General features: G+C 34.0%; 1 protein-coding gene across 2 annotated transcripts; it reads right to left on the reverse strand.

The window, feature by feature from the left end:
- Positions 1-3556: 3556 nt before the first annotated feature.
- LOC123566495 (acetylcholine receptor subunit beta-like 1) lies at positions 3557-47351 on the reverse strand. Of its 2 annotated transcripts, XM_045360656.2 has the most exons (7): positions 46363-47351; positions 41328-41476; positions 14211-14255; positions 13474-13583; positions 12298-12412; positions 7671-8591; positions 3557-6567 (listed from the first exon to the last, which is right to left on the reverse strand). In XM_045360656.2, exons 1-7 carry the CDS (start codon positions 46457-46459, stop codon positions 6385-6387), a joined length of 1620 nt encoding a protein of 539 aa, XP_045216591.2. In that variant the 5' UTR covers positions 46460-47351; the 3' UTR covers positions 3557-6384. The 2 variants fall into 2 exon arrangements, with proteins under 2 accessions (XP_045216591.2, XP_053405763.1); XM_053549788.1 differs by lacking the exons at positions 41328-41476; positions 46363-47351 and adding an exon at positions 41546-41909.
- Between the last annotated feature and the right edge of the window lie 24738 nt (positions 47352-72089).

The following is a 72089-nucleotide window of genomic DNA, read 5'->3' on the forward strand; positions in this document are numbered from 1 at the left end:
TTCAATTTACAAACCATTAACGAAATTAATCGTAATAAGAACATAATTTTCGTTATGAAAGCAATGCAAAGTAATTCCAAGTACACATATGTTTATACCATATGTTTAGGTCTAACCAGATTGATAGTCGTACAGTTTACATAAACCCGAGTCCTCCCTGCTTGCTTTGGTATTTCCTGAACGCAGTAACAATACAATATTTGCATATTTTTAGAAACGTCTGCTGCAAATTCAAACGTTAATGTGTATTAGTACTGACATGCTTTTTATTTTCATAGGGTGAGTATGATTTTTATTGTCATCTTTATTAGTAGTAGAAGAAACTGAACTTTCTTCACTTGACTGAACTTGGCTATTCTTCTCTCGCAAAGAATGTATATTTAGACATTTTCTGTGTTGGTCATAGCGCTTATTTCTTAACCATTTATAAAGTAAAAGATAATGTAACTATGAATACAGAAATGTTATTTTAAATATTCCGTTTATCATGACTTTTATTTGTTTCTGTTGCAATAACTGAACCGTATGTGATCTAAATAATAACTTTCCTAAAAGCACACAACATAACGATCAAACATTATTGGCTTTTGTAATCCGATATCTTACCAAAAACAGCATATTAATGTTGATTTCCTTTTTCTTTTGGACATTATCAACTAACTGAAGACCTATAGTGATCCTACAAGATTTCCTACAAGACTTCTGCGCGGCAGGACGTAGGTTTAAATTTCCTTGATTATTTGATTGAAACTGACGTCTTACGTGTTACAGCTCTGAAAAACAGTTGCATTTGTCAGCTACTGGTGAAAGATGTGAAACAAGTCTGTACTGATAAGGGATCCAACATTGGTACCCGGATAATCTTAACTCTGTTCATCGACCCGAACTCAGTGCCAACATGGCGGATGTAAAGCCAGTACAACTTTGTTTTCTGTGTAATTTCGATGTATAAAGGAAAGTTTCAGTTGTTATATCTGTATCCATTGATCAAGTGTATATTTATTTCAAAATGCATCATGTTAAATATATCAACCCTTGTGTTTTCAGGTGGAATACGTACGAACAAGGCAAACTTTTCACTGAAAAAGTCTTTAAAAATGCTTATATGTTATTGACGCCTCTACTATTTTGGTGTTTGAAAGCAAAAATATACTGCTTTTTAGACCCGTTTACACTATGTTGTTAACCCACTACATGTTGACACAATACATGTTCAAAGGTACTGACAGCGAGAAAAGGGATAAAAACCTAACTTCGAGTTGATAAAAACCGAACTCAGTTTACATGAGAAATGGATAAAAACCTAACTTTCACGAAATCGCGGGAAGGATAAACACCTTACTGACTAGTATTCTACGGAAATGAATGAGTTGACATGTACATGGTCTGGTTATTGTAAACATTATTTTATAAGCGGTATTGTCTTCAAACTTTGTCATTAATTTTACAAGATGTTATATGTATGCCCACTACAGTCAAATTAATATTTTTTCATAATTTTAATATTATGCAAATAGCAATGTTTGCAAAAATCTGGATAAACCCTCGAAAATAATTCAATATAAAAGTCAAAATTATTATATAATTATATAAGAAATTATTTAATACCACCTATGTTCGAAGTTCTGTAACCCCCAACCTTCTCTCCCTCCATCTCTGTCTCTCTCACACACACTGTTCCAGAAGAATTGTGTTTGTTTCAAATCTTGTATATCTTGTAGTGTAAGAGATTTTATAGAGGTGCTAATGGAATATGCTGATATTGTTTATATGGGATTAGAATTATGATTAATTATTAAATATGATATTTTTTCAGACGACAAGAAGGGAAGAAAAGTGTGTGTGTGTGGGGAGGGGGAGGGGGGAGGTGATCATGGACTGACAGGGCAGGGGTGTGGAAATCCACATATTTTTCACTTGTCCACGGACACTTAAAAATCCACTTGTCCATAGTCAAATTTCTTCCGCTCGGATTTGTAATATTAAACCTTTATGAAACTGCAAATAGACTGGAGAGTTCTTTATTTAGGTCAATGAAAAGAAAAGCATATCACAGTAACTGTAGTAAAAAATAAGCTGTTAAAATATTTGCCTTTTAAAGTTTATAAAAGTCTGAAATCGCACAAGCAGGGTTCGGGATCTTTTGATGCCATGCCCAAAACACAGTCTACGCAATGGTACAAAGCCAAATGAATTCAGAGAAAGACTCTTAAAACATTCCGACTTGTTTTAGTCATACTTGCGATCTCTGTGTACTTTTGATTTTCATTTGGCTGACTACTGGCTCCCATATTTCCTTTGACAATGACTTATTATCTCAGCAGTTGGAATTCTACTAACGAACTTGTCGAAATACTTTTTTAAGTTGTTTACGTTTCTGATTTTTTTTATCGTAGTCACTGAGTTACAGTGTGCGCAAGACCTAGCCAAAGAACCAATCAGATCATGGAAAGTGATGCTTAAAAACACAGATGCATGTTTTTTGTTTTTTTTTTCTAAAACTGCAGCAATCGAGAGACTCTCAGCAAGGTCATCACGGATTTCATACATTAAATTATCTTTATCACCTCCATACACTTGAATCCACACACAATCTAAATGATATTTTTTGTTTTCTCATTTTATACCTGAAAAATTCTGCTTGTCCGCAGACACACAGAATGAAAAATGCACTTGTCTGCCGGCAAAAAATCACGAGTTGGACAAGTTGGATAATAGGAATCCCACATCCCTGCAGGGGTGGGAGGGTCAAAGAACTTCGAGCATCTATAATTTATACATAAAGCACAGATGAACAGCTATGTTTTCGTTTGGTAAGGTGTTTATCGATTCTAAGTTCATATTTATCCAGCACTGTTTCCTATATCAGTTAGGAATCATCCGCAAATCTAAATCCACCTCATAATCAATACAGATTTTAAGCTATAAAATGAATTTCGAACTTTAATACTGTTAAGCATTGTCTAAGAGATGTTTATTGAACAAATACAGTAGATAAGTAAGGTCTTATTGCAATTTCTGGTACTTTAACACAGTAAGAAACATAAAACATGTTCATTTTGAAGACTTCTTTGAGTACATTATAATGAATTCCAGCCACATAATGTGACTTGTCGATTGAAATATTTAGTACATAAAACATGTTATCAATACTGGATATTATGGCTATCAAAAGTTTTATGCTAACATTGCATACTAACATAAAAACATGAAAAAAGACGGGGAAATTAACTACATACATCGTCTTTCTGTCAGCCATGTTGGCACTGAGTTAGGGTCGCTGAACAGAGTTAGGATTATCCAGGTACATAGTGCGTTACTGAACCATTGTGTCTATCCGTCCAAACACATTCAGCAAAGAACTGTACAGCTATTATGAATGTACAGCTCTTCTTTTATGGTGGATTACAATCTGTATGCAAACAGTATGTTTCAAGGTGCCGTAACATATTCAAACTTTAATGTCCATCTTTAGTGTGACTACATTTCATTTGTCAAAACAAAAACAATGAAAACAACATACGTTTTAGACATTTACTGATTCTCTTGTTGGCTTTGTAAACAGGATATCATTTTTCATCACGAACAGAATCCTAAAAATTCGATGCACGTCTAAATATGACTTTGAATAACGGTTTATGTACAAGTTTTATTTCTATTGATTACATGTCTGACTATGATGGAGACTGGACTTCTACAAAAAATATAATCATCAATATTTTAAAACATGTATATAAAATACTATCACGTACAACAGAGAATTAGTGCCATGTTTATGTTGATTTATTTCGAGTTACTAAAGTCAAAATTTCGAGTTGCTAACTACCATAGTATAAGTAAATGTATAGGTTCTTGTCAGTATTAGATACATGTAGCCCTAGATGACCATATAAGATGATTGGACAGCATTTGCTCTTAAAATATCAGTATGGTTGAGTCTCGAAGGTTTTCAATGCGTTTGAACCCACGTTGCAAGGAAATATAGATACACTCCGAATGAACGCGTAGTGACGAGTACGATCAAGATTGCTCTTGAAGTTGGGGAAATGTCATAGAAGGTGACTTGCTGTTGTACAAACTAAGACTATTTCACTATTTTTACCATGTGTGGAATACCTTCAACCTAGTTAAGCCCTTAGTAACAGAACTTGACCTTTAATTGACGGATATTCGCTCACATTTAAGGGCTAAAATTGCAAGATAGTGGGGCGAAATTTTGAGCAATGAACTCCAAATGTTGAGTATGTTAATAACAGGAATTTTCGATTTATTACGTGAAAATTAAAGTTATTTTGCTGAATAATGAATAATGTACACATGGCATTAACATTCTTCTGTTATGAAGAGTTAATCATGCACTTAAAATAAACAATTTACTCCATCTATTAAAAACAGTTATCAGAATTTATCCGCAATAAAAAAATTTATATTTGCATTATAAGTAAGGATTGAAATAGCGGAACATGTTAATAAAACATAGCATTTCATTATAAACCCTGATAAAAATTAAAATATCAAGGGAAAATATACAAATATAGCCTATATAATTAGTAAGACAACTAATGTATGTCAATATATCATAGCTGGACATCGTACAATACCAGTGACTTGTTACTGCCCATCAAAACATATTACATCCATATCACATTAATTTGTAGAAATGAAATGTATGTAATGTCATAATTTCAGTTAATGTGAGAAACATGGAATTTTTCTTGAATTATATTCGTGCTATATCTACTCCATTGTACAGTTAGCAATAGAACGAAAGCAGTTTGTATGATGAGTGGACTTCAGATATATTTTCCAGTGATATTCTTGGCAGGGTAGGTGAGGACGCCGACTTTAAATCACTTTATCTCCGATGTGGTTTCTAAACTCTTTTTGGTCGTCATGTGATCCACCTGGCTTGCAGATTATCGGTGTCCCCATGTCTTAAATTATGGTCACAACGGCATATATGGTCTATGCGTCCACCATTAAAACTTAAGAATGGTCTGTGGTCTGACCCGATCTGTGCTTATGTTACTTCAGAAACAAACAAGCAATCCATTCTATCAGGGAAAGACAGGAATATCTGTCCCTGGCGCGTGCTCGGCCAAATGTATACTTTCCCTCTAGGTAGGCAAGAAAATTGGTATTCTAATAATCTAGCCCAAAGGTCAAGTTAAAAAGTGCTTGTAGCTTCAGAATTCATTTAGTTTCTCTTTCCTATATATCTTGGTAGGCAAGGGGATGTAAAAATAATATTGCAATTTCTTTTACAATATTTTTAAACTGATATTTCTAATGCCTTTCGGCTAAACATGTAATTGCCAACGTAAATCTTTGACAAATATAATACAAAAATTCTGAAAGTCTATAAATTCTAAGGCTAATTGTATTAATCATTTACACTTATGCTAAAATAATTTTTTCTTGGTGGTGGAAAATGAACAGGAAAAGCGAATTTTAAAAATACTCCCAGTTAAAATCTAACAAGTATTAAGCAAAAAATATAGCTGGTTAGTTTTCGGACACTCTATGGTCCCAGTTAGACAACTAAAATGAAAATGCGTTGTCCTCTTACGACAAATTATAGTGAAACTGTGCAGCCCCTTTGCGATAATATTTTAGTGAAATTGTGTAGTATGTATAACACAACTTTAAAGTGCCAGCATGTGGTCCCTTTGCGACAAAAACTTGGTCCCCTTTTGAAAATATTATAGTAAAACTGTGCAGTCCCCTTAAAGCAACTTTAAAGTACAAGTGTGTGGTCCTCTTGAGACATTATTACAGCGCAACAATACGATCCACTTGAGACCATACTTTTCAATATATTACTGGCACTGTTTGTGTGCATGCAGCATCACTTGTTACTTATATATAATATATATTTAGCGAAATACTTGATGTGTTTACGTCATAGATAAAAAGAAGAAATGTTTTGGTTGTTTAATGGATAAGCCTCCAGGTTTATGCCATTCAGTCTTGATTTAGGACTCAGTATTGTAAAACGTTTTCAAAAATTTTGTATATAAATTCAAATATAATATGCACAGTCATACAATGCTGAGTCCTAAATCTCCGTCCCTTTGAAAGCAAACGCGCATTTATTGTGTTGTGCTGATTCTCGTGTTTTGGCTGCCATGATTATTTTGACAAATGTCCATTTATCTTTGGTATTCTGCCTGCTATAAGTGCGAAGCCGTGACGTCTTCTTTCAATTAAAATCAAAAAATAAAAATAAGAAAATGAAAATCACATTCATATATACAATGTTTGTGGTATTCGAACTCTTCAACCATATGATATGAAAGAAAAATGTTTTGAACTGTCCTGAATATGTATTTTTTATTATTTAAATACATTTTTGTAGTCTTCTGTTTTCTCCTTCATTGTATATTAAGTTGCTTCAATGTCCCACTTTCTGATTATGTCCTGAATGATTTGATCTTGGTCCACATATTCCAGTATATGCGGGGCCTGCATCAGTATCCCTATAGTTCCAGACACGGTAACAATAAGAAATATATACAACAACAGTCTGTCTATAACTCTAGCCACGTATTTCCAGTCATCGAGCACCTGTAATGAAAAAACAACAACAAAAAACTGTCAGCCTAACAGTCTTCTCTAAATCGATATGGCCATTATTTCTATTGTGGACTTGAGCAAGTTGATCAATTATCTTTACATAGTCAGTAGTACTAACCTTTTTAATATTTGGTCAGACTGAATGCTTAATTATGTAAACAGATTATTTGCACGTGGATGAACCTAAGCATTTGGGCTGACTTTATGGAAATACTAGACCGAGTATAAGTTTGCAATGTGACCGAAACCAAAATATTTAGGACTGCTATCAAAGGTAGGTTGTCCTGACGATAAAACATGCATTTCGTTATACACAGACTAGAACAAGTAAAAAAATGAAAGTGTAATCTATCATATCTGTATCTGCATGTATTCGTCAATATCTGGTACATACCTACGTTTTAAAATATTTATGGTTATCTGTAAGTGAAAATTAATCATGAACGCTGCAAAATACTTCAATTGTTCTTTTCTCATAAAACAAACGATATGTAGATTATTATTATAATTGCTTATATCATTTCGTTCATTGGCTTTTTGTTTTCTTTTTAAATAAATGTAATCAGTAACAGACATCTAAATTTAAGAGTACGGAACTTTGAAGGAGGATAAATTATTGCTGACTGCAAGAACATTATATTTTCCTCATGTTTATGAAAGTTATTCATATTTGCTGTAAAAACTATTTAAAACAGATAAAAGGTACAATGTATCAAATATGCCATACAGTATACGTTTTAAACCTAGAAGCCGACTAATGTTTTAATAATATCCTGTAAAATATCATTGGATTACGACGGCTTAGCTGTATGAGAACTGTTTCATGAGGTCACATTCCTGAAAGTTCAAAATACTTTCAAAAATGTTAAGGTAATGAATTCCTCATAATAATGTAGTTTTTACAGAACAAAGATAAAAGGTATTGTCTGACGAAGTGATAATATAGTGCGAAATACTTCTAGGAAAAATTGGCCAAATTATCATTTTATTGCCCTCAGTTTCTACGGGAGAATTAAACTCACGTTAAGAGATATTCAAGCGATGCCAAAATGAATGAGTTAATGATCAAAACATACAGAAAACCACTGATTTACCGTGTTATATTCGTCTTCATTCTTCAGATGACGGCTTATAAATCGAAGTGCTTCAGCTGCCTTAGCAATATCTGGAGAAAGATGCATGATCGCCGAATCGTCATAATGAGCCACCACTGGCGTCGGTTCTCTAACAGGAGATACACCTAGTCTACATCTCTGATGACGATGCACTTCCGGTAATTCTAATGCATCAAATGTTTCGTAATGACCGGATGTATTTGACATTGTTTGAGTTACATCCGGTACATGAGAACTAAGACGTAATGGTGAAGTAAAATGATGGTCTCCGTTCTCGTCAATTTCTGGAGGTTGCCACCGGATGTCGTGATCTGGCCGCTCCATACAAAGAAGTCTGGGTAAGTGATTTAAAAAAACAAATCTGACCCAATAAGGCATCTGATGCGTTCTTGGTGTACGGTAGTTTCTGTTTATAACTATCACTGTAAAAGATATAGCGGCTATATTCATAATGAAAGTGAATAATAAATATTTGGCAACAAGTGGGATGGTCAAAGATGGCGGAAGAATTTTTGATATCAGAAGAAGAAACACTACCAATGCAAGTAAAATGGAAATACAGAGAGTTATTTTCTCCCCTGCATCTGCTGGCAACGCGAACACACAAATTGTTACGAAGCTAATTAAAACACATGGTATAATAAGGTTTACAGTGTAGAACAAAGTTTTCCGACGTAGACGAAATGTGAATATAACCATCGTTTTTATCTCCCCTGTTCCAGGATGTTTAGATCGTTCTATTTTGGCGGGACTGTCAAGAATATCCCATGTTCCACTTTTAAGATAATCCGTCACATCGAGAGAATTCATGCCCATGTAAAATGTGAAGTTTAATTGGTCCTCCCTAAAAGTCCATGACCCAAATTTCATGTCACATCGTTGCTCATCAAATGGAAAGTACTGAAAAGGATATATGATTGTTTAATTATATATCTTTAAGGTATTTTAGTTAAAACCCAACTTTTTTCCATACCTTTGAGAAAGTATTTTGTGTGTTGTAAATGATCTTTGTTTTTACAAACGAATGATCAAGTTATATAAAAAGTAGATGTATAAAGCTAAAGCAAACGACATAGATACAATCGTAAAACGATTTAAGCTCTATCCTTGACATCAAGCAAATAATAATAATTTCACTTAAAGCCAACGGTGAGATTGTGTCGATTAACGTCAATGGTAAGATTGTCGCGGTCTCCATCTGAATATAACAGGAAGTGGCAAGATTTTGTAATTTGAACATAACGTCACCGGTAGGTCAGCCAACATTTGAACATGATGTCAATGACAAGATTGTCGCGGTCTACATCTGATCATAACGTCAATGACAAGACTTAGTCGATCAACATTTGAACATAACGTCAATGGTAAGTCATTCAACATTTTAAAGAATGTCACGGTCTACTTCTGAAGATAACGTGAAATGGCAAGACTTTACCGGTCAATATTTGAAAATAACGTCAATGGCAAGACTTTGTCGGTCAACATTTGAACATTACGTCAATGGCGAAAAAATAAAGTCTTTCAAGTAGATCACTCGGAAGGAAAACAGTGAAAACTGCAGACTCGGTTTGATTGCATGTGTGTGTGTGTGTGTGTGTGTGTGTGTGTGTGTGTGCGTGTGCGTGTGTGTGTTCGAGTTTAGCGTCTTTTTGAACAATTTTTCTATCATATAAACGACGGTGTCTACTTGTAGCAGTGAGCACAATGCCCAACCAGTAATGGAAAATGCAACACTGTCAAAGACCCCTAGCACCGGCTTAAGCAGTATTCAATCTTAAAATCTAAATGAGTTGAAATTAATGATCCCAACGATCCCGAAGCACCAGAAAATATAACAACACTGATATGAAGTCGGGGCGATTTTTACGGCCGCCACACAGCACTTAACACCCGCTGTTGTGAAGTAAATAAAATCTGAAAAGTAGATCCCTCGGAAGCACAGAGAACAAGGCAAACAGTGAAAATTGCAGACTATTTGATTGAGACTGTTCATGAGCAGTAATGGAAAACACTGGCAACGTCCCTAGCACCGGCCTAAACAGTATTCAATCAATAAAGTCACCCAACATTTGAACATAATGTCAATGGTAAGATTGCCACGGTCTACATCTGAATGTTATGTCAATGACAAGACTTTGTCGGTTAACATTAAAAATGATATCAATGTTAGGTCAGCCAACATTTGAATATCATGTCAATGGTAAAATTGTCACGGTCTACATCTGAACATAAAGTCAATGGCAAGACTTTGTCGGTCAATATTTGAACATAACATCAATGGCAAGACTTTATCGGTCAATATTTGAACATTATGTCAATGGTAAGTCAGCCAACATCTGAACATAATGACAATGGTAAGATTGTCACGGTCTACATCTGAATAAAATGTCAATGGCAAGACTTTGTCGGTTAACATTTAAAAAAAAACATCAGTGTTAGGTCAGCCAACATTTGAATATCATGTCAATGGTAAGATTGTCACGGTCTACATCTGAACATAAAGTCAATGGCAAGACTTTGCCGGTGAACATTTGAACATAACGTCAATGACAAGACTTTGTCAGTCAACATTTGAACATAACGTCAATGGTAAGATTGTCACGGTCTACTTCTGAACATAAAGTCAATGGCAAGACTTTGTCGGTGAACATTTGAACATAACGTCAATGACAAGACTTTGTCAGTCAACATTTGAACATAACGTCAATGGTAAGATTATCACGGTCTACATATGAATATAATGTCAATTGCAAGAATTTGTCGGTTAACATTTGAACATAACGTTAATGGTAGCTCAGCAAACATTTGAATATAATGTCAGTTGTTAGATTATCGCGGTCTACATCTGAACATAACCTCAATGGCAAGACTTTGTCGGTCAACATTTGAACATAACGTCAATGGTAAGACTTTGTCGGTCAACATTTTAACATTATGTCAATGGTAAGTCAGCCAACATTTCAACATAGTGTCAATGGTAAGATCGTCGCTGTCTAAATCCGATTATAACGTCAATGGCAAGACTTTGTCGGTCAGCATTTGAACATAACGTCAATAGTAAGTCAACCACAGTTGAAAATAAGGTTAATGGTAACACTGGTGGTCTATCACTTTAATTCATGTCGGTGCATTTGGTCCCATCATCAATGATAACAATGCGTCGGCTGACATTTGAATATAATGTCAATGGTGAGACAGTATCGGCCTACATTTGAACCCAGCGTCAATGACGACAGTGAATTTGCTAACATTTTGACATATTGTAAAATTGTAATAGTATATCGGACAATGTTTGAAACCAATGTCAAAAGTCTAATTTTGTCCGCTAATGTTTAAACGTAACGTCAGATGTAAGAATATGTCGGCAATTATTTGTATCAACAAGTAAGCTAATGTTTGAAATTATGATCGACACTATGAACGCTTGTGCAAAATGTGCCTGAATAAAGACGCCGGGTTTCTATTAGCCGGATTGAGTGTTTCCTCTGTTCGCTTTAATACCCATCAAAACTATCAATAAATTAAATCTGAAATTATTTATCAGTGGCTTCGTCATTAACCCTTACCCTACAAACTTTTTTATAATGGACATGGCCATCATCAGTTTTGGGCAATACCATTTATCATCCGAAGGGATATTTACTGAAAATTTACCAACTGAATATAGAGCAGTGCAGTTCATGATCAGACTGCACGTATGTACAGGCTAATCATGGTCTGCACTGGCCGCATAGGCAAAAGCACTTGCCACCAGCATGCTTAAGGTTAAAGCGGGGTTTCGATACTACAGCTCACTTAGCCAACACTCGTACAAAAATACAACGCCGTTTTAGGTCAGTGCTGTACGTACAACTTTGCGTCAAAGGGCAAATATGATATGCATTAAATCCTTACTTGTAATTACTTTCTAAGTATAGTTTCCATTTAATGTATAAGAGCTCATTTTTGTTCAGTTCAGTTGTTTTAAGGCACTACACATGTATATCAAATCGTTTGTAGTATAACTTCGGAAGAATTTCGTCTGTTCTCATAAAAAGCGATTATAAAACCTCAGAGAAGAAAATAACTTCGTCATATTTACTATAACCGTAGAAGGGCTGATATACCTAAGCATTTTAATGAGGTTACCATAATAAGCTGAGCACTCATGAACTACTAAGTCCCAAATGATTTTAAGTCTACCCTGTTATCATCAAGAAGAAGACATTGTTTTCATTTTGTCTTGGGTAAAACATTTCCTAATAATAGAATTTGTTCAAACGTTGTATGAACATAGTGTCATGTTAAAAGCTAAATTATGGAAAACATCGAAGGTCACCATGCTTGTTCAAGAGTTATTTGCTCTTGAAGATGCAAATTTGATGAAAAATCAACTTTTAAGGGCAGATAACTCCTAAACTACCGTGACCTATGATTGTTTTTGCATTTTTCTGTCTCTATCATGAAACTGTGTTCATTTACGAAGTTTGAACACATTCTATTATCAGGAAATTTTTGCCCAATCTCTCATACAAAAATTTGCAGCAAGGGTCTTTAAGACGAACTTTTGCCATCTTCGAAAGCAAGCATGGGCTACAAAAGAACATTTAATATATCATACATTTACCTGAACATCAATTGTGCAAGAACTCTTATATATAGCCGGCGGTATCCAGTTAACTTCCCCATTCGGGTATACTATCACGTTGGATCTATACGACACTTCGTAATTACCATCGGCACTGAGAAATGATAATAGAAATTTATTAATCGGGCAGTGGGAGTTGGGGTGGGGGAGTTGGGTGAAACAAAAGAGGGATAATTGCTTCAATATTTATAAGCCCTTAGACCCTTTTTGCTTTTATCTCGTATTGTATAACATTTTTCTTTGCATGAATAGTTACAAATAACATGTACCTTTTGTTGTCCTATTTTATATAAGTATTTTTCTTTTTTTAATACAGACAAATTTGCTTTTATGTATTCGATTCTATTGAATCTTTAACCTAATAGAACAGCTTCTTTTAAATGGCCTTCATTTTCCCCGCAGAGTACCTATAAAATCGGTCGTACATATATAATTTGGGGAATAGTTTTATTTGGTACAATGTATGTGTAGCTTACATATTTTACTGACATCAGAGAGATGGAAATCCGTGCGTTTACAATCCTAACTACGTTTTTCAAGGTGTTTAAGTTTTCAGAACACTGAAATATTAACCAAAACTGGACATAATATATATTTGAAATATTTAATAAGTTAAATATGTTGTTTTGTTTTGTTTTCAGGACAAACTTTAGTAGGCTCTTAGAACTAAGTATATGGATCTACCCACAAAGACATCCAGAATCTCAACAATTCAAATACTTGTCATATTAAAGTACTGCAACTTGTTTCTCATACACATTTTTTGTTTCAGAAGAATTTCTCGAAAGCATGAAAACGCATAACAGCAGAACAAAAATATTTCTGAAGGATGATACAATTAACTTTAATGCACATTTTATTGTTGAAACATAATAATGAAGCCCATAGTCTTAAGATGGGTTGTTTTTGGTATTTGTTAAAACGCATTTGCTACCCATAAACTTGCTTGTTTTATTCTTTCTTGTTAATGATACATTCTTTTTATTGATTATTTACCTCAAGTAGTGAACAATTTTTTTCCACACTAAAATGTTCTTAACAACTTGAAAGAAGAAATTATTTGAAACGACGTGTGTTTGTAAAATAGATTTAGAATCATGTTTATAAAAATACTCATTATTCTCAATATACATGACTTGAGTAATACACTCTTACTTATTAAAAAGGACAATATCAGGAGTCCATGCTTTCTCCGGTCTAATACGCAGCGCTTGAATATCTCCGTAGTCCTTTGGATCCCACTTTAGTTGATAGTCCTTCCAGTACTGGAATAGAACCATGTATATTTTGGCAGTTTGATAATGCTTTGTCTATTTGCACTCAACATTATTCATATATTCTATCTTTGCTTTAGACAATATTGTAAATATGTCCGTTGTTTGGTATAAAACTCAACATCCTCTTCACTTTTCGGAAATAAAACTGAATTTGTAAGTGTTTAGACTAGATAATTAACCTGATGGTTTAACACGATGGTATTGGTGAATCCGATTGATGCTCCTCGACAGAGTTTTTACAAGATCATATGCATACAGTGATAATTGTAAATTGCAATTCTTCTTCTCTTTGCCACATATCAATATTAAATTTCATTTAGTAGTTGCAAAGATTTTTTTCTGGAAAAGTTTGATAAAAATGGATATGATTTGAAGCAAAGATTTTTTTCTGGAAAAGTTTGATAAAAATGGATATGATTTGAAAAATATTCTAGATACAGTTACCATTCTAGCAATATTCACTTAATCTCAGTGATTTATATCTATACTCTAACGTGCACAGAATAATCTTCACAAATAAATGTTAAATATTAAACTCAATAATGATGATAAAATCTCCGTGTCCTTCCACATACATATTAACTATTGTAAGCATATACATTCATGAAAACTTACCATCTGAAGCCAAACATTTGTTTTCATGATCTGGTTTTTCTCATCCTAAAAGAAAAAGAATTAGTGCAGTGCTTGTAAATGTAATGAATTCAGTCTCCATTCAGCAAGGCCATAGAGTCAATATGAATAGCCATGTTCCAATTTTCTTGAAAGCAGAACCCAACAGAAGTGTATTCGTAGCTGTGAATTCAATTGATATTTACACAGTCACATACATAGACATTGTTAACAAAAACATTACACAGACGAAACAAAAACATAATACAACAACCCGGGTGCTATTGTGTGATGAAATGAGGCCCGGATGAGCACTTTGGGTATTCTTCCACCAGGAAAAAATGGAAAATCGCCATGTGACATATTATGTCGTTGTGACGTTCAACTCAACATGAAGTCCTTGGAAATAATCATTATAGTATTGCTGAAGGTACACTACTAAAATGCATATGAGCCTGTGCTAAAGAGTCAATTTAATTTTCCTTTAGAAAATGCAATGCGAGAAATGGTAAAAAATGTGATTGCAATTTTCGTTGCAAAATAAGAATAGTGCTAAAACGTTGTTTGATTTATTTACATTTCATTGAAAAATAAGAGCAGTGCCAGAGAGGGGAGACTTAATTTACATTCTCTTGAAAAGCACAAGAACAATGTTGTCCTATAGCATATTGTATACATTTATTTTCCGCCAGTTTAGGGGTGCGAGTTAAACAGGATATAATTTTCTTAGACTGGATAAGATCTTATACATGGACAAATCAGAAAGTGTTTCGTTCAGAAGTATTCTGCACGACACATCGTGCAATGTGTATTGAAATATGTAGTCTTTTGGCTTTTGGCCCAAATATCAAAAGAAATATTATTCTTAAATTTTATGGATGCTATTTGTAATATGTAAAACGTAAAGATTTATAAGGATTGTTATCGCAAGCTATGGCAATTTTTCTTTGATCTTTACAACATGACAAACGTGGTAACAAACATTTTTAGAACAATAAGAGCTGTTACTAATGGCGACAAATGCCCCCGCAGCGCCTTGACCTTTGACCTTGACCTTTCACCTGGTAACCCCAAAGTCAGTAGGGGTCGTGTACTCAATAAGTACTATCAGCATGTGAAGTTTAAAGGTCCCGGGTGCAGTGGTTCGCGAGTAAAGTGCCTTCATGCAAAAAGTTATTGTTGTGACGAACTAACGAACGGACGGACAGTTGAAAACTAATATGCCTCCCTTCGGGGGCATAAAAAAGATGAGCTAAACTATTTTTGTTATATATCACCACGTTCATTCCACTCTTAGCATAAACGATTGATTGCGCTACCTAAAATAATGACAACCATAAATACTGTAATGTTAATTTGTACTATTGTTTTTGTCTGTTTCGAAAGAAATAACAATATTTTATAACACAAATTACAATATATTTAAAGCTGGTTAGTTGGCAACACGCTAAGCTGTTGTCATTCTACTGCACATGAAAAGCCACTTGAATTGATCTTACCGAGTGGTTAAGATCTCTGACTTCAAATCACTTGAGCCTTATCGATGTGGGTTCGAGCCTCACTCGGGACGTTGAATTGTTATCCAGCTGGCTTGCGGAAGGTCGGTGGTTCTATCCAGGTGCCCGCCCGTGATGAAATAATGCACGAAGGGGCACCTGGGGTCTTCCCCCACCATCAAATCTGGAAAGTCGCCATATGACCTATAATTGTGTCGGTGCGACGTTAAACCCAACAAAAACAAACGAAAAACTGCACGTGACTAAAACGTCTGAACATAATGTATGGATTTAAAACGCATGTATAAACTGAGTCAAATAATTATCTTTATGTGGTATTTATTCACAGTTAGAATAAACTGAAATGTTTAAGGTGTACATGTAACTAGCCGACTTAAGAACCAGGTTTTCTTGTTCACTGCCGGTCATGTATGGATTTAGAACGCATTTTCGGTAAAGCCTGTATAAATTTAGTCAAATAGTTATCTTTATGTGGTATTTATATATCACAGGTTAGAATAAACTGAAATGTTTAACTTGAACATGTAACTAGCTGACTTCTCTGTTCACTGCCGGTGAAAAGGAATATGGGTGGTCTAAATGCGCCCGTGGTTTTTATTCATAGCTTTAATAGATCAATTCAGTTCAGAATATGAAACCATACACAAAATGCATTGTCTTTGGCCTTTGAAATATTAACATAATATAGCAATAAATAACGTTGCAATTTTTTCTGGTGTTCAAAGAGAGAATGTAAGATTTAAAGTAATTATAATGGTTACCATAAAGGAAATGGTAATACAAGTACGCCGGGGTCTCCGTGGTGGTCGTGTGGTTAAAGTCACTGACTTTGAGTCAATCGCCCCTCGAAACCTCGCTGAAGGTATTGTATTACTTCATGTGTGGAAGCCATCTAGCTTGCCTTACGGAAGATCGGTGATTCTATCAAGTTGCTCGCCATTGAGAAATAATGAACAGAGCGGTACCTGAGGTCTACATTAACAAGAAAAGCTGGAAAATTCCCGTATTATCTGTGACTGTGTGGGAGTGACGTTAAACCAACAAAAATTGGTAGTAAGCTCATATCTTATATTTTATAAGAATTGTTATTTGAACTACTCACCAGTGCTAAGTATAATATTGATATATTTGGACGCATCTTACATTAATCTATGTACTCAGCCGACTGAATGTAATTTGGTTTCGCCACTGATAGATGAAAGATTGTTTTATATCTCTTTAGATGTATGCGTATTTAAATTTTAGTTATCTATTTGCATTGTCTTTTGTAATTTACATTTGTTACGAAAGAAAGAACATGCTACAAGATACGTCCATGACTGACCAATACATAGAACATACTTACAACAATACATTGTTAATAGATATGTTTTCAGACAATCGAGCTTGCTTGATAGAATGTTTATTGATTGATAATCAAATCTATCTAAAAAAGCGGACATTTGTTTTCATTGTTGCAGAAACTGGAATATTGTAAATTAGTAATTCAAGACAAACAACGTCTACAATACCATACAAATAGACGTTATTTGTTTTGTCACATGTACCCATGAGGAGACAGAGGTCAATAGCTAAAAAGCCCCGCGATGTAGCAAAAATACAGTGGTAAATCATTTCAGATTGTCCTTTGTGTATGATGTACACTTAGTGGTATATGCAATTTGCCCTACAGTATATATGAAATGAAAAAGACATACCATTCATGACAACGTCACATTCCTGGCGCCTTAAAGGTGTTCGCGACTTGATTTAAGGCATTGTGACCTTTCAAAAGGCGATGATAGCTTCAATTTTTTTTTTCAGATTTGAAGCATGTACTTAATGAATATTTGTTATATTTCAGTTGTTTTTGAGTCTTTAATACAGATTTTGTCATAAACGTCTCATATATTATTCCTAAGATTTGTTTTTAGGTCCGAAAATATATTTGTCTATAATGCGAATAAAATGTGCAATATCTTTTATTGCATTTTCTGAATGCAAAACATCAGTTACATTTACTAGTATAACTAAAACAAGTTTAGAAACATAATATCGAACAGTTTACCTTTTCGTACATATATAATTGCTTTGGTATACGATTTAAGCTAAGACATTTAGAAAATACTCTCATTTGTTATAAATAGTAAATTCAGAGTTAATTTTACGCAAATGAAACTCCCCTCCTCTGAGAGACGAATCTCTTTTAGTCTCAGAAAATATTTATTCACACTGTATTTGCTTCTAAGGGGTGAGAGCTTCCAGTTCCATAGGTCCTTTAGTGTGCACAATATGTACACAATCTAGGTTCTTATAACATATTATCATAAAATAACACCTTACGTTGGTTTATAATTCATATACGTTGCTTTAGTAAAAGTGACATCATTTTTCGCTAGCAGAGAAAAACGTATAACGCAGCGATGCAAGATTTTACGATTCACGGCCCTTATCAATTTATCTGGATGAAGAAAATTAGCGAATGCCTGAATTTATCTATGTACATGCCAAGGTATTTATAGTTTTTCTTGTGATGGAATGATAAAACAATCCACTGTCAATCCAAGCGTTCGGGGTTCGATTCTCCGGCCAAGTAAAGTATATATGAAATGGAAAAAAAGACATACCATTCCTGGCGCCTTAAAGGTGTTCGCGACTTGATTTAAGGCAGTGTGACCTTTCAAAAGGCGATGACAGCTTCTTCAATTTTTTCAGATTTGCAGCATGTACTTAATGAATATTTGTTATATTTCAGTTGATTTTGAGTCTTTGACACAGATTTTGTCATAAACGTCTCATATATCATTCCTAGGATTTGTTTTTAGGTCCGAAAATATATTTGTCTATAATGCGAATAAAATGTGCAATATCTTTTATTGCATTTTATGAATGCAAAACATCAGTTATATTTACTAGTATAACTCAAAACAAGTTTAGAAACATAATATCGAACAGATTACCTTTTCGTACATATATAATTGCTTTGGTATACGATTTAAGCTAAGACATTGAGAAAATACCCTCATTTGTTATAAATAGTAAATTCAGGGTTAATTTTACGCAAATGAAACTCCCCTCTGAGAGACGAATCTCTTTTAGTCTCAGGACATATTTATTCACACTGTATTTGCTTCTAAGGGGTGAGAGCTTCCAGTTCCATAGGTCCTTAGTGTGTGTACAATACGTACACAAGCTAGGTTCTTATAACATATTGTCATAAAATAACACCTTACGTTGGATTATAATTCATATACGTTGCTTAATTAGTAAAAGTGTCATAATTTTTCGCTAGCAGAGAAAAAGGTTTAACGCAGCGATACAAGATTTTACGATTCACGGCTCTTTTCACGGCTCAATTTATATGGATGAAGAAAATTAGCAAATACCTGACTCTATCAATGTACATGCATCGTCAAGGTATTTATGGTTTGTCTTGTGGTGTAATGATAAAACAATCCACTGTCAATCCAAGGGTTCGGGGTTCGATTCTCCGGCCAAGTACTGGACATTTCTGACATGATCTTTTATGTCTCACAGCCAGGTAAGGCTGTAAGGTACTGATTCTTACCAGGAAAGACCTCTTTACGTTTATTGGTGCTAAACACCGGATTTGTTAATGAACCAGACTGTCTAATCGCAAATAGCTAGTCTAAGTTAAGTATATATGATGACTATATCTAAAACATTTTTCTCTCTTCTTTCGCCGTGTCCTTTGGTCAGAACACACTTTGTCTGTACTGGCAGAGGATGAATGTGGTGTTCTTTGTGGTTGCCTTTTGATGTAATGCACCTTTGAACGTGTTAATTATAAAAAGGATGCAACATGATAAAAGAAATGATAACTACTATAAATCAGAGGAACGTTTGTGAAAAAAAATATGCGTCCGTCCGGCTTTTGTCTCTTAAGAATGAAGATTGTTTTGATCAAATCCTATTAAATGGACAATGATTACATAAAAAAAAAATAGATTTGGAAGTTTTGCTATCGACCTATTTTATTCCATCATCACATACCAAATCATCATCTAGTCTCGCATATAGAAGACAATGACATGTTACAGGAGCTTAGTCTATACTTCTTTATACAAATAAAAAGCCACTTGAATTGAATGATGCCTTCCAGCAAATTTTCTACTTTATGCCTTAACAAATGTCTGAAGTACATTATTTGTCGTATCTTAACGTGTCTGAAGATATAATTAAATCATCTTACTGTCGGTCGATAAACATGGTAACGCTCATACGAATGGTGTCTTCCTTCCCCACGGCGGACAAAAATGGTTAACAAAAAGCAACATGACTTTCGTTAGCGGAGCGTACTTTGGTCAAATAAATTTCAACAGCTAAAACTAGAAACAGGACAAGTGACAACTTTTTGTCCATTCTATTTTAGACATTTCGATAACATTTAATCTACGTGACATGGTACTGATACCAATTTTTCGAGAAACAAAAAGAGATCGTGTACTAGTAATGTTTTATATCATTTATATCATGCATTGTATACTGTAAAGGCACATATTTTCGCTGGGTCAAAACTTCGCGAATTTGAAATTTAAAGTATGTTCGTGATGTTTAATATTCGCGAAATTGTAGAAATGGTATCATATTTTAATTTGAATAGCGAAAATTAAACCCTCGCGAAAATTTCTGCTTTTACAGTATATTAAATATTGTTTAAGGTGGTATTACTAATGTGTGTGTTTATGTGTTCGGGTTTAACGTCTTTTTTAACAATTTTAAGTCATACAAACGACGGAATCTACTTGTAGCAGTGAGCAAAATGCCCAGCTTTATAGTACTGCATCACTGAAATATCAAGCCGTAGACACGTGACATTATACCCCAACCAGACACATTATACCGACACTGGACTGACCAGTCCTAGCACTATCCTTTTTTACTGAGCGCCAAGGGAGGAAGCTACTTTAGTACCATTTTTACGTCTTTGATAAGACGGGGTCGCTTAGTAAGGAAAGACTAATGTCGCAAGATATAAATACTTAACCCTTTTGTTTTAATATAAACGTTAAAAATTGACACAACCTGGTAGCCATAAACATGCTGCTCATTATTTGTGCCCGATCAAATGAAAAGAAAAACAGCGAGAGAGATTTAGTGAAGATAAAGTCCATGTCAATTTTACAAACATGAGATACATATGCGTATGAATGTCAAACCTTTGATGCATTTGTCTTAAACATGTTATGGCTATCTGAATATTAAATTTTGCAATACAAGCAGGCATATTTCATCTACGATTAAAGTAATTACTAGTAACTGCAGTCCAGCCTGCAACACAAATTTGTTTTTGCTCTCAAATGTGTCATCTATATTCGAATCAAGATCTTTCACAGACTTTCCGTGTCTGTCTGGTCCTACTTTCATCTCTTGAGTACTTAGGCCGCGTCATAAACCATCCAGTAGACGTTTTGTGTCTATAATTCAGACGCCGAATAATATTATATAAAATGCATAGAAGAATAACAGAATAACAAATATTTAATTTCAGGCAGGCATAATAGCAATATTGTTGTTGTTTGAACGTAATCCAACGTTTTAGAGGTTTTGGTGCGCATTTTAGAAATAGCATATATAGTTTATTTAAGAACATGCATTTTATACGTCTGATGTTATCTAGAAATTAAATTTCTTGGATACTGATGTTATACTTGTTAAATAAAATTTTTATTGTAATAATACTTATACAGTGTAGTAATATTTTACTGTTATCGTATTTAATAAATGATGCTCATCAAAATGCAGTAAAATATAAAAAGAATGAGGAAAATTGTCATATTTTTACATTTTTTCTTTAGCTTATTCAGCTATGATAGGACGCTTATATCACAACATACTTAGCTACAAAGGAAAGATATTTACTTATTTCTTTGAGATTCTATGTGTAACTGAATTCTATGTATAATGTATAATTTGTACACTACTCCCCTCATGTAAATAAAGGAAAATAAATTACTTCTTAATAGCCTAACATGAATGCTACTGCACATACTTGGCAGATATGTTAGGATTTTAAGTTTTGAATACTTAACACTTAACAAAAAGCTAGTGCTTCTTTATACAATAAATTTGATTTTATATGACAAGTGTTGGTGCCTGACGTTAGTTTCGGAGTTTGGTTTATTGGTTGTTGTTGGTTTTTGTTGTTGTTAATGTTATATTGTTTACTTTTGTTTTGTTTGTATTGTTGTTGTTGTTTTCTAAAATAATTAAATGTAAAATCACAGATTTTATAATTGCAATTAATAGATAGAAATGTAAAGATTTGTTATTGTAGTCAAAGTAGAGAATGGGGCAAGGCGAATTAGACAAGACGACCAATATGTAAACAGCTCAGCCAGAGTGTGCTTTTAAAACTGCCTAACATTGAGTCTTCCACACGTTCCGTCAGACATAAAAGCTGTAGACTGAACATCAAACGATATGTCTCCAAATGGCCGAGTCACAATCTTTTAACCTCTTACAGAAAAAAAGAAAATTTCTTTATCTCAAATTCTTATGATTTATTTATTTGTTTATTTGGGTTTTACGGGGCACCAACAAAATCTTATGAAGCACGTAACAACATTCCAATGAATGAGAGGTTTTGATACCGGCAGTAGAATATACATTATGTTTTCGTATAATGCAATACAGTTCCTTTCGAACATTCCATTAGTACACAGCGGTACTGTAGCTTAATGAAAATGGAAAGCCTTAATGCTATCAAACATAATTTTAAAATATTTTAATTATACTGTTTACCACAATACAACTGCGGAAGTCAATGATGTTTGAAAACGTAACTATCTTACATGCAAATCGTAAACATCAAGTATTGATTACCGATATCATTTTAATAAGACGTCTTTTAATAAGATTTTCTGGTAACTATATTATAGTCAGCAGGCACGCTATTTATCTACATAATGGGTTCTAAGAAAACAAAATATATTTATCCTTAGGTCAATATACTGTATCAAGGCAGTCTTTAATGTGAAACAGCCTGACATTGTTTAGCCCGTATACAAATCACAAAAAAGCGATTGACACACAAATCACGTTAAGGCAGTCTAGGAAAATACATATACGAGATATTAATGGCCCACCACATAAGCGGTAAAACAAATGTCATTCAAATGGACTAGAATCTACATTTAATAAACTGTATAGGATTTCGCTCATGGTAGAAAAACTTTACATGAAAGAACTTCGTATGACTATATGATATGAGCCGTGCCATGAGAAAACCAACATAGTGGGTTTGCGACCAGCATGGATCCAGACCAGCGCAGCCTGCGCATCCGCGCAGTCTGGTCAGGATCCATGCTGTTCGCTAACAGTTTCTCTAATTGCAATAGTCTTTGAAAGCGAACAGCATGGATCCTGACCAGACTGCGCGGATGCAAAGCCACTATGTGGTTTTCTCATGGCGCGGCTCATATGATGCAAAGTATATCTCTTCTCAGTACGAATCAACAATAATTAATCTTTTATGTGACAAATTGAAAAAGCAGATCCGTTACACAAAGCTTCATCTACTGTTTAAGACATCCTTTCAATTCTCTTGGAATATCAGACACATCCATTATTATCATTATACACCAAATACAGAAGTCAAAGATAATTTTAGTTATATTTAAACTTCAAGAAGTTTCCACTACCACCTGTATATCCTCTGGATCAGTGCAAACAATGACCTGGATATTCACGAAAAACTCTGTTACGGATTTAACAGATGAAATGTTTTTGGTTTCAGAACAAGGCATAGCGTAGGCTGCATGATATGTATTCATTTCCTACCTTATTTCATATAAACGATCACAGCAACAGATATCATATTGAGTAATTTAGAGCACTTCAATGACAAAAAAAATACATAGTCAAATATTATGACATCTACTAACCACATATCTAAAAAAACATTGAAATCTTATGCTTATTTAGCTAAATGAGAATGCATTTGCTTAAATAATTGAATAGGATTTAGACTCTTTATTTTTTTCCTTTTTATTTAAATGCAATGTTTGCATTGCTTCTTGTTGTACAAGAATATTTGTAAGCTGTATTTGATGTAACATATAGTACCCACTTCATTGCTCATAGTACCCATCATCAATATTTTTTTTTTGGTTGGATTTAACGTCGCACCGACACATGATAAGTCATATGGCGACATTCCAGCTTTAGTGGTGGAGGAAGACCCCAGGTGCCCCTCCGTGCATTATTTCATCACGAGCGGGCACCACCGACCTTCCGTAAGCCAGCTGGATGGCTTCCTCACATGAAGAATTCAATGCCTCGAGTGAGGCTCGAACCCACATCGATGAGGGGCAAGTGATTTGAAGTCAGCGACCTTAACCACTCGGCCACGGAGGCCCCATCATCAAATATACTCTTTTATATTTAAAAACAAACTGACCCTAAATTTTGTCCAGCTTCCTTAAAGGCACTTGCTGCAGTTTCCTAGAACAGAGATGGGGCAAAAAATTTCAAATAATAGAATTTGTTCAAACTTTTGTATATGAACACAGTTTCATGTAAGAAACAGAAAAATGCTAAAACAATCATAGGTCGCCATGCTTGTTTAGGAATTATCTGCCCTTAAAACTGGATTTTTCTTCAAATTTGCATATTCAAGGGAAGACTACTCCTGAACAAGCATGGTGACCTTGGATTTTTTTTCATAATTCTGTTTCTAACATGACACTGTGTTCATATACAAAGTTTTAACACATTCTATTACTGGGATTTTTTTACCAAAAACTGCCGCATGCGTCCTTAATTTTAAATGGTTTTATTAAAGCAAAAACACTGACGCTTCTTCAATCTTTAATTCTTAGACTAAGGAACTCATCTTCGGCTGCCTTTATGCATGGCATCAACATTATACTTGTATTCTATATCAATATTAACTATTTTAAACATTCAGTCAACTACCTTAGTAGATCATTTATCTGACTAATATTTGGGTTGCATAGGTAATACGAGGAGAACTCGGAAAAATCTGAGACTGTCGTATGAAATAGAAAAACCTGTATTTATGCGTATTGATTACCTATCAAATCCTCAAAATTTTCACCCTTGACAGAAACACAGTTTTCAATCCGGTCTATCCGTGACCTTAAAGACATAGAATAGTCCTTGCAGACAAAGATATCCTGCGCTAAAGAAAGTTATAGGGAATTGCTAAAAGGGACTTACAGAAAATCGTACAAAGGAAATTATATAAAATTGTATAAAAGTATATAAAAAAACTCGTTTGCACCATTGAATTCTTTTTGCAATAGCTGGTCGTTCTTGCCTTTTCACTGTCCTTCAGGTTTGAAATAATATACCCATGACTTAGTCCCTGTAAGAAGTTCTTATGACATCTTTTCATTTGCATTTTTATAGATTACAAAATTACAACCTTTGGGATTTAGTCTAAAGATGCATCAACCTTTCGTACACCTTTGATAATATCAAGTATTTCATTAGAATTTCATGAACACTTCCCGATGAAATGCTCACTAATGAAGCTATTTGGGAAACTTTATATATCGAGTCTTCTACTGCAATAGCTGATACAGCTGCAATGTTATAAGAGGATGCTGACGTTTGAGGGGGCTATTTTGGACTCTAGATTGTCAGTTATAAAATTTCCTTACCCACCTTTGAATAGTGACATAGGATTGGGAAGAATCATCGTAAACAGTTTTAAATTTTTACAGAGTCTGCTTGGCTGGAAAAATGAAGATGGTATAAGTAAAGGACATGTAGCTTTGGGTAGTGAAGCCACAAATGGATACAACTACAGTTAATTTTTCATCTATTTAAAGCGTGTTTAAGTGTTTCATAACAAACATAAGTAAAGAATATTTTTTTCTAACTCAAATACTAAAGGAATGAAACAATGCAGGTGGATAGTAGAGTTATAACACCTTGCAAAAATGAAACAAAATTTAAGAAATGTTTAAATGTTGCAGAAAAAAGCATGGATACCCATGGCTTAGATGGTTTCTTTATGATGTATATGACATAAGCTACTTAAACAGTAAAAATGTTGTCCGTTGAAAAAGAAAACTGCAGGAAATGAGCAGTTTTTTTAATTTTTGTATATCCGAGAATTCTTTTCAAAAAAAAAAAAAATAGAAATGAAAGAAAACATTTTTCATTGAAGTTTTGGAATTCATAATAAATTATGATTATTTGTGTAAATTACGTAATATTTCATGTACTGAAGTGAAAATATAAAAAAAATTAAGCAGTTTGTCATGAATGTATTTATAGTTTGCTTCAGTTCTTGGTTCTCATATTTAGATACCAGTTTCAAATTGGTCATGCACTTTTCCTGTCTATAACATATGTAAGGTATGTTGACACACCCTTATGATCGCTGAAAATAATAGAGTACATATTTAAGAGAATTTATGTAAAATTCAAAAGAATTATGCCCAAAGTAAAACATTGGAGGAGATGTCCTTGAATTCATTTAAATCATTTACTTTTACTCATTGTGGTGTTGTATCTCTAAGTAAAATTGTCAATTGAAGCGACAACCTATTCCCAAAAAATCTTATATTCTCACGTTACTCAGTGTCCAGAAAAATATTTACTGTCGATGAAATTTACCTGTAATTAATTTTTCAAAAAAAAAATGTTTTGAAGTAAAAGCCTGAAGTTTAAAGTAATGCCGCCATTCAAATCAACATCACCCATTACTGTATATAATGACAAAAGGTATTGGTTTCGTGTTTTCCGTTCCGAATTTCAAACGATATTATTATGGAAGACATTTTTCTTCCAAAATTCATAACTGCTAATTAAATGTTGATGCAGTATGTTGGCCAAAAGCTTAATTCATTTGGTTTAGAATCAATAATTGTTATGCAGATACATTGCGTGTTTTCTGACTATTTAGTTAGCATAAAATCTTACTTATTAAATAAAAGAACGTCTTATTAAAGGATGTTGGATGGCAGGAGTTGCTAATATTGGTTATCAATACTTGATGTTTACGAATTTGCATTTCAGTTCGGTAATATGCCGATGATTTCCGCATATTAAGGGCTGCATTATTACATAACAATATTGTTACATTATGTTTTATTACATTAATACTTTCCAAACGCATCCAAATACAAAATGTCTGAATATAGATGAATAGCAATGCCTTAACTGAAATCATAATGAAATTGTAAATTTCCTCTACTTTGTTTGGATTATCTTATTTTTGTGAGGGAGCGGGGGTTGCTTAGATACAGTTTTTTTTATTATAGTACGATTTTTAATACATGCCTTTTTAACTTGCCAAGAAACAAATTCTGAATATATGAAAACAAAATAAATCATGACATGATATTGGTGAAAAGAACTTCAGAAACGACAGTTGATAAGTAAGTCACGTAATATTTACAAAATGACTAAGAGGGTAGTACTTGCCCTTCTATAACCATGAAATAGTCAAAAGCAGAAAAGAAGGCCAGACTCATTGGTCATCCGGTATTAAAGTATGGAAACTAAAGAATAGAATGCACTGCATTTATTATATGATAACAACACTAAATCCGTTGAGCTAGTGTTTAACCTTTTATTATATATCTACGAATACAGCATGTATTTCACAAACGAATACAAAACCATGAATTCAACTATCATCGGATATAGAAAAGTATTAAATTAGAAATGATGCCATGATGGCGTCTCGATTTTTCCATGCGTCTTAACGTTTACAATTTCTGACGAGCTTTCAGTCTTATTTACTGTAAATTACAGCTAATTTTGACTGATATTACAGCAGAAATATGTATTTGTATGATATGATGAAAGGGACATTAAAACATTACCTTGATTTGCAATGATGCATTCGGCTCAGGCCGGATTATACTCGGCACAAAGGCCTTATTGAATCCAGACCTTTCAAAATCCACTCGAGCTGAATATAACATTGCAGATAAAGGCAACCTTTTAACAACACTATTTTGTTGGGATATTGTTGATAACTGAACAAAAATATTTTCAAAGGTTATTTTTGCAATAACGTTAAAACTCAACATGATAGAGTAATTTCGCTTCTGCGGTTACAGACAACTCACCAATTAAGATTAAATGTTTAAGATACCGATCTTTACACTGCTACATTTAAACCCAGCCTTAAATAAAAGTATTGATGTCAAATGAAAAAAAAGATACTATGAACACTATGAACATAAGAAAGCTCGATAGCAAGCTATTAATACTGGGGTGTTTTTTTTTTTTTTTTTTGTTTTTTTTTTGAAAACTATTCAGTTTTAATCAAAGGGCCATAGTTCATAGTTCAGTAACAAATTATCGTATTTAATTGTTAAACCTGTAAAATATATGCACCTATAAAGTTTCATAAAATGCCACCAATAATACGAATGAGTATTCCGTATAAAATGAATTTAGAAAATATCTTTACAGGTGCATAACTACTCAACATAAATACAAGAACATCTACACTTTATGTCTATCATTACTGGTAACTTTTATCGAAATCAAATCTACGGCTAAGCAAGAGATGCACCGACAACATTTTGGGTCTCCATAACCTTGTTACTGCCATATACAATATGTATCCCTTAGGCAGGGAAGGGGAGGGTGATATACCAAGAGCAAGATGAAATCAGTCTTTATTGTTACAAAATGACATAAACGTTTTGTGAAATATTTGATATTTTGTTCACATCTAATGTGGTTGTTTTTTTTTCCAGATTTATGAAGACGAGTTTCAACATCCGCTTTAAAGGTAATCATCAGTATTAAATTGTCTGTCATAATTATGCACCGAGTGTTGTTCTTATAGCAATTTTGCTATAAACTTACACATGGAAAATCAAACAAGTAGTAAAAAATGTTCTATTTGATAAACGGGAAGCTGGTATTTTGTGGTCAAACTGCAACTTGCGTATTGGTCTACACCTCAACTTCAGATGCAATATCCTAAACTAAATTGTTTCTGTTCCTGTGTCAATGAGTAAGCCCGACGATTTTCAAGAATTTTGAACAAAAGTCTATCTATTAAATATACAGCTTCAAATGATACTGATAGACAGTACGCTTTGATTAGGTTCGTTATTTTATACTTAAACAAGAAATATCTTTAAAAATGATGGTCGGCGAATTGTAATAAGGAAAGAAGTTTATGAATTTTTCATCTAACATTCATCTTTCATCTAACATTTTTCAAATTGCAAAACTAAACACCGCACTTTAACAATTTTAATGGTTCTCTTTTAATTTTTCGCAAAGGTTTCGTAGGGTTGCAATTTTGTTTCGTTTATCCTTAGACGAATAATTACAGCAGTAGTTTGATGAAGATTCATGAAGCGGTTCATGAGAAGAGGTCATTAAACGTGATTATATTTTTAGCTAAATTGGTCCCTATCCCCATTTGTAACAAAATAGCAGGAGACCTTACGATATTGTTACACATCGAGTTTGATAAAAATCCATTACATTTTAGTGGTTAATGCGAAGAAAGGCATATCTACTTTTAGCTATAGTGGTCCCTAATAGGGCCCAAGTTCCTATATAAATAAATTTGGAAGAGGACCTTATAATGATGCTCCAGACCAAGTATGACAAAGATCCACCAAGCTGTTCATGAGACGCTGTATAAAGGCATTTCTAGTTTTAGCTCTAGCAGCCCCTAAAAGGAGTCAAATGTCCCAGCTGAACAAAGTTGGCTGCGGGCTTAATAAAGATGCTACAAATCAAGTTTGATTAGAATACATGAGAAAAAAATCAATTAAGGATTTGTTTTTATTTATTATTTTCATTTAATTATTTCTAAAATAGGCCAACTGATCCCGCTTTAACAAATAGCATATTCGCTATTCATGAATCTTTGGACAATGACGTCACACCTATAAAAAAGTGAAGGTCAAGCAAAACATACAATTGTAATTATTTCAATATTTCTGTTTCATAAGCAAAGTTTGACCGTAGTCATATCACATAGATAAACTGTATGCAGCGTACCTTCATTTCAGTGTAATGAGATTCAGTCATTATATAGCATATATATAATAAAACAGGTTTCAACTGAGTTCAATATTTGCATACCATACTAAAGAAAAATATTCATATATAATAAATCAGTTAAATAATTTATAACAAATATATGAAAGCAAACAAGTACTCATTTTAATATGCAATCTGAATAAGTCACAAAAGCAAGAAACCTTTTCATATACAGACGACAATTGTAACAAGGAAAATATTTTAAAAAGCACTTCTCTACATAAAAGACTCTTATCACACCCTTATTCATGTGATACGCAGACCGTATTCAGCTCTTTCTTTAATTTGATTTATGTTGGTATTTGAACAGGTTTTTATCATATTTATTAAATTTACTTATCATTTTGAGATATATCAATATTCTTGCTAAATATACTGAGCCCAAGTTAGCTTTAAAACTGTGAACAGCGTCGTTTAGGATAAACGCTTTGTCTACATTTCACTCAGCGTAGCACAATCAACAGAGTGAAATAAATTGACACTCTCGTCCAATCAGGCAGAGTGTTGCATAAATCTTCCATTTTGATAAATTATCTATAATGCGTTATCAAGTAGTTTGATTTGCAAACTGAAGTCACGTGGCATAGGTAACGAAAACGAATTTAGACGGCGTCGCCGAAAAAAACAGCCAAGCAGTCTGCTCTGACTATCTTTAAATGTCATTTTGCTATCCTTCATGTCAGGATCAGAGAAGACAAATCTACTAAGGAGGTTGATTCGAATGCAGACAGTAAACTTTATTTCTTACTTCTTTTATTGTTATTTGCATTGCAGACTTGCCTGCCGTTCAGGATTGCAATCGTAGTTAAAGTGTGTATTTCTATAATAGAAACAAGACTGGTATATGACCTTGCCAATGTTATAAAGACAAACAAATTAACTATGCATTCAAGCGTTTGATATTTGTGAATATTTGCAATATTTGCAATATTAACCCTTACCCTGCTATATTTCTATAATGGACTGGTCCATCTTTCAATTTGGACAGTACCATTTATTATTCAAAGGGGTTTGCACTGAAAATTTACTGACTGAATAGCGAACAGTGCAGACCATGATCAGACTGCACGGATGTGCAGGCTGATCTTGGTCTGCACTGGTCGCAAAGGCAGAATCATTTGCCGCCAGCAAGCTAAGGGTTAAAGTTTGAATTTAACCTTGTCTTCACGATATCTCCTTCAATGTTTCCATTCATTTATCAGACACAACAAAATCAGAATTGACGGTTTGTTAATCCCTACTGAATCGGTATTTTTTTGCCCTTTATATCAGTTATTAGACTTAATCAGGAGTAGCACATAGACAGAATTTTTTTAGAAGAAGAACATCAAACATAAAACATTCAATAATGAACTCCCTGTCGTTTGCATTATCGATCAAAATAGCAGAACATCTACATATACAATGAAACATATTCGGAATAAGTCCTGCAAGAGATTTTAATAAAATATCGTATTTTATCCAGTTTAGAATTACAATAAGATCAAAGCGCGTCCCATCTATGAAAGTCACAATTTTTATTTCAAAAGTAATGTTGCTTTCTGGGTATTGCCATGACAATGAGCGCGCAGGCATCACTTTGTTATCGACCGACAGGCAAGATGATGAAATTATTACTTCAGACGCATTAATATACGACAAATAATATACTCCAGACATTTGTTAAGGCGTTAAGAAGATATTTTGCTGGAGGGCTTTATTTAATTCAAGTGGCTTCTTATATGGAAAGAGGTATGATAGCAATTCTGTCTTTTATAGTTTCCAGATTAAATGATATGTGGCAACGTAATGAAATGTACAGATCGAGGACCAAAAAGCTCCGATTGTAAATGCTGACCATTAAATATAATTTAATGACTGCATTATTCATGCTTTCCATGCCAAAGATTGACAGCCATATAAAATAATACAACGACAAATTATTATGATCGCCAGTGGCTCGCACGAGAACGTACAGCAGTAGAGCATTTAAATGATTCTATAAGATCTTACTGTGTGAATGTTTTCTTTGTGATTGTTATTACCTTTTGTATTTGGGAGTACTTTAATGGGAGAACGTCATTTCAAATAGGAAGTTATATCCTATATAATTTAAGCTCGGAATAAAAACAAAATATGAATAACTCGTCTATCAATAAGTTACAACGCTTTAGTACATTATTTCAACTCTTGATGAAACGATTTTATTGCCTTTGTATTATTTGATATCTTTTTTAAGTAAAGTGGGGAGGAGGCGGGGAGGGGGCTTCTTTACAAAGGTATCAACTCTTTGTTATTTAATACACTAACTGAAGTTTATCATGCCATGAAGTATCGTACATAACGTAAGTCAAAATATTACTTAATTCCTGTTTATGTTGAAAAAGAGAGTAAGTTCAAAAGCTTCTTAAAAGTGTTTCTTCACTAATACCTGAATGATAACTATTCTATTGTAACTGAATATACGCTACTTAAAAGACAAAACATCCTTCAACACAATTTTATACCAGTTAACTGCAACGTCTTTTCCTTTTGAATTCGAGTTTTATTCCAGATAATGAATTTACATTAACGTAGGCAGTGGCTTTGCCTTAAGCTTTCTTGTATTATGTTATCAAAATGCCAGGTTGTTTATCGTACGTGTCTATATTTTTTAGAAAAATGATCTTTTATAACTTTAAATGATACATTTCCAAACCTGGATTGAACAACAGGGATCTGGTTAGTTGTTTCTGAAAACATATTTGAAATCGACAGATAGAAAGCTTACATTATGATACTAGTTTCAAAAAATATAACGTCAGATATAGAAGCTGAAAAAGGTTTAGTGGCGTGCTGTAGTTTCTTACAATACAATCTAAAGCATAACGATTTTCCCAGATTAGCCGAAATATTATATCTGTCTTTGTTATGCCCACGTATAAAGTAAAGATGATTTTAATGACATGTTTAAGGACAAAATCCCAATAGGAATAGCCATGTTTCTAAACAAAAACCTGCAGCAATGTATGCATGTATGAAAGTATAAGTTATAGACTTATAAGATACTAAGCACAAACAAATACATAAAGGAAAACAGCGAGTCACCACCTATGAAGGACTCCGCTGAGGATTTGAACCCCGTTTATATGTCGCAAACTGTTACTCTTAGCCGAAGCATGTTACGAAGCTACAGGACTAAGTCAAAAAAGCTATCCCTGTCAGATGAATCCCTAACAACAGTACTCTTTACAAAAGATGTGATATGTAATGATATGTAAATCACAAAAATGCTCATGTAAAACACAAAACATAAAGAAAAACATATGTATGTATTTAATGCAGAGACAGAGAAACACCATTTGGTACACGATGAAACAGATCAGAATCAAATACCAAAGCAGGTCAGTCCAAATGGGCTTTTAGAAATGGAGTCTTCCACTTGTACGATCGGACACAATCAAAGAAAAGGCGTATGGTTCTGAATGCAAAAGAGGTCTAAGTTAGACTTCTTCCGCATTCACCACTCGAACTGTAAAAAGGCTGAATACCAACATGCGGAGTGTCTTAATGAGACGTTCCATAATCAAACCAAAAACAACTTGAAAATTTCCATGACTAATTATCTTCCTAGTTTGTAAAATAACATTTTCATAAAAGTCAAGTTTTTTGGTATTCCCTGTTTAGGAATCATTCACTTTGCTGTGTAATTCAAAACCAAACCTGAATGTAGTAAAATATTTACACATTCTAATATGCTTGTTACTCTTAAAACACGCTTACGCTAAAATGACGTCACATTAACGTGCGATGACGTCAATGTTTTTGCGACCAAGAAAGAGCGCTACTATATTTTATCTACTGTTTTAGATTAAGGGCATATAAGAATCGAAGTAATGTATAGCAAAATCGTGTTTTACCTAAATTAATACACTCAAAATCGGTTATACGTCGCCAGAATAATTCCGCGGACGTATTATCTCTTTCCGTGTATTAATAACGTTAAAACACGGATTTTCTGTACATTATTTCTTAAATATAAAACAACGATATCCCTGATGATGGAGGTTTTCTTGTAATATATCAATTTCGTTCACTGAATGACTACACAAAAATATGCCCTAGCAAACCTGATTACTAAAGGGACTTAGATCCCATAAGATATTGTGTTGAGTACGTTCCTATCTGAGTAATACTAAATTGAAATCACATCTCTGATCATAAATTATTTCATCTATAGTATGATTTGATACAGTGAGATGTAAACCCAAGCAAAATATCTTGGTAATATTCAAAGGCAATATGTTAGTAGAGAATGTGTTGTATTTACATTTGAGTAATATATGCCTTAGTATGGTCCATTATCATTTACACTTATGTCAAGTTACGAAGCACTTTTACTGTTAAGCCGGTAATTTCTACCTATCTACCTTTGAAGTTGTTAATAGTGACAATTATTAAATCGTCTGAAATCATTAGTCCTCCACCTCTGATTCATGTGGGGAAGTTGGCAGTTACTTGCGGAGAACAGGTTTGTACTGGTACAGAATCCAGGAACACTGGTTAGGTTAACTGCCCGCCGTTACATGACTGAAATACTGTTGAAAAACGGCGTTAAACCCAAAACAAACAAACAAACAATTGTTAAATCGAGAAAAATGACAACTGATTCATTTTCGTGGGTAGTAACACATTGACATGTTTACTAAAAATATATAATTGCTCAATAACAGTATAACGAGAACCCCAGGAAGAAGACTTTACATTTCTAAGAATATACTTGTTATTAGAACAAAATTAATTGTCAGCAACAAAATCAAGTACTTTTTATCCGTTACATTAAATGGTCTACGTTTACGTTACATACTATGTTGACTGCTTTCCCAGACGAGCCCTGATTCGACTGAATAAGAGCTCAATATTTTTGAAGAAATAGCTCATTTTATTTCACCTCTTTTGTTTCAACTAAATAGATGGTATGAACATTAGTAATACAGGATATACCAATGTGCATTATTTTCTAACGCTCAGCTTCGTATTGAATTTGTTTTATAGCAATTTGCTATTTATTATGACATTAAAATCAGAAGACAATTAATTAGCATTTGTTGTTGTTTTATTAACTTTAGAAGACAATTAATTAGTATTTTTGTTGTTGTTGTTATTCGGCGCGGCACGTAATTTGCTTGGAATGACATTCCAAAGTAATTAACTTAAGAGAAAACGCAAAAAGAACTGACTGTATTTCTTGAATATGATTAAGGCTTTGTTGTTTTGTTGTTAGACAAATTATCTAAATGCTGCGTCAGCTCGTGTTTCCTCTTCAGACCCCGGTTTCATATTTCAGCGCGCCATGAATCCCTTGAAAGACAGTAAACAATTATATTATCAGAGCACAGCCATTTTCTGTTAACAACAACACTGTTTTTTAAAAAAAGCATTAAACACGTCTGTAATATAAGACTGCTGAATATCAAAGCCGATAACAAGTAAGCTAGTAATTAAGTTTGTGGTATTGACATTAATTTTAAATCTTCATCAAATTGTGATATTTCGTTTTTTCTACAAAGACAACTTTGTGACCAAACTACAGCTCAGGACTTACACAAAACATTCGCGTTTTAGATCTCGTGAGTATCAACATCCCTTTGTGGTTAGTAAATGTTTTGCTTACATCCAATATGATAAACTTCACTGAAGGCTGCAATATATTTTGTAGATGATTAAGAAATTGAACACATAGACCTGTCTCCACCCGAAATATTCATACCCAGAACTAAACATGCATGTACATTAAAATTTGGTTCGCATACAGTAAAGGATTACGATGCAAATGATTTAATCCCATTTATTGGTGACTGGTTAATCTAATAATTTTAATGAACAACTTTTATATTGATATCAATGCAGCAGTATGTTTCTTACATGTGCATGCGAAGCTAGACTCCAAAATCATTACCATTACTTTTTCATTAAAATAAAGTAAATATTTGCCTGCAATTATGTTTGGATTTTGTTTTTAATTCACTGCCTTTAAAAGACGTTACAAATACAATGTTAATGCTTAATGTTTATAGAAATAGTTATGCCTAACGATAAGGCAGAGAAAATATCTTTAGACATCAAAATTATCATTATTATTATTATTAAAACCACATATAGCACTCCTTTCATGTACATGTTCACGTTCAAAAGAACTTTACAGAATAAATTGCGAACAATACAAACACATATGCATTTAACATAAACAAAAACGTATTTCATATAGAAAAAATGTATTGGTCAGTTAACGAAATGTTGTACAGAAGTGGGTTTTAGCAGACTTTTGAAAGCAGTCAGCGAGGTAGCTTCCCTGATCTTGACGGGAAGGGAGTTCCAATGCTTGGGAGCAGTGAGCGAAAAGCTTCGATTGCCATACATCACGGTTTTAGTTTTAGGCATATCCAGTGACAGCGTGTCTTGTGATCTTAGGTTTCTGATCAGTTTATACACTTCTGTCATACCCCTTATATAGGCAGGTGACTTATGTAGTCGAGCCTTAATGGTGAAGGTCAGAACCTTTTACTGTACCCTGTATTCACTGGCAATCAATGGAGCTCCTCCAAAACCGGTGTTATATGACTGCGACGGGGCGTCTTATTGATAACGCGATCTGCCATGTTCTGGACATGTTTGGAATACCACTTAACAAGGCATTACGTGAGGTAACTAGGCTGCCGACAAAGGTCTTTGTGGCACCGCTGGTAAGATACCGTCTGATGTGACCTATTCTGCTTAGTTGTGCAGATCCAGCCCGGTACACAGAGTTGACTTGTTGTTCCATATCCATACGGTTGTTAAATACTGCGCCAAAGTTCCTAACACATTTTGTGGATTTTATCACAGTCACCGACCATTACCGAGACGTCCTCAATGTACTTGGAATTATGCTTCAGTCTGAATAACATTATCTCCGTTTTATCAGCATTGAGCTTCAGCATGTTGCAATGCATCTACGAGACAATTTCAGCCAGACAACTCTCAATGCGGCGCAAAGCCTCACTTCTAGCCCCAGCCTCTACCGGCTTAAAGGACAGGTATAATTGAGAGTCATCGGCGTGGAAATGATGAAGAAGTCCATGAAGTCTACATATGGCACCAACGGGTTTAGTGTACGCTATACAGTTCTGTGGATCAAGTACTGATCCCTGTGGCACACTGTATTTCATCAACACAGGCGTAGACTACTCACCATCAACGCACACAGCTAAGATATGATGACATCCATGCAAGTGCGTTGTTTAAAAATCTGCGAAAACCAAACGCAGCAGAGATGCATCGGGTTGTATATATTCCTGTCATGATTTTCTAAGAAATGTTTTAATTTACTTATGAATAAAACTGAGCAAGGAATCTTTGACATAGGTTTTTTGTAACTTTTTATTTTGCATAACATTATTGCTTTCTCTACTTTCGCTCAATTTGATTTCTATTGGAATGTGCCGTTAATACTGCTTCACTGTTGATATTTCACATTAACTTGATAAAATTGGTCTCTGCTAACAGATGAATGGAGTGCAGACTTTCCCCCTCTCTCTGTCATATTACTTAGAAATACAATCAATCTTTCAAAGTAGGAAGCTCGGTAGCATTTGCAGCAGAAGCTATAGTAAAGTCAGACTACAAAACAACTGTATTTTCCCGTTAAATCGTTTAATTATATAATGAAGCATTTCCGCTGAAATACCAAATAATTTAGTGTCTCTGTTTATTTATTGTTGTTTATTTCAAAAGTTGTTTCTTTTTCAGTAGTTATCTAGGAAAAAAGCGTTTACTGCAAATATAAAATGCATACTCTTGCAAAAGATATTTTCAGTGTACTGTGTTAACCTGATATATATTCGGATATGATTCTATAATTATTGTAATTAATGGTTGCGGTTTTTCATACAAAAAAAACGAATGCCCTTACATTTTGAAAAGCGACACTTCATAGATTAATATATTTTCTATTTAAACGACTATCAAAATAAACATCTTTTTTTTTGTCGGAAACGTGTAAAAATCGCGTGAAACCCTTACGAGATTACCGGGATAGCTATAGCACTTTCTAACTAAATATGGAAAAATGTACCATCTATACGTGCCCTAGGTATATGCATTGACAGTTCAATATGGAAAAATAGAATGAAAATCATTTCATTTAACTCGACCCTATAATTTCTTTTACTTTTCTGTGAATTTTTATGTTCACATGTGCCAAGTTATATTCCTTGATCTATACATTATTTTAAAATGCTTTTTTGATGCAATGTAGAATGTATGAAGTTGGGTCTATTTTTCGCACGTTTACGGTTGATCGATTGATTTGTGTATTCAATACGTGCTTCCTACAGAACAGAAAAAACAATAACACTTTGAGTGTGTTATATTAATTTGGGTTTCTTTTGAAACTTGAATGTATTTTTCCATCTCTCTCCAGACAGCCTTAGTAGGATAGTGTAAAGCTCCCGCTTCGAGTGAGGGTGGTCACAACATGTCAGCGTACACTGATTTGCTTTCCGGTCGCATAATACCAAATACGAGGTATTAATACAATGTAGCTTTCTCACTCGATGCTAAGCATTAAGAGGTTTGTTATAGGTATGATCAGCCAAGTGTCAGTGTAATAATATTGAGTGGGGGACTGCTAGACGCTGTCGTTTATAAGACTTCTATTTTAAAATACGCTTAATTCGGAAAAACACATATACTCTCTCTGTGTCTCTGTCTCTGTCTCTCTCTCTCTCTCTCTCTCTCTCTCTCTCTGTATATTCTATAATGCTTTATTGCAATGAGCATTGTATAATGTTGAAGGAAATCTGTGTCCGCCTACAGACTTGTAATCATTTATTTGATTTCAGACACCGTTTCTCATGGAATTGCACGCTGTGTAATATTGAAGGTTTAATGTACAATGTGGTTTGGAGGGGATTACTTTTATTTACACTATCCCGTGTCTTTGGAACATGGTGGGGGTAAGAGTGAGGTTGGGTGCGCACCATAAACCGGTTTAAGCTCCCTAGTGGTGTTTTTGCCACTGACCGTTCCAAGGCGGTATCCCGCTGTGTTCCTTTGTTTGTTCGTTTTGTCTTCTTGTGTAGGCTTTGTGTGTGTGCGCGTGTGTGCGTGTGTGTTCCTTTGTTTGTTCGTTTTGTCCTCGTATGTTGGCTTTGTGTGTGTGCGCGTGTATGTGTGTGTGTGTGTGTTTGTGGTGTGCACGTCTGCGTGCTGTAGGTTTCGTTTTGGGGAGGCTGCGATTTTGGTACGTGGCATTCCCTGTTTGATATTTGTCTTTGTTTTTGTTTTTTTGAATACATCTGCGAGTGTCTCTACAGTACTTTTTGGTACTTTTTGGTACTTGTAACATGTGTAAATGTTGAGTTCTGTTCAACCCAGGGCGTAAGGGCGTGGACTGTAGATTGCTTTTCAACTACCGTCCACGAACAGGCACAATCAAAGCAAGCCTGCGTTTTTTTCATTTATGTCATTTGGGTGGCCTGTAAAGCGGCCGTAAAAATTCTGCACGACATTTATATTGTCGCTCATTTGATATGGTGCCTACTTTTAATTTTGCCTTTTTGCTTTTTCTGTGATATGCAGGTTCCATAACCTATGTCAGATCCCCAGTCTAAATTCCAGTTTGTTTAGTTCTGGCCATTATTTTCTAGTTTAGTGCGAGCCCATGATTTTAACCAGATACCATACACAGTTTTTATGGAATTGCACTTTCTATGTGTTCCAGAGAAGGCTGTATGGAAACATCTGCGGGTGATTCCTGTAAATGTTATGTTCTGCTCAACCCAGGGCTAGAAGGCGTGACCGGTAGCTTGCATTTCCACAAATGTCCATGAACAGGCTCAATCATACCGAGTCTGAAACCTTTTCATTTATGTCGTACTAAGCGACTTGCGTGTCTTTGGGGAGGCTGCGTTTTTTTGAACGTGGCTTTCCCTGTTGGATATTCCTCCTTGTTTTTGTGATTTTCCACTTTTTCTATTCTGCTTGAACTGTTGCAATGCATTTATGAGGTTGGAAACCTAAATTGATACGGTCCTTTCGGATGTATTTGACCTATTAATATGTACATTGTATGAACGGCACATCCTCTGTGGATTTTTATCGGAATGGAATTATTGCAATTTATTTTGTATAAAGTTGATAAATATATGCACAGTTTTGCTGTCTTTTATGAACTATTACGTTCTGCGTTTAATTAACTTCGAAAACAGTTCCTTATTCCTGCTGTTTCTATTTATTTGGCTTCTACTAAAATTTGATTCTATGACGTTACAAATATATACAGGGACTAACTGTCTATCATTAATATCGTTTCTGTTGGATAGTGCCATTAATGTTGCCAGAGTGTTGACTTTTTACAAATTCATTGTCATTAACGTGTGAACTTTTATCTCTGAGAACAGACGAATTGATTTGCATTTTCTGCCTCGTATTACTAGTAAAAGTTCAATAACATTTAAGCAGCGAATAGGCTTATTGATCAAAGTCGAACAAAAAATGTGTGTACATTATATAACTTATTTTTTGAAACGTTCGTGACTTAACTTTTATTGTTAAACATGTTTGAATATGAAATTGAATTAGCCGTTCGGTTATATATTAGTTCCGCTTTTATGATACGCATGAATTTGACAAGCGCGTTCTCTTTGATAAGCAATATGAGGTCTTGTTCGTTCTGCTTGCAAGACATATATACTAGTGTAGTGTTTTAGTAGTATAATTTATAGTCATTGACACCATGACTTTTGTCCGAATTGTTAAAATTTTCTACTCGAATGTGCTTCTTTGTATATTTTTATTGTGTGAAGATGGGTTTACGTAATTTTATTTATCTCACATCAACTTGGTTTCTGCTGACATGTGCTTGCATAGTGTATGACGTCATGGAAACATTTACATTTACGGAATTGACCATTTTCATAAAATGCTATTGCCAATAAAGAGTAAAATGCAATTGCCAATAAAGCGTCATGGAATAATGATAAGCTGATTGATTCAATGAAGTATTGTACAGAGACAGCTGAACACATCTCTACAAATAAAAATGGCAAGGATTATTGTTTATGTAAGAAACTCGCACTAACTAGACGCCGCTATGCATAAATATGTGATATGGCTGAGAATAAATTATTTTCATCAAATATATCAGAATCGGAATAACTGTAGGCTGAAGGACGAACTGAATGACCGCAAACTGATTTCTAACCTGGTTTCTAAATACCCATTATTGCATACATACTTATACTTTCGGACAAAAATGAACTGAAGATAAAACAAAAGAAATGTTGTCAAGAGCTGAAAGTAGCCGTAAATAAGAGGTACCACTTGGCTAGTGAGAACGTGTGTTCTATATTTTGGCATCAATATATTGAAATTTGATTTGGTAACGGCGGCATTATGTCCTTAATTAATAGCAAAATGTTGAATTGTAAATTTCCCAATTATGTTTCGTTTTATAGGTCACAAAGGCTGCTAAATTAAGCTATTGCAAATGGTTGCCTATAAGTTTTGACATATGGGGTTAAAAATGCAAAATTCTATCAAATTTGCTGAAATATGATGGTTTAATGATCAAATAAACAAATATAACTTTACTCACCACACTGATTATTTGACTCAACTGTATACTAAAGTCAATTATTATCGTGTCATTAATTCGCTTCACTGGTCTAACAAGAGGACTGTATTTAGAGGATTCAAACAGGTCTTCCACGAGACATTCGAACCACATTTGTTGATCTATTGGATCTGAAATTCAAAACACCTTACAAAATACGTATCTTTTGACGTCACATAAGATGTCATTTCTTTACTTACCACGTTTATTATTTGGCTGAGTGCTAGATTGAACTTGATTGTGATGGTCTCCGATATGTTTTCTACCGGTCGGATAAGCGGGTTGTAATTACGAAAGATTTGTTGATAAAGCTTCTGATCCTGGCTACCGAGACATGTACCTGCAAACGTATAGCAACCAGTTAGAGCAATCAATCAGATTAAGAATGAATTTTGTCAGAAAAGATAGGACATTGTAATAGCATGAGGAATGTTGTAATTGCATGACGAATGTTAAAATGATTGTTACTTACTCTGATAATATCTTAAAAAACATCAGCTCGATCAAACAAGAGAATGCACTTGACTTTTGATTTATAAATAAATGAGCATTTTAACCATGAACAACAACTTTCTCTGACGGCATTACTTAGAATAACTTCAGATCATATGATACAGAAACATTCATGTCTTATATATTGCAAGGTATGAAATGACTAAATACTATCACTTCTTACATAAGTCGTATTAACAGATTAGGGCCTAATTTAAGTATTTTTTACAATACAAACAAATTAAATGATGGCTAGATAATGTCTTATGGGCTTAATGAAGAAGATAATATAAGTATATGAAATATGCGAAGCCTTGTAACTACATACATGGCTTAGATAGCTATATTCGTTAAGCAATTTTCCATTCAGTTTTTCCACTACAAACTACACAATTTCAAGAACATTTTCAACTCTTGTCTAAGTTTGAAATTTAAAACATGTCTTCACTTGTTTTGCACATTTATAACAAAACCGTAATACAATGTAGTAGCCAAGCCAACATCTTTCCAAACTTGCGGGTACGTGCAGGAGAACAAAATTATGAAGTACGTACATGAATATAAAATTCGAAGCTGAATATACACTACTGCTTACTAATAACTGAAAAAAAAATTCACATGGAGGCACAAAGAAACAAAAAATTGTGTACACTAAGGAGGAAATATATGTTGAACGCCAGTAATAACGGAATTTAAAGCTATGGACGCAAGAGCTTGCACCTTCTTCTCCGATCGTTGTAAATAACAAGATCAAAAGCGGACCATATGGTAGCGAGAGAGTAACAATCAACTTTGTTACATTATCTAGCATCCATCTAACATCAAATTTTATTTGACACTTGCATTTTAATGGCGTTAACATATTTACATGCAAAGGTAGCACAACCACATTTAAGCTCAACATAGACCCTAACCCTAACTAAATGTAAGTTCAGCCAATTATGACACTGACAATTTTGTAATAATTTCAACAATCACTGTATGCATATAGTGGTAATTGTAATTTAAGTAATGTATTTGTACATACCGTTTGTTTTCTTTGCAGATAGTCATCCTTGAAATAATTAAGTCTACCTAGAAATGTCTTGGAATCCAATTAAGAGTATTATAGTCAAAATAGAATAATTACATTTATACAAAGTTAAAGTTCTTTTTATTAATAAATATTCTAGCATAAAACTACTGTTATTGTCATTTTTAGGGGGTGTTTTAACAGGAGAGAAAACGTGTGTTAACAGAGAGATTCTCGCGCTCACGTGCTGTTATAACACCTTTTTGTATATGCACGTTCCGTGGCAAAGCGTAAACGTATTATGGTCCCAAAACGGATAATTCAAAAGGAAATGACGTCAACGTGAATAAACAACATAGACTTTACCGCGCATTTCATGGAAATTGACGTTGAGGGATAATATATTCATTTACCTGGTTTTTACGCGTTTTATGCTAGAAAAGCTTTGGCGCATGTTCTGTTGATGTTATAACATCTGCAGAATCCCTCAGGAATCGTTGGTACCCTCGTCCTAACGGGCTCGGGTACCAACCAGTCCCTCAGGATTCTGCAGATGTTATAACACGAAAAAACATGTGCTATACCTACATAGTAACTTATTTAAAATAGTAATGCATGAAGAACTGCTTTTTTCAATACCTTAACCCAGAGCTGAATACAATGTGAAATAATAGGGTTGGAATATTTTATTTACAGATGTACCTCCAGTACATTTTTGTACACATTTGTTTCATAACAGTTTACACCTGTAAAATTTTGAATTAAATTTCCGTCATTTTATCACGCTATAGAATAAGCTCTTTTTGTTTGACAATAGAGTGAGTCTAACCACCTTTAGCACAAGTCATGTTTTCGTAATTAGTTTAAAGCCAAAATAAATTTGCGGAATAAAAAGTCCTAAATCACACAAAATTATTCATGTAACCCAACACTTGTTTACTGACCTGTCTTTAACCTTTACCCTGCTAAATTCCTAAAATGGACTGGTCCATCATTCAATTTGGGCTATACCATTTATTATTCAAAGGGGTGTTCACTGAAAATTTACTGACTGAATAGCGAACAGTGCAGGCTGATCTTGGTCCGTACTGGTCGCAAAGGCAGAATCACTTGCCGCCAGCAGGCTAAAGGTTAAAATGAAAGTGAAAACATTGTAAAAACAGCAAAGATATGCTGGTATTTGATGGACAAACCTGTTGTCAATTATAAATCAACAGATAATAAATAATTCGGCAACTGATTGTCAAAGTCATTTAGACTTTAACGTTTTGCAAATAACAGACATTATTTCTCAAACTGAAATATTTTATTCGTCGGAAATAGTTTAAAACGGCCAAATACACCAAGAACGTATAATAACTGTTATCAAAGTCTGTGTTTTGCCGTGCATAAAAACACGATGTTGTTTGTATATGTTTGAAAGTGGTGTTCAGCCATCTGCTAGTTTGAAGTATTTCAAGTACATTATAATCAATGACCTAAACTACATCTTGGCAAACATTACTTTTGGGCCGATGGTCGAGTGTCTCCCACCTGACTAAGAGGCCTGTACTGGTTCTTCCCAGGAAAGACGGCTTCTCGTGTATCGGTGATATACATCGGGCACGTTAAAGAACCAGACTGTCTATTCGCAAAGAGCTAGGCTAAGTTAGCCGGACAGGCCTGTATCTCTCTCTGTTCTCTCTTTTGTTCTGGGGGATTTATCTCACTCTGTCTCTCTGGTCAGATGGCTCTGTGTCTGTACTAGTAGAGGATGAATTTCGCGCCCTGTGTGACTGCGTTTGTTATATGTAAAGCGCCTTTGAACGTCTTTATCATGAAAAGGGCGCTATATAAATCTGGTATAATAATTATAAATAATAATAATAATTTTACTTTCAGATTTATCAATTACTTATAATATGCAGACAATGTCATGCATTCTGCTATGTTTGCAGTTAGCAAAAAAATACAAAGTTGTTGTTTAAATCGTCCATTTTATATTACAATCTCGGGATGATATCAATACTTTTTCAATCAAATAGGTCACCATTACTCATACAGTAAATCTAAGCCAGTAAATGTTAGTAATTTTCTCCATCGATAATAAGACAATAATTTTACAGAGCAACTAGACCTAGATAAGAACGACCTTTGCGTAATTTAATGCAGTCTTCTAATCTTGTTTGCCATTTTGATGTGTCTGTTCCAGCTAGTACAACTAGTATGTGAAGCTACACTGGACTCCAGAGCATAGATCTCTGAGGGAAATTTTATAATAAGATCTCAAATATTGGACATTCAAGTATTCGTAAGGAGTAAGATCATTGGGAGATGCGATTTCAGATGTATTCACAATCACTAAACGTGCCCCTTAAGGTTCAAGTTTATCCTAGAACTAATAATATTCGAAAGCGATCGTACACAGAATAGTTTCATGAAACATTCTTCTTTGTTTGCACCACTATGAGTGTCGGACTGAGTGTCAGTCTGAATTGAATGTTACTGTAGATCTCTGCAAAGACTTTATACATTTATTTTCAAATGGAGTAATTTTTTAATTATGTCAGGCAATTAAAAAAGACATTACAACACATCATGTTCACAAACATTGTCGAATATATAGTATGCATTCTTCGAAAACAATCCATAACAAAATAGGACAATCACTTGCAAAACAAAGTCATTTTGTCAAATAAAGATCATCAAACTACAAATCAAATAGATATTAGCATGAGTTTGAAATATCCTGAAACTTCATTTATATTTAAGAAATAATTTATAGCAAAAGAGTGTTTTAACACTATTTATGCACGATGGGCGGTTATACGTCGGACGTAATAATTTCACGAGGGCGCCCTAGTGTGTAAATAGTGTTAAAACACGGCTTTGCAATAAATTATATCGATTTTAATATGCCCTTAATCTAGAATATTACATAAAATATAATAAGCGCTATTTCTTGGCCGCAACAAAAACTTTGATGTCACCGCGCGTTAACGTGACGTCATACTAGCGTTAGAGTGTTTTGACAGAGACAAACGTATTAGACTTTATATTCTTTGTAACATAAAACTAAGCAACTCCCTTGGTATATTATATGACAAAGCATACTGGTAACCTGATTTCATTTAATATAACCAGTCATCTAGCAGTGACCTCAAAAAGGTTATTGCATACGTTATCTAAATTTGCCCTTTTTGTATGTAATATATTGGTCTAGGGGCTTCGGTTGTAGAGTGGTTGAAGTCGCAGGCGGCTTTGATTTACTTGCCCTGTACCATCAAGTGAAGCTTGTCATTGTCAGTATATCTTCCAGAAAGGACACCTATTGTATTATTCAAAGTTGCTTTATGACCTAAGCTTGATTAGATGATACTTAAAACCCAAGTGATGATATAATCTATAATTGCTGATATTTCTATTTTAGAATGTAAAAGTTCCAACAGTCCGAGCTGAACACCACTTTCACTGAAGTAATTTTAACTCGCCTCTTAATCAGAAATTTATATAAAAAGTTAATAAAATATATACCTGTATTCAGCGTTTGATCACATCTAGGATTGATGGCCACAACGAGTGTTAGCATGATGACGTTAACACACGTGCAAAGCAGGATCTCAAAGGTCATAGTGCATGTTGTGCAACTGCTACTTGAGGTATGCGTAAACTGTTTAATTTGTACTCATAGCAAATGTATTAGCACAAAATACAGAGAGCACTGTGGGCAACAGTTTCTGTGCGTTACTTAACTTTTTTATATTTCCTATCCTTATCAGCAAATCACTTATGTATTTCGAAATTGCAATGTCTTTACATAAATGAAGTCACTGCAAATGATTTGAACACTTTATATCAACAGGTTTCTATCGTATTCATTATGTTATGACGGCTTCCAAACGCACTCAAACGCCTCAGTCATATACAACAAATGTTAAAACAATCCAGTTGTGTTTGCAACTTGTCCTTATCTTAGTAAAAACCATACTGCATGAGGCCGGTGTAGTGCAAACCAAAATGCAGAAGAATTTTAGCCCCGTCCAACTGTTTAATCAGCTTCTACACAAAACATTCAGCTGTGAATGTTATTCTTCGTTTTGTTTCTTTCATAGTAACCATGTTGTAACTACATCATTGCACAAATCATTTAAAATGAGTTGCAATACGCACGTGTCTAGCCTATCATATGTCTCCGCAATGGTCACAAGTTATTTGATAGTTTTTCATAGGGTCGTTTGTGTATATAAATATGTAACGAATTTATTCTTTGAAGGCGCGCATATTTCTTTTTTGTGTCAGAAAAATATCCCACATTGTTTTTAATGAAATATAAAGATGTATGTCAACTGGTGAAACATATAATCCTCACGGCTTTAAACTATGACCTCAACGTGCCATATTCAATAAATTGCTGAACAAAGACATTAAACTGGTTGTCACTAGGCTCGTATTTAATACATTTCCACAATATTTTTTCTCCAGAAGGAACTGGGAAATGAAATGTATGATCCGATTCACTCATTTGTCAATATTATCGACATCAGCTTCAGTAGAAATATAGAATGCTGCTCAATGATGGACACGCCGTAAGAATCGATCTTGAAATACGCCTCCGGATTGTGTTATATGCTTCTATGACAGAGCAGACGACATTAAGTTGAAATAAAACTATATTTATATATTCTGAGAACAAATTGTGACGTATGTTTAGCTGCAAAACCAGAGTGTATGTAGAGTTGAATTATTGCCGGAATAAACGTTAAGGCATTTGAGATTTGTCGTAAATCTGATCGTTCATATATTTCAAACTTATATATGTTTTGATGATGACAATGATGTGAACTTTGTGTATATCAAGCAATTGTATAATTATCAAATATAGTGGTTTCAATTTTGATTCAGAAATTTTGTTTGGAGTTCAGATGATGCGTATGGCATATGTCATGGGGGTTTTACCAGAGTACCATTGCTAACATAACGCGGAACGACGGATGAACTAGGGATGTTCTCTGTCGCCTCAGTTGAGACCATTGTTCAACCTTGTTTCAATCAATCTGTCCTGGTTAGACTATATTGGATGTGTGAAAAAAGCAGTACAGAGTCCAATATAAATGATACCTGTCTGAACGACAACTATTTTAGTCCAAGAAAAAATAACCTGTGTTAAACATATTACTTCTAACACGACATCTACTAAATGGCATGAATTCTTCAAACGAAGAAGTATATGCTACGTCAGAAGCAATGAATAAGTTGCATACATATCTATTCTGTTGAAGTAGTAGACATAACTTTACTAGGAAATTTACGGTTAGTATAAGACACAAGGGTATTCAGTTTTAGTGAATATAAAATGATTAAAGTGTTCTAAAACTGGATGTATTTGTTTGTTTGTTTGTTTGTTTGTTTTAGGTTTACACTGTTTTTCAACAGTATTTCAATTATGTAACTTAACCTGTGTTTCTGAACTCTGTACTAGTACAAACCTTTTCTCCGCAAGTAACTGCCAACTTCCTCACTTACATCAGAGGTGGAGGACGGATGATATCAGACACAATGTCTTTTATCAAATCGTCACGGAGAACATACGCCCCGCCCGGAAATCGAACTCACAACCCCGCAATCCATAGATCTGCACTCTCCTTAAGCGGGCGGGCAAAACTGGATGTAAGACAGTCGTCATGTATATATTAAAGTTCCCGATACTCAGCCTCCAAGTCAAATGTTATAATAGAGCCAAATTGTTCAGTATATTCTCAATGTTGGGGCTTTTCTGAATAATTGTTTCTATACACCATCTAACCTTGAAGTAGACTTTGTATCATAACAGCTGAAATCTATTCAATGATGGACAGGGTGTAAATATTCAGAAACCACAAATCAGTAGAAATAAGAGTTTATCATTGACACTGATTAATACTAACCCTATTACTGAATCGATCCATGTTATCCGATAGCAGTCCCTGATACGAATGCCAATAGACGCATGCATGAGAAATAACATAAGTCACTGAACAATATTTAGGCAAACAGACTTGAAAACCATACAAATATCTCATCTACAAGGATAAGAGAAGTAGTAGAATAGAAATCTGTTAGATTTGATCGTCCAATATAGTTGTAAGAAAACTATTAGCATTACATTTATTTATTTTGTTGGGTTTAACGTCACACCGACACAATTATAGGTCATATGGCGACTTTCAAGCTTTGATGGTGGAGGAAGACCCCAGGTACCCCTTCGTGCATTATTTCATCACCAGCGGGCACCTGGGTAGAACACCGACCTTTCGTAAGCCAGCTGGATGGCTTCCTCACATGGAGAATTCAACGCCCCGATTGACACTCGAACCCACATCGATGAGGGGCAAGTGATTTGAAGTCAGCGATCTTAACAACTTGGCCATGGAGGCCCCACCCGATATAATTGTAAGAAAACTATTAGCCTTACAGGGGCTTTCTTGACTCCAGGTCTTAGGGACACCATAACTGAAGCCATAGAAGAAAGCACATGAAAGCTCATTTTTTATTGAAGTATAGCGGGTTTAAATAGAACGATAGTACATTTTTTGACAGTAGGAGTGATTAATAGATGTCTAAGTGTAATTGTTTGGAAGAAAGAATCTGTGATTATATCAGTTTTGCTTTTCTGCGATTGGCCTTTCACCGACCTCTGTTTGTAAATTTGATTCCTCTAATGATATTCATTAAACTGAGACAAGATTAGCGGAAGTGGGTAATGAAAGTAGTCCGTGTTCCCTTAATAAAAACAACATTAGGGTAAATTTTGTGTAGAATGCATGATGAAAGATACAAATTTGGCAATTCAGCGAGGAAGTATTTGAAATCCAAGCGAAGAAACGGCAGAACATGATGCCAAAAGGAAGAAACTACATTGTCTATCAAGAAATCTTGACGTGATTGTGTTTGTCAGAGTATACATAAAAAGAATTACATCAACACTATTCTTTGCATCAGTCGTTTCAGCAACTCTTTTTCTGTATAGTAATTATGCATGTAATTTAGAAATATTCGGACAGAGAATATTTGAACAAAAGACTTCCCTTCCACAATGTTTTATGCACAATGTTTCGAGAATTCCTATTTCATATTCCATATGACATATTGTAATAGATTTTTTTCCATATAAATAATTGTCTCTAAATTCAACAAATTACGTCACATGAGTGATATTAACCATATTCTTGGCACCAGCTTCGTATATGGCATTATTCGTCTGAATTCGTTTCTTTGTTGGAAATTAAAGACATTGAAGTGTTTCGTTACATTGCTCTTGATATTTCACATCTGGATTACTGCAATGGCATACTGACTGTATGGTGTAGCTAACGGTGAGGTGCGTAAGATGCAACGTATTCAAAACATGTGTGCAAAACTTGTCCTTAACAGAAGGAAATCTGACAGTTCCAAACAAGCATTGTACGACACATTGCATTGTTGCCGGTGAAAGCAAGGATTGAGTTTAAGATCCTTTCTTTCGTGTTTAGCTGTCACGTTGGTCGAGCACCTATGTATTTAATAGAACTGTTTACAGAATATATACCTAGTAGACAAGGTTGTCAGAAAATTATGAATGTCGTTATGTTGTTCCATACAACAAGTGCAAAATATCCAATAATAGAAGTTTCTAAACTATTGGTCCGAAAATGTAGAATGAAGTGCCGTTATCGTTACGCAAAAGTGAATCACTTGATACATTCAAACAATATCTTAAGACACTGTATTTTAGAGACTTTATGGCATTGTTTTAAATTCCATGATAACTGTTTTAAATGCGATAACAGCAGGTGTTAGTTTTTGTTAGTTTTTTTTTTGTGATTTTTTTACATTGAACATGTAAGAATAAAAACAATCAAGGCCTTCTTGTGGCTAACGCCCCCTTGGTTCAGTTCCTACGCATCTGAACTCTGCTCCGTGGTATTAGACGACAAATCACTCAATGTTAGATATACAGAGGTCGAACTACTTCTTTGTTTAACTGGCAATCAAAATAAACCATGTTATAATTTACTGTTCAATGAAAACATTCGATTTAGTTGATCATAATACTCTCCTGAATAAACTAAAACTTTACTATTTTTTTCTGAAGTGCAGTTAACGTATTGAATTCATATCTTTCAAACACAAAGAACTTGTTTACAGTCTTCGAAGACGAAAACAATTCTCGCGTTCCACAAGAACTTCTTATTTTACGTAAATCACAGCTTTCACAAGTGATGTCAAAAGATTGATTTATATGCAAATAACTCTACTGTATGATAGCCGGGAGGCAATTTATTAAATTTTTGACGAACTATTAGTATCTAGTTTATATATTAGTATATAGCATTGAATGGTGGTGCCAAACTATGGAGCCAAAACTATAATATAGCTTAAAATCTTGATAAATGCAAATACTTTTATTGACTGGAATAAGGTTGAAAGTCAAAACATTCAGGAAATTTTCGCTTACAATTAATGGAAATGACAAGTCAATAGCCAAGCAATAAAAGTCCCCGCCGGAAGGTGTATTTGTCATATGTGTGGCCAAAGGAACCATATTTTTATATTGAAACTAGATTGAACATCCTGCATATTCTCCAAATGACATACTCTAAGTCATGAAAATATGTCTTGTACTTTAAGAGGTGTTAACAAAGAATATATTTTATGTTGACTTGGATCAAACTTATTGTAGAATTTAGAAATTAAAGCATGTCGGAATAAAAGAAACTGAAGTCATGTTATCCGTCTTTCTTTAACGAGTAAGTTGTAACGGGAAGTAATTAAAATTACTACGTAATGGAAAGATCTAAAAATGTGTTGTCTTAAAAGGATTTACAGTCTGTAAAGTAAATAAGACCTTTATTTGTTATAAAAAGTTCAATTGAAAAAAAAACGAAATCAAGTCTATGACCTAAATCTTAGGGTCTGGGCCCTGCACACAACGAAAAAGACATTAATAATGATTGCAATCCTTTTTTACATGTGACCTTTACCTATAAACTAGAAGTCTAGGTCTTGAGAACGACACAGTCTTGCTCTGTGGAATTTTTGTACCAAGTTTCAAAATCTCGTGTTGAATAGCACAGTAATAGACCGGACACGAAAAATAACTTGTTAGACCTTGGAATTGAAGCTAAGAGTAATTAGTCATAGGCAAAACACGTCATCACGTTATTGGGACATTTGTATGAAGTGAGATAAGTATCACTTGATAGGTGACAGAATAATTCTGAAATGGAATATACTCTATTGTAAACTATGATGTCTTTCAAACATTAAAAAAAATATGTGAGACTTTCCCTGAAACTACAAATTATCAAATCATGTAGCGTAAAGATTTCTTATCACCATATCAGACATAGCAAGATTAAGTTACTGCTTTATAATACATCATTTGTTATTCCAAAAAGGCAAGACTGGTGGGTTTATTGTTATTGTATATCGTGATAATTTGAAAATCCTTATTTTAAACTTACTTCAAATGATTTTGCTCTGGAATACCTTAAACCTATATGTTGGCATGTTATATCAAAAAGGCATAGATATGATAAAACAAAACTTAAATGCTACTGAAATAATGAAGATATAAGTATGTTTCATTTCTTAAAGGTCCAGTACTAAGGGAAAGTGAGTTGGCAATTTTTTTCATAGCCAGTGCATAGACTTCTGCAAGACACTAAATAATGAAGATTGGCAGGTCAAAATTTACAGAAGGTCTTTGGAACTCAAAGAAATGTATGTGTATTATGTTGAAATTTCAATGAATCGACAGAATGACCCCCCAGGTCTTTTTAACTTTCTTCATACTTCATAGAAAAATAATTGTACATATACTGCGATTTATTTCGAATTTTTACATACCAACTTTCATTTTCCAATAAAATGAAATAGTTTATGTGCTTTTTAAAAGAAATTAAAATGTTCACTTTCCTTAGTATTGGACCTTTAACGTGTGCTAATGTGTAAAAATATTGTCTTAGTTACCTTTCAGTCAGACCAACAACAGTTTGCTTACGAACATGCGTAAAGTTTTCTTTAGGAAGGAAACGATAAGAAATAATTACACGAAGCAAGGCCATAACTTTTCTGATTTATTAATGGGAAGAATTAGATATTCCTTCATTTGCAACAAATCTTTAAATTTGCCTTCATTATGGTCGTTTTATGTTTTTTCCCATTTCCTTGATTTGCTCATGTTTAGTCTTCAAAGTATGCCAGGGTTTTCCATGCAATGCGTTGTTCATCAGCTCATTTCGACCATGAATACAGCTTCCTCTGTATGTCCGATACCGGAAATGGTTAATTAGGTCCCATTTGTCGCTTTGTTCAACTGTACATTTTATTACCCATCACTTTTTTTAAAATTATGTTCCTGTATAACTTGCAGTGCATTATTTTGTCTTCGTCATCCATATTTATCAAATAAAGAAATACTCTCTCCAAACAATGAAAGACAAGAAATCGATTGCTACGGAGATACTGAATCAACGGCTGTCATAACATCATGGTCGGCTTGTCAAATAAGATTGACCTTCATACATTGACAGTTATTATTCAAATCATTCTTGTGCAAACGGACGAACTCTTCTCATTATTTCTGGTTCTTTAGTATCGTGGAATATCTTTAGAGTTCCGCTAAGTCGGTATTTCTGTGCGTGAGGAATATTGCAATTTTAATCACCTCTCTTGAACAGACACAAAGAACCAAAGTCTGCTTTTCTTTTGCTTAGTTGGGTTCTATGCTTTTTATGGAACCAATTATAGATTTGATTAAAGTACTGTGCTCTGTTATCCAAATTTTGTTTTAAACAATAAGTGGAGTTAATTCATTTTAAGTTATTTTTGTGCAATTTGCATGTGTTTTAGTAATGTTCGTTCACTGAAATCGTAGATTCTAGGCGTCAGGAGCATTAGCTTAAATTAACATTTATCTTGGCCATACAGATTCAGAAATGCTTTAATTTCTGACCTGTGCTTGTTGCACAGATGCTTACTTAAAAGACTTGTAATTACCAATTTTAAGTGCTTCAACCCATTTAAAAAGCAGGGAGGATAAAACGTGTTTGAGAATTATTTTTAAATTTTTGGGAGATAAAATATACGAATGTAGTTTTATTGTAGTTTTATACAAATTTAACGGGGAAAAACAGCTCAGTTTTGCCACAAAAACTGTGATAAATTATTATCATTATTATTATTATTATTATTAAGACTACTATTATACAACATTTATAAAGCACTCTTTTCACGCACACGTACACGTTCTAAAACTGCTCAGGTTTTTTTTGCCACAAAAACTATGATAAATTATTATTATTATTATTATTATTATTATTATTATTATTATTATTATCATGATTATTATACAACATTTATATAGCACTATTTTCATGCACATGTACACGTTCAAAAGTGCTTTATAGAATACCTTTCAAATATACAATCACAAATTCAGTACAAAACAAAACAAAATATGCCTTTTTTCATTAACATAATTATACATAACCAAAAATATAGTGTTAATCCATTAGTGCAATGTGTTGTCAACATATCTGTCCAACTTTCCGATGAAATGAACAGATATAGATCGTAGTTTATTTAAACATAATATCAACAATTTAGACTTTGAAAATACGTTTCAGTGATTTGTTTCCGCAAAGTAATGTTCAGTATCTTTGTACGTAAATTTAAACGTGTATAATGTTTTGGCTCAGAGAAAACTGTTTTCCATGATGGCCAAAGGTCAAGAGAATTGAGGAGAAATATACTCACTGACAGATGGACACTTCCTTGCACTTTGATCTTGGTTTTGATTAGAAAATTGTCTGGATTTCTGGTGCAGCTTCAGACGATTAGAAAGTAAAAAATGGATTGGGGAACTGCTGTCTAGTCTGATCTTATATTATCTTGTAAATTGACAGCTAGTTTAAAATATACAGACATGTAATCATCATAGCATATCAGACAAATGTAACGAGTAACACATATAGAAATCTTACTTCAATTCAAATTAACACACTTTTGGAGATGTAAAAGCAACAAACCTCAAACGCCGAGTACTTACTAAATTTTCTGTTTTGCTCTTATGGAGACATTAAATCATCAAGATGTTAATTTAATTCATCGGTCGACATGAAAGAGGTGGCTATATTGTGTCAATATTCAAACGTAGCGCTGTCTAAATTAAGTATAAAACCGACATTGACTTACATGTAGTTGAGCAAAAAATATTTATTACGTTTTGTCCAAAATAAAAGTGTATGTCTTTAAACAATGGGAAAAAGGGACGCATCACTTTAGATAATATATATTTATATCCTAGAACTTTTATTTCGCATTGATTATCAATTCTGCCATTACTGCTACTGAAAGGTTTTTGACTGACATATAATGATATACTACACATGCGAACACTTAATATAACAAAGCATCCTTTTAAATATCCTGTATGTCTGCAAATTGCAGTAATTATTTTCAAACATAGCAATTTTTAGTGGCTAAATTAACTCAAACCACTTGCATGCCTATACGAATATTGATTCAGATGTTGCCGTCAATCTGGCGGAGTTTCATCGTCATTTATAGTGGACTATTACCTATTCTTATATGAAAAACGAATGTTAACTGCCATTAAAACTCAATATGACGTCACGTCAATTTTTTTTGGTGCAAAACAAGCACCGAGAATGAGTGCTACATATTTGATCTTTTATACAAAATATATTTAAGAATCAAATTATATAACAGATTGTTGTTACGCTTAATTGACACGCGCTGAATCGATAGACTGTTTGACGCGAAAATCTATGTGTTGGACGTCTACACACTGCTGATTTATACTGTTGGCCATGTAACCCTCTCGTCATGCTTTAATTTCATTTGAACACGGTCACATTGATGTCACGTCGACCTACTATTTGGCGACCTATATTGAACCATTTTTAAACGCTTAATCCTACAGATACAGGTAAGGAAATATACAAGCACGAATGAAATTTCACCGAATAAAAAAGTGAGGTTATTCAGTTATGTTGTAATGTAAGTAAGAGCTTGGTCATCTTAGACCATCCTAGTGTTGATTGCAAGCACAATTTACGGGTCCCGAACTAAGGTCAAAAATCTCATCTTTCTACGTTCGTATGTATATACCTATGCATGAAAATGTTCGTTATTGGCACTTTTGTTAAGTTGCTGTTCACCCGTTAAATGTCACATTTCAAAAGGCTTAGTGTCGTTGGAAAGTACATGCTCCAAGCTAAAATATGATACCTTTCATTCGTATTTTTCCAATCCCAAGAACAAAGATCCCAATTTTCAACGTTCATATGTATATAACTATGCATAGAACTGTTCGTTTTTGGCACTTTGTTAAGTGTATTGTTCACCCGTTCAATGTCACATTTCAAAAGGCTTAGTGTAGTTGGAAAGGAAAGCGCACGCTCCAAGCTAAAATATGATAGCTTTCATTTGTATTTGTAATCACATGGCCTAGCGGAACCGTATGCGTGTATGGAAATATACAAGCACGAATAAAGATTTCAAAGATTAAAAAATGAGGTTATTCGGTTTTATTGTAATGTAAGTAAGAGCTTTGTTACGTGAGATCATCATACGTGTTGACTGCAAGCACACCTTACGGGTCCCAAACTAAGGTCAAAAATCTCAATGTTCTACGTTACTGCAAGCACAACTTACGGGTCTCAAACTAAGGTCAAAAATCTCAATGTTCTACGTTACTGCAAGCAAAACTTACGGGTCCCAATCTAAGGTCAAAAATCTCAATTTTCTACGTTAATATGTTTATAACTATGCACAAAATCTGTTCGTTTTTTGTTTTTTTTTGCACTTTATTAAGTGTACTGTTCACCCGTTCAAAGGTCACATTTCAAAAGACTTAGTGTCGTTGGAAAGTGCATGCGCCAATCAGTTATAGTCCGCGTAGAAGAATTCAATCGTGCTACGTCCTCTTGAAATTATTCCACAGGCGTACAGCCTCGTCGAAGTTTTTTAATAATTATATTTAACCATGGTTCTGCTATATTTCACTCCATAGGTAAAACAATTTATTCCTATGAGACATGTCTGCTCCTTTGCATGTTATTAACCATTGATTCATCTTAGATTGGAAACATGATATTCCGCTCAATCATCCGCTTTCTTTTAAACAAGATACACAGAATAAATTGTACGATGTCGCATATTGTCTTTTACGAATCATTTTACTTTAGTTATTCATAAAAAGAACATTTGACAAAGCGTCAGAGTGTGCGTTTTAAGCGTCTCGTTGTAGAGTTCATTTTAAATCATCTTTTTGAATTCGAATCAGAAAATATGGTGTTATGACGCCATGCATGCCCGAAAGATGACTAGACAGATCGCTCGGCATAATATGTATCTGTGTTAGGGTAACCTTAAAGATGTTGGGGTAACATTAAATATATCTAATGGCTATCTTTCACTAAAATATTTTATATTTAGATATATACTTATGTATATATACAAATGCAGAAAATCCTCAAATATGTTTTAACTTTATAAAATATATAAATTAATAGTGTATGTAGGGCTACATTCATAATTAAATGTCATACAGCAACAGATGATTGTTTAAAAAAACTTCTAGATTTTTATTGGTAGTACACATTTATATTTTGTTCAGCAGTATACAATGATGTGTTAATGTTTTCAAATATAGAATTTGGGTCTATTGTACCTTTAACATTTTTGCCAGATGCGCGTGACAATTTTCAACATAAAGTTCGTCACTGCCAAAAACAAAACAAAATTGTTAAATTACAAAGGTGTTAAATTGTATCGCCTTCCGATAAAAAATACTGTTCCTAGCTTTAAAAAAAATATCCCTATTAAATCCATTGGTAAATCATATAGTCGTGTCAATTCAATTTAGATCTTAACAGACAAAAAAAATGAGTTTTCGCATTAATTTAATGTTCTTTTGAAATGACTGTGATTGACGCAAGAGTCGAGAAAAAGGCGCCTTGATATTATTATCCAATGTTGATTATTATCTATACAAAACACACCGTGACTGTGTAATATATGAATACATTTTCTACATTTTGTTGAAGAATCAAACAAAGCAAATACAAATAGTACAAAGTGAAGGGAGAACACTTTCAGGCGATTTTGCTGGTAAACACTGCATTCAGTTGTCTCCCTTTAGTGGCGATGAATGTTTATATACACGTGTTTACAAGTATCAGGTTTGTTTGCGTATATTGAAAGTCATGGAATTAAATTTTATATTAACTGACATATGAATTAAGATTTGTGACATTATTTTGAAGCATGTAGCTATTGGGTTATAGTTGCCATTTACTTAGATGTCTTAAAACATCTTTGTTTAGTCTTTTACAGGAAGTACACCTTACCCTTCAACGCGTTGAAACTGTGGAGTAAATAGCTTTTAGACTGTCTGTCAAAGTGGATGATTAGTCAACCCGCTTTAGGCTTGAAACCTAGGTTCTCGGAAGCAAAGTAGTCATATCTAAAAATTATGGAGGAATGTAAATGCCATGTCGCCCTGTAAGCGCTCTCCCCAAAACGAAGATATGAAAGCACAACAATCTGACTGAAGTACTTGATCTTCTAAACGAAGATCTGAGAACGACCCATTCACATACGTCTTCTGTATATTTTGGATTTCCAGTATTGCTATTTTTATTTTAACCAATGAGACGGCTTGTTAGAATGTCAAAGAGTAAGAAAAATGTGCAGTTATTCTAGGGCTCGAACCCGTGACCCCTCGATTACTAAGCAAGTGGCCTACCAACTGAGCTAACCGGCTATCTGTCACATTCCGACATAAGAATTGTAAATATCAAAGTCAAGACTACAGGTAGATTTGCTAAATTTTGTAAGTTAAGCTCTGATTGGATAGCGAAAGGGTCGTCAGAACGAGGCCATGAATAGGTCGTTCTCAGATCCTATGCGTAGCGTAATAGGAGATGTACTTTAGTCAGATTGGAAAGCACAATTAATCATTTTTCTCGTCTTGTCATGTTGGCACTTCCGCCATCACGACAGAAGGAAGACAAGACAAAGGTTGAGCGACGGTACAACAAAAAGAAGGGAATCACTGTCGTTTTGGCGCTTTGTGCTTCGTGCTATATGGGCGCCACGCTACTTTGCCAAGCGGATATAACATTTTGACGTGTTGTCTTTCTGTCTTGCTGGCGGGGGTGCATAGCGACAATAAATGGACACAACATAGTGGCATTATGTAGTTTTGCAGTTCTGTCGTGTTGGCAAGGACGCAAAGCAACAACACAAAGACAAATGTATATGTTGTTGTTTCATCTTTCGGTTGACAGTTTAATTATTCATTATTCACGCAATATTTAGGCATTATCAATAAGGTAGGTAGAAATGTGTCTCTAAGATAATACCAATGCGCGTTGTTAAACAAAATATGTTTCTATTAAATACTATAAGCGTCTAGAAATTTTTTCTTTCATTTACCACCATTATTTGAAACTGCATATGTGTAATTCATGTGCGCATGCCAACCGGAAGGCTGAACAACGATAAAATTATTGTTATCATGTGGTGCCACCAACCGAAATGACAAAACAAAATAGGACGCCAACAAGATAAAATAATTATCGCGTTGTCGTTATGGCAGGGCATAAACACAACAACACGACAAGACAGAAACGAGCCTCCGTTACGCTAGAAAATCTTAATGCCAAACCAGAGAGAAACTGCTGGAAGTTTGAATAACAATAATACTAATAATACTTCTCCCCTTTGGAAAAAAAATTATATAACTTCTACATAATGATAACAGAGAAATGAGTCTGTAGATCATTATAATTGTAAATGGAGATTGGACGCAACTTCGATTTCTTTACCATTCCTTTCGGGCAATTATCGTACACTATATCACATGTTCTGGTCCATATTCCTGTTATTCGGAATTGTTTACTTTCTTAATTTTGGTGGAACACGCAAAATGATAGTTTTATTGAAACATGTTTACCATAAAGATGAAATATGGACAATTACTAATGTAGGAATATATGAAGATGTGGTAAACAGATTTTTATTTCGAGCGTTTCCAGTTCCCTAGTTCAAAGGTTTTCTAAAAGTGTATTATACGAAAAATATTCTTTTACCTACTTCAGTTTAGTGTAATCAAACTTTATTGTGTATGTGTATACACTACTTACGTTAGTAAGTAGAAAAAAATATACATACACATGCATGCATTACATTTATACAATCATTCTAACAGATACATACAAAAGGGTTGGGTCGACAGTCATTCCAACATTATAAATGAATAAAATATATCAATAAAATAAACAGTATAGACCTTGATGGATGTTTAATTTCCAGCAAATCTTTTTATGAAAATTAGTCATCACTTTCTATCAGATGCTAACATACTAATATGTATCAGTACTAAAGATTTGACAAGAATTAGAACAAGAGCTGTCGGAGGACAGCAACGCTCGACTATTCAACAGCCTTGTCAATTGAATGAATACAAAAGTTGAAAAAGGGGCATAATTTTGTAAAATGCAAAGTAGAGGTATTGAACCTCTGTACTGCATGTCATATCATGACAGTGAACAAGTGTGTGAAGTTTCAATCCTTTCCAATTTGTGGATACTGAGATACCAGCTTACATACAAAAACTTAACAAAAAACTGCTAAGTCAAAGGGGCATAATTTTGTAAAAATGCCAAGTAGAGTTATGGGACCTTCACAGTGCATGTTAGATCATGACAGTGAACAAGTGTGTGAAGTTTCAATCCATTCCAATTAGTGGATACTGAGATATCAGATTACATACAAAAATTTAACCAAAAACTGCTAAGTCGAAAAAGGGGCATAATTTTGAAAAAAAAAAAGAGTAGAGTTATGGGACTTGCTTAGTGCATGTCAGATCATGATAGCGAACAAGTATGTGAAGTTTCAATCCATTCCCATTAGTAAGTACTGAGATACCAGCTTACATACAAAACCTTAACCAAAAATGTCTAAGTCGAAAAAGGGGCATAATTTTGTAAAAAAGCAAAATAGAGTTATGGAACCTGTGCAATGTAGATCAGTTTATCACAGTGAATAAGTGTGTGAAGTTTCAATCCATTCCCACAAGTGGTTACTGAGTTACCAGCTTACATACAAAACCTTAACCAAAAATTTCTAAGTCGAAAAAGGGGCATAATTTTGTAAAAAAGCAAAATAGAGTTATGGAACCTGTGCAATGTAAGTCAGTTTGTCACAGTGAATAAGTGTGTGAAGTTTCAATCCATTCCCACAAGTGGTTACTGAGATACCAGCTTACATACAAAACCTTAACCAAAATCGGGACGCGGACGCCGACGCCGACGCCGACGCCGACGCATGGGCGAGTGCAATAGCTCACTATTCTATGAATAGTCGAGCTAAAAATTAAGATTAAGTAAAAGGTATAAAGATAATAATCTCTTAAAATATGTATAATAAGAATTGATCACGGTGCTCCTTTGAAAAGAAAAATGGCAAATTGATGTTTGTTGATTTCGGGAAGATAGAACCAAGCAAGGATGGTATCGAAAAATATCCTTGTTGCTCATTCTCTTGAGAAGGAACACTTAGGGTGGGTAAGACACACTTGACTGAGCAATGACCTCAAAAGCTGTTGTCGTTACAACTGGCCAATCAAACTCCCTGACCTTAGGAATAACCTCTGACGTTAAAATTGTTCTTTCCTAATTGAGGCGATTCTCTGACTGAACGCGCTCCGTGGATTACATATTACTAAACCCGAGGATGATTGATTGATTCTTTTATTTCCTTTATTCTTGAAGAGCATAACATGTGTACAAACAGGTAGACATATATCAGCAAATTTACTTGTAAATATCTGAATATTATCGTTACCTTCGAATGCATGGTCAATATGTGAAAATAAACTCCATTGCGACCCTCTTATTATGCGCATCAAACTCACGCACCGAATGTAACAATACTGACCGGGCCAAAGTGTTTAGCCAGTGTAATTCTTATTGCCGTATTTACGGCCAAAGTGTTTAGCCAGTGTAATTCTTATTGCCGTATTTACTCAATTGAAAGTGGTAACGGATTTACCTTGTCGTTGGATTTAACAATTTATGTTAGCGTAAATACTTACTTGACATTGTTAGGCAGTATATAAAACAACATAGTCTTTTCCAGAATTTTAGTGTTTTTTTTTTGTATTTAAAGCACCCTTGGTGTAAAATGTAACGCCCTCAGGGGCGCTTAAAATAAGTAAAGTTTCTTGTTTAACGTGAGTAGTCGACAACTTATTTCCAGCCGAGCCCACTGCAGGCGTCATATTTACCTCCCCAGCATCTAGTCTAGACCGATACTGTTGGAAAGGGTACCAATTAAAGTAAATGACCCAGCACTGAACACTAGTCGGGATATCAGACCTAACCTGGAATCAATCCGGGTTCGGGAATCAAACTCGGATTGGTCCGGGAATCGAACCCAGATCGCTGACGTTGTAGTCCAACCTGCTAACCACTGCGCCACCGACTCTCTGATTAAACGGGGGATGTGGGGGGGGGGGGGGGGGGGATACGGAAAATCAGTAAGGTAGAATGGTCTTGTCTTGTGTCCGACCCTTGGGTTCAACACACTGATGACCAATATTTAAAACAAATATTGCAACCAAATTTTACAAGATGATCAATATATATTTATATAGATGTACCCTAAAAGGAACTTTTGCTATGCTTTAACTTGTATAATAAATGTATCGTCAAACTATCACACAATCTTCTTCAACAATAAACCCCCGGTTACACAAACATACGTGCTTTTTGATCTTCAAAAGTTTACGACAACTACTTTTTACCATAAATCGTAAGGTTTTATCTGTTATAAAGCATTTCAACTGAAAACAAATTACATCTTCCAAAAGATAGCCAAAAATACTACGAGATGAGCCAGTTAATGTAATTACTGTGAAATACAACATATTCAAATAATTTGTTTATGTTTTATATAAAAGTACAGATTAACAGATTTTGCCTATATCTGCCAACTTTTATTCTACATGAATGTACCCTCATTCACAAAAGTGTAAACATATAATTATTTTGTTTTTTTAAGTCTTTATGAAACTATGTTGTGACATTTAATAATTAACCTGGCATATTTTCTATTCAAATACGTTAAACTTTTTAAATGATTTGAGAATTCGTTTGGTAGCGACGACAGTAATTATTTACTGTAAATTCCATAAATCATTCAGAAATATTGATCGAATTCTTCATTTGGTAAAATTGAAATATTAGAACAAAACATTCTAATGATAGAAGTCACAATTACCTCAGTGCAAGTATAACATTTTAATGCAATTCCAGTAAGCTTTTTCTGTATTTTCAGTTGCATTTGAACAAGCACTAGTTCCTGAAAGAAACGTGTATTGTTACGATTAAATTCTGTATTTGCATGTTTACATTGCAATAGGTACATTTAGTGAAATTTCCCAGTCTCAGTTAGATAATCATTACAATGTAAAATTGCTTAATAAAACACAATTTCAACTTGAAAGATTGAATAAAATGCGTCAAAATACATCAGTAGCTTTAAGTGAATGATTACATATGCAACAAGAGCGTCAACTAGACATACAGTATACAAACTTTAGCTCTAAAACAATAGATGGAATTTTAGAATGCTGTAAAAACATATAGATTGCTGTACCCTTAGCCTGCTAAATTTCTAAAATTGACTGGTCCATCAACCAATTTGGGCAATACCATTTATTATTCAAAGGAGTGTTCTTTGAAAAATTACTGACTGAATAGCAAACAGTGCAGACCATGATCTTGGTCTGCACTGGTCGCAAAGGCAGGTTCTTTGCCGCCACAGGCTAAAGGTTAAACACGGAAGTCAAATTCCGAAATAGAATCATTAATTTAACTTAAAAGGCTGAATTCCAATATTTATGTGGCATTCAAAGAAATTGCGTATTTTTTCGAAACCTGATAAAATCACTTTACAAGATACAATGTACTTTAAGCTTCTATCCTTCCCAAAACGCAAAAATACAGTCTGAAAGTCCATGAAAATTCGAACGCAGTATGACTCCTAAGCAGAAGGGAATGTTCACATGAGGTATGTGGTAATACAATCGTGTTTCACACAGCCGAGGTGACTACGTCAACACATTTACATCAGTTTTGGACGTGGTGCTAACAAAGAGCGACGAGACTGGAAATACTATTATGATCATTGCAATGTTTTTCAACTATTTAAATATTACTTTTCAAAATCATTCCAAATATTTAAATTGTTTTGTTTTATTCATAATTCGTATTCTGGTTTAACACGAAAAAATGATTTCTAACAGAAATGTTTTATTGACCAAACGAGCTTACACAAGAAGTCATCTTGATTGGAAAGAATTTATATATTATGTTGGTTTAAGGTTCCTGCAATTTAGAATGAAATACAACTGACAAGGATAAGGATACCTACAAAACAGGTAACGGGGTAACAATGGGTTTTCAACCTGATTAGATATGATTATCCGATGGTTTTATAGATAAGCATGTCACCGTGCAAAATACAAGATTATGTTATTGTGCCATATATGCAGTATGAACATACATGTTCGGTGCCAGTAGCAGTATTAGATTTTCTAGTTGTATTTTGTTAAAATAGATTTTTTTATTAAGATAGATTGCGACCAAATTATTTTAGGCATACCGCATGTTTGATGACTGTTTGGCGCTAATTTATGGGATGCTGTTTGATTGTGCCTTACAGGATTGAAAAAGATTCCATGAAAAACCCTTGTGGCTGAACTGCTTTAATGTTTGTTCTTTTGTCCTGTTTTATATTACCCTTATTTTTTATCTACTTGTCTTGCACATTGCAAAGGCATTAAGTACATTCGTATATGAGCCGTGCCATGAGAAAACTAACATAGTGGCTTTGCGACCAGCATGGATCCAGACCAGCCTGCGCATCCGCGCAGTCTGGTCAGGCTCCATGCTGTTCGCTAACAGTTTCTCCAATTCCAATAGGCTTAAAAAGCGAACAGCATGGAGCCTGACCAGACTGCGCGGATGCGCAGGCTGGTCTGGATCCATGCTGGTCGCACACCCACTATGTTGGTTTTCTCATGGCACGGTTCATATGGTTATTTAGTTTTTCTTCCTATATGTTTTCATATATTTACATTCATTAGCATATTTGTGGTGAACATAATATTGTCTTTTGTTATTTATATTGCCCTGTTACTTCGAATAATGAGAGGATTAAAACTCTATATTGATACAGACCGTTTGAAGGCGATGCCCTCCTTACGTCCTTTTATATTTTGTTATGTCCTTTTTGTCTTCGTGCTTTTGGCGTTTACGATTCAAGCGATAAATGTCAATGTGTCGATTACATTTCTGCATGTGTGGCAGATCAATTGATTTTCGCCACGGCAAGTACCGCTTTCAATGAAGAAAAACTGTGAGATTTAAAAACAGTATGACTGAATTTCAATAAATTTCCTATACTGTTAATGGAATGTAAGAAATAAAATCACTGTGCTTCTTAAATACGACAATTATACGTTTAAGACTGATGGTTGTCGTGCTATAGTCTGATAGCAGTATTATCGTGTCAGCTTGTTTTCTGATGGATGGAACCGTATTCCTTGGTATTTGTTTTTTCAGTTAATACACTATTCATGTTGACAGCGTGGCGGTTGAGTATTGTCAAGTTGTGTCATGTATGTTGAAATTTTAAGTATGAGTACAATAGATATAAAGTAAAAATGGCATAGTCCAGAACGATAATTTTGTTTAAAAGATAGTATTTCGAAATGCTGTGAAAATAATACTGTTTATTATATGTTCTTAAAATAACCTAAATTTCATTGGCCGAAACCGCTCATCATCTTTCAAACTAATTTTATTTCATGTTTAATGGTTAGTGGGTTTTCTCCATTAATCATGACTTTCTAAATATAGAATGGAAGATATTTATTGTTACTTTCAAACATTTAATATGTTGCAACAAGTATTTGTTACTTATTCATAAACCTGAACCCATATAATAAAACGGTTATTGACTCTTGAGCCATTGGATATGATATGATATTCACTGGAAGAGGACAATATTGACCACGGCAATTGGATATAATGTGATATTCACCGGAGGAGGTCAATAATTGTATAATGTTTAATGCATTGAAACTGCATTGAAATTCAAAAGTTAAGCTTTCAAAGAATGTTATGTGTGTATATTTTTCATTTAACTGACTACATTTGTATTAACATTTACCAACATCCTAATGGCAAGTCATGCACTTAAACGTGTTTTAAAATGTTGGCACATAGAATATCATTGTTAAAAATAACATTTTAGGTTTGTTAAATATAACAGTATATTTGTACTATGTTTAGAGTTTTGACATCAACACCTATACATACTTATTCATAAATGACTATGGTGAACTTTCGGTATTTCCATTTTCTAAAATGGTGATCATTTTATACTTACCCTTACCAAGTTGGACATGATTGATTCTGCCTTTGCGACCAGTGTAGAACATGATCAGCCTGCACATCCGTGTAGTCTGATCATGATCTGCACTGTTCACCATTCATTCAGTATCTTTTTGTAAACCACCCCTTTTAACAGTTAATGGTACTGTCCAAATTGGAAGATTGACAAGTTCATTATAGAAATTTAGCAGGGTAAGGGTTAAACAATGTAAGACATCAATTTCCGTTCTTCACTGCAGAATAAAATTCCGGAGATAGAAGCTAACACCAGAGACGCCATTTCTAGAAGTAATTTGTTAAATTAAAATACGTGAACAAAATAAATAAAACATATAGGGAGAAGAACAACTTGCAATGTATGAATCATCGAAAGTCTGTGCAACAAAGATGCATCCCTCTAGAAGCACATCATGATAAATAAATATTTTTAAATCATGTTACTGTAAAACTTAACTGCATCTGTCTGGAATCAAATCCCTTTTCAAGCGAGATTATAAGCAGATCACTACCAAACCAAATGTAAGCCTCCGCAGGTCTAGTAGTCCAAATATAAATAGTGCTAATCTTTCTCCCATTCCTCGTGCCCTTTCTCAATAGCATCGTGTTTTCTTTTACTCTACCGCGTTTCAGTATGTATCACTTAGCATTGTGTCGAAATCGGCATGTTCCTGTCACATGCTAGGTAAAAATGGCGGAGTAAGAATTTAATGTCTCGAAAAGAGTAATTGAAATAAGCGAAAAGGAGTAAATTCAAACTGTAGTTTTCTTATATAAAAATTAACACCCCCTTTCCTTTTTATTTTTCTAAAGTAGCGATATAGTTCTTCATGGCAATATAAGTCTCTAAAAGTCTGATATGCTAGAAAATGTCAAAAAAAAAAACCTATAAAGTAAGTGGACATCATATGAAATAAAGAACAGCCGGATTTAGTGGTGTTCAGCCTTAACGTACGTAGTAATCGTTATACTAAAACCTGCTTTTGGATATAATTTAGATCGGGAGGTCGAACGCTAACTTGCAACTATGAAGGTTTATGTCAGAAAATTGTTCCCTACAGATAGAAATATGGCGAATTTACGTTGATATCAATACATATGTGAGCTATCTTTATTGAGTAAGTATAATATGAATTAAGGCACCGCCTAGCATTGGGGATTTATCTTTTATATATCCGCTTAGAAAGAAATATTCAACGCTCAAGAAAGTGAAACTTTGCTCTAAACTGTAGTTTACATTTAGTGTCATCATACCTCTTACAGCGAATATCATACTTTGCAAAATTTACGGAAGCCATGCCGGTGACGTCATTCAGCGTTCTCGCACTAGCTTTTAGAATTTTGTTTTGTTTGTTTGCACTCCACACAGAAACTTGACGGTCTTTACACTTCCTTACTGTTTTAAAAGTGGTTTTCAATTGCATGTACAGTTTTCATTACGAAAAAGAAGTAAAATAATCATGTTAGCGCGGTTTACGAGTTTCTATGACTGATTCGGGGTGCTCGGATGTTCATAAAGACAACCAGTCAGCGGATTTTACATAAACCGGAACCGGAAAACATCGAAAAAATTGCCTCAGTATATGCAAACAGCAAAGACGAATATCTATATACGGACGTTACCGTCTCGGGGATTTTCATCCCCTATTAAATAAATTTCATTTATAAAAGGATTCAAATGCAGGATGAGGCGGGTGTCTAAACAGCAATCAGTACTTTATTTCGTTATCACAACTGCTTGAATAATATGAAATTAGGCGCTGCCTATCTGACGGGAAAACCTAGTGATAGTGATACGGATTCTTTCTTTTTTTCTGCATTAAATTGTTCTTTCTGATATTTTCTGTTTGGCTTTCAGTTTTGACAGTAAGCCTGATGGTTTTGCTATTGTTATAAAAATAAGAAGGGGAAATGTTTTAAAAAGTTTTGTTTAAATGAACATAGATCTAATCATTTCTTCAAATGTATCAAGACTAGACAGATAAATATGGAAAATAGAGTTAAAGATAATAGTGATATTTGGGTGCACAGAATCTAGTCCCAAAATGCACCATTAGTTGTACTGATGATAAAATAGAGAAAAGTGGAAACTTCACATGTTGCTCAACACAACAAAAACGAAACTGTTGCATAAACCCGGACAGATAACGGGGGATTTTTGGCCTGTCACTTTTTTATTTCTGCAAATTGTTATCATTTATTGGTATCAAAATAATGCTTTTGCTGAGAACTTTACATAATTCAAATTTATATCTAGTAAGCAAATTTTTACTCACACGAAGTGAGCGTCGGAAAGGGGTATGTAGAATGGGGGCTGTACGAATATTGATAAATTCGAACACTTTGTCATTTACAAAATTTTCCTCATAGTATTATATATGGTGCAACAGTCATTCAAAAGTGACCCAATATCAGACCTTTATGTGTTGACAGTGAGCATGCATAAAACACACTCTTCCCCAGTAGTTTTGGATAAATATTTTATTATATACAGTACAGATGCAAGTCATTTATTTATACATAATATTACTAATTTTGTTTCTGTTTACAACGATCATGCCTTTGCTATCAATTTGTTTCTCTAATACAAATTTCTGAATCCGGAAATGCACATATTCTTTTCAGTTCATTTGTTACAAACAAATAGTTTCTAAAAACGACAAAACAATCCAAAAAATAAAACACAACAATTTACACATTATGCCTTCGTAACATCACATTCAATATCATATTGTTCTGATATTTTTTTGTAGTATAGATACCGGAACTTACATAATCCTGCTATCCTAAACACGGACTATTTTAATTCTTTTAAATGCCATTATTGTCAAATGACACTCTTTTAGGACAAATTGTGTTCCACTAATACAGCTATGGTAAAACTCGTGTATGTGAGAATGACAAACAACCATTTACTTGTGAAATTCTTATTTCAAATTCATTGTAAAAAGTTCTTGACCAGAATTTTATATATAACACATACACTCTTGGTCGAAATTCAATTTAATTTACCTAACTGCTAACAGCTAGTCTGGGACCTTTTTTGAATATGATTAAGGTTAATTTCTTAGCTTGATAGTGATCGTAGTGAGCCTCTCAAGTTTATAGCCAACATTTTTTTCCAAGTGTAATTTTACTAAAACTCTAGTCAATGAATTGACTTTTAGAAAGTAGTTGCAATGTATGTGAAAAATTGTGGAAGGGAGGGGAGATAAGCAATATCGATATATGCTTTTCCATGCCTTCGAATATTTTGTTCAAAATTTACAGACAGAAAATTGGTTAACCATACTTATTATTGATTTGTGTTCCAGTAATTGAAAAAAGTGTGATAAATATAAAGAAAAAAAAATTGGGCCTAAGCTAAAAAAAAAAAAAAAAAAAAAAAAAAAATTCAAGCACTTTAAGAGATTCGAACTCGGACCACGCGCATGGAAAATATGTGCGCTAACCACTAGACCACAGTGACTTGTGACATAAATGCGTCATAAAATTATGTATATAAATAAATTTTGTTAGAACAGCGTGTCTATATTCGTTTTACATTGACATTTTTGAAATTATTGGCTTTTCTACATTCAAAGAAATAAATAAACAATGGTTTTGTTATTCAAACAGTGCAGTAATGTAGCTTACATCATAATTCATTATTGGAAACAAAAAGCGGGCCGCTTGAATCATCCATAAACTCGTTTCATGAAGAAACCCGAATAACACCGATTTCTATTGATACCGCGAATTTTCAACTGAATAGAATAATTTGTTTAAATAATGCGGCGCCCGACCGTTCATAAGAAGTTTTATTTTATCAAATGTCGTCCTGAAAATTATTTATTGCGCAACGGCAGCAGGTCCGGTAGAATTATGGGAGAACAACAACAACAAAACCGGTGAAGGTATAGAACATATTCCCAAGTTGAACAGTATAAGGTTTACTTTGACATATATACACGTACACATTATCTATAGACGGACAAACCTTCGGTTTTCCCGTATTAATAAATTAGTTGTGAAGGGCCATTACACTGCAAAGAACTCACCAAATGTCCTTTCTCTCAGCTAAGTAAAGAATGAAGTCATGCATGGTATACTTTGCAATAAACAATAGTTTACGGATCGTTGAGAGAACATATACTCTGAAGTTCAGCATAATTTTTATCATCACATTTTAATAAACATAGTTAGAATGATACTAAACAAACATATTTCAGATGCTTGGAACGCCGCCTTCGAATTCTGCGTATCTCAGATCTGAACCGTTTAGTTGTATACCAGACGATAAAACAACGCGATGGCCATGATTATTTTATGTAAAATTAGTACAACCAAACCTTTGAATTGACTACCTTTTGTTTTACAGAAACTTTTTGGCTCGAAAACCATCGTTTTCATTTTCAGTGTAAAAGCATACATTATGCATTACACTTTCATAATAAAGTGTCTGGGTACAACTTATTTGATAACTTTAATAATATGACATTATACAAACAATCTCAAGACAAGTAATTTAAAAGTAATTTTTTCTGTCATATGTTAAAAATGTAGTCACGTGGGATGGTCGAGTTACATCGGTCTGTCCTTCTTTAGTGTCATAAGTGGTCACGTTATCTTAGCTTACGAGCAGTAGCCTAGCAATATATCAATATCGTATATTAGGTTACTGTCTTATAAATTTAAATTTATTAAGCGAGTCGAAGAAAATATAAAATCGAGGCTCTAGCCGAGAGTAGATTTTTATATTTTCTTCGACTCACTTAATAAATTTAAAATTATAAGACAGTAACCTAATGTTCTATTTATCCTACCTTCTGATCTAAAATCACTTTTAATCAAAATTCAAACTTTACCACCTACTAGACCTGAGTCTGCCTTGCATAGAAATTTAAAAATTGATACGCCCTCCAAATTACACAAATAGGTCTTTAAAACCCCAAATATTATAAAATAAGAGCTGAAAAACAAAGGCTATCCTTGTTTTTGTTTTTTTTTTGTACTCGACCTCTCTGTTCTGAAACATGAATGAATAATTTTAATTTGCTGCCAAGTGAAGTTTTATCCGAAGTTCAGTTACAAGTCGGATACCCATTCTCACCAAGCAAACGTTAGACGTGATTTCTACACTCGCCATAACGCCGCTTGACAGAAAAAAAGGTAAACCGATTCCTCGATGATCTTATTCAATAACATTCCATTACAGATGCAATATATTCCTTGATTTAAATGCAGAAGGCTAAAATCCTGAACAAGTCATTTTCCGTTTGTCCGAGCGTTTCCGGTATAAAAACTGTTTGTGGTAATTGCAAATACGGTATGCTTACGCTATACAATAGTGACATTGTCTAATGTACCTAATAAAAGTGCGTTTATAAAAAAATTGCATAAATATTTCTTTAGCATTATTTTAAAAACAAGATTGCGTCATTTTTAAAAAAAAAAAAAAGATCAAAAAAGTAGTCCGGCGATCTTTATCAAGTCACTGACCTGATAAAGCAAAATGTATCATACCCCTTGATTTTTGCCTTTGTTTTGCATGAAAGTAGGATAAAATACTTTAATGTCTCATCTAATATACAGATAACATAACATAATGTTATATAATAACAGTAAGATATGAGCATCGCCACCTGCAAATATTAGTAAACTAGCACGATTTTTATAAAATTCTGAAGTAGGGAAACAGAAGTGTAATTTAGAAACCTGGTCAGATATAAGATGAACAAATTCACATATGCCTCTTTCATTAAA

This window comes from Mercenaria mercenaria, chromosome 8, assembly GCF_021730395.1.
Source record: "Mercenaria mercenaria strain notata chromosome 8, MADL_Memer_1, whole genome shotgun sequence".
In the NCBI taxonomy this organism is placed as follows: domain Eukaryota; kingdom Metazoa; phylum Mollusca; class Bivalvia; order Venerida; family Veneridae; genus Mercenaria; species Mercenaria mercenaria.

Excerpts from the sequence above, each read along its gene's own strand:
- LOC123566495 (XM_045360656.2), bottom strand. The coding sequence starts at position 46,459 with ATGACCTTTGAGATCCTGCTTTGCACGTGTGTTAACGTCATCATGCTA. Across the intron at positions 13,584-14,210 it reads CAAATGTTTGGCTTCAGATG|TACTGGAAGGACTATCAACT; the intron begins GTAAGTTTTCAT and ends GTTCTATTCCAG. Across the intron at positions 8,592-12,297 it reads CTTGCACAATTGATGTTCAG|TACTTTCCATTTGATGAGCA; the intron begins GTAAATGTATGA and ends TATCCTTTTCAG.